Raw genomic sequence first — 72,089 nt, forward strand, 5'->3', positions numbered from 1 at the left:
TCTTCAGGACTGGTAAGCTGTTAAAACAGTTTAGTGCCACTATCCTTACTTTAATCCCTAAAAAAGATTGTCCTACCTCTGTGACTGATTATAGACCAATTGCTTGCTGCAATGTGATTTACAAGTGTATTACTAAGATCATTTGTAATAGAATTGCTAGCACCCTTGTTGAGCTTGTGAGTCTTAATCAGAGTGCTTTCCTACAAGGGAGGGATATCATTGATAATATCATGATTTGTCAAGACCTTGTTAGACTCTATAACAGGAAGACATGTTCTCCTAGGGTCCTGATAAAAGTTGACCTCGGGAAAGCATATGATTTTATTGAATGGGAATTTGTTGAAGGAATGTTGTCTGCTTTGGATTTTCCTATGACTATGATAAATTGGATCATGCAATGCCTTACTTCCCCTTACTATTCTCTAGCTCTTAATGGGAACCAATTTGGATTTTTCAAAGGAAGGAGGGGGCTCAGACAAGGAGATCCTATGTCTCCTCTTCTCTTTACCCTTTGTCTAGAGTACTTCACCAGGATTCTCAGTGTGGTTACTCAAAGACCAGAGTTTAGGTTTCATCCTATGTGCAGGAAGTTGGGGTTGAGTCATCTGGCTTTTGCAAATGATCTTCTCTTGTTTTGCAGAGGTGACCTTGCCTCTGCGAGAGTCCTCATAAGAGCTTTCCTTTCCTTTTCTGAGGCCTCTGGCCTTCGTATGAATCAAGACAAGTCTGAGATGTATCTTCATGGTATCACACCTATGGCTGCTGAAGCAATTCTGCAGCTGTCTAGTTTTAAGCTTGGTCAGTTCCTCTTTAGATACCTTGGCATTCCCATATCTTACAAGAGACTCACTAATGCTGAATGTAGTCTTTTGGTGGATAAAATTGTGGCAAGGATAAGAAGTTGGGGGGCAAAAAAACTGAGCTATGCAGGAAGACTAGTCTTGGTAAGGTCAGTACTGTCACAACTTCACAGCTACTGGTCTAGGATCTTTCTCATACCTAAGAGTGTCCTCAGTAGAGTGGATGCAGTCTGCAGGAACTATTTGTGGTATGGCAATGATGACTTCCATAAGGTACCAGGAATTGCTTGGGATACCTGCTGCCTGCCTTGTAATAAGGGTGGGCTTGGTATTAAACACAGTCTTCTCTGGAACCTGGCAGTTCTGGGCAGGTATACCTGGTAGATTTCCCAGAAGAAGGACACTCTGTGGGTGAAATGGGTGCATCACCTTTATATAAAACAATCAAACTGGTGGGATTACAAGGCTACTACTAACTCTAGTTGGACTTGGAGACAAGTTTGTAGAGTTAAGGAGATCTTACAGTCTGGTTTTTTCACTAATGGCTGGCTATCTAAGGATTATGTCTTGAATGAGGTTTATGACTGGCTGCTCAGGGATCATGTGTAGGTCAGTTGGATGCCTTACGTATGGAATAGGCTTTGTTTACCAAAAGTCTGTTTCATTAATTGGGTTTATGTGCATCAAAAATTGTTGACTAAGGATAGACTTCTGCGGTTTGGGATCATTAGTGATGGGGTTTGTGATCTGTGTGGTGCCCAACAGGAGACTCAACAACATCTTTTTTTTGATTGTGTCTACAGTCAGAAGTGCTTACTGGTTCTTCAGCAGTGGTTAGGGTATACCTGTCAGAGAGAGCTTATTATTTGGCTCATTAACTGGAGATGCAGGTCTTTGCTACAAAAGAAAGTCGTCATGGCTGCTTTTGCAACACTGATTTATCTCATTTGGTTCAATAGGAATATTGCTCGGGTTGAGGGAGTGGTACATCATCCTCAGGCGATTTTGAGCAAGATTCAGAGTGTTTTAAAAGGGAAGCTAGGCTCTATAGAAACTTGTAAAAGTCATAGGAAAGCTTTGTGTTGGCTGCAAAAGTTAGATTTAGTCTAATTTCTTTTGAGTATTGTATGATGTTAACGTACTTGGTGTAATGTTCCTAATTATTAATACAAATTTACATTTCACCAAAAAAAAAGAAAGAAAAAGGAAAGGAGGAAAGAAGTCATTCAAGTGAAAAGAAAGAGGGGGAATGTGATGAAGATAAACAAGAAGAAGGTGATGATTTCAATGAAGTTGAGAAACATATGAGGGAAGATGAGTTTGAAAATCAAAAGGAAATACAGAAAGAAAAAGAGAGTGGAGAAAAATCAGAAAAAGAGGGAGAAATTGGTGAGAACAATGAAAAAGAGGAAAGGGAGAATGAAGAAAAATCAGAAAAAGAGAGTGAGACAAGTGAGAAAAAGGAAAAAGAAAAGAGTGAAGAAAAATTAAGTAAGGAAAAGAGGGATGATGGTATTGATGAAATTCTAAAAGACTTGGTGAATGAGAGAATGGAGGAAGATGTGCCGGATGAGACTGATGCAACAAAGGCATCAACTGTTGAAGAAATGATCAATGTTGATGATTGTGATGTTGGAAAGGAAGTTGATGATGGGCTTGATCCACTCTTTCCAAAAAGGTCCTCTCGGACACGATCCAAGAGAAAGATGATCGAAATATTTGGTGATGATGATGATGTAACACCAGAAGCATCCCCACCTAAACCTAAAGTCACTCAAAGAAGGAAGGGATCCGGTTCAAGAACCAAGGCACCCAAACGACCTCGGTATCATCGGGATCTGCCAAGTTTGGACACAATCGATGAAGATGAGATCATTGAGGAGAAGATTCTCCTCAATATATGCATGGATCTGACTGTTGCACCTCATTCCGATCAATTCAAAAATGATATCTTAAATCATCTTAACTCCATTGACCTTCCCGAAGAAACATTGAAGCTGTGTCATGGTATTCTGCACTGTTGTTTTCATAGTGGCAGACGATACAAAAAATCCTGGTATGACTCCTCACCCGCCTTTAAATACTTCAAAGAGGCAAGGGTAACTCAGGGTTGGATAAATCTTTTGGACAAGTATAGCCATATTTCTTTGTCCGAGATTATTCAATGTTATGCCACTGTCAAGGTTAATGTTGCATCTGGTACTCTCTCGGCCTACATCAATCAAAAACCCCTTGTCCTCACAACTAAGCAACTTGCGACCCATTTAGAAATTAATGATGTTGGGCTAACCACCTTTCCAAAACGTGACTGGGGTGAGGTTGAGGAAGTCACATCTACCGAGGTTATGAAAGTTCTTAGACCTCACGAGGAACATGGTCCTACAAATGTTTACGCCCTTGAACTCCCGGCCCCAATTCGATTTATCTTCAATCTTGTCTTTAGGAATCTGGTACCTAGCAATAACAGTCGAGGGAGGTGCTCTCTCCTCGACATGCTCCTCATTCATCATATTGTCAAACATATCCCCATTAATCTTCCCCGTCTCATGTTCCACCGCATCAATGAGATAGCTGTCGAATTTCAAGATGGGAATTATGATAAGAATATCGTGGTTCCATATGGGATATGGCTTTCTCTAATTTTCGAGAAGGAAGGTTTAGTGTTGAAAGGGGGTCCCGCTGTTGAGAAGCTAAGTGATGAGATGACTCCGGGTCTCCTTTCCCGAATGAATATGGAAATTCAAAATAGGAAATTGACAAAGAAAAATCTGGGAAGAGGTGATGCCACAGTTCAAGCTTCTGTTGATCTTGGCCTTGTGCTTAGTAAGTTGGATCAACTCTTGGGAATGGTTAATCGCTTGGTTAAGGAGAATGCTAAGCTTCAGGATGAGATGAATGATTTGCGTACCATGAATGAAGATCTCCTTGAACGTCTTGACAAGAGGAAGTCATCCCCGTAACTTTGTTGTTGCCTTTCTAACCCTCTTTCTCCTTAAGCTTTTCGGCTCTTTGCTTTAGAAACTTATCTTGCAACTCTTAGATGTTTTTTCTTTTATGCTTGGACTTATTTGTGTGTGTTTTGACCTATTCTCGCTATCCTTGAACATGTTTTATCCTCCTTTGACGATGTCAAGAGGGGGAAGTAGTTCAACTATGCTATGTGTGATCTTTTAACTCTTCGGCCAACGTTCACCGTGTCTATGCCTTAGCTTCCATGATTAGAAGTTTTACCTTAGCCAAGCATGTTGCACCTTTCGACTACCTTGATCATGTTTATAAATTATGTTTATGTTGAAATGACCAAGGACCGACTAACCATGGGCTAATTTGTTAGAACACATTATATCACACATGTTTGGACTTGTCATCATCAAAGGGGGAATTTGTTAGAACACATTGTGTTAATGATGCCAAGTCCCTTTGTTATTTGATTGTTTGCTCTTAGTTGAAATGATTAGTGATTGAAGCAATCAAATGGACTTTCAACAATGATTCAAGATGATCAAGATAATCAAGAAAGTCAAGACAATGATATTTTCTAAGCCTTAGTCGAAATATGTAAGAGTAAGTGCAACATTCTCATTTAAGTCAAGTAATGGCAAAACCATGCAACAGTACGCTGTACTGTGGTTTCTGGTACTATCATACAGAGGAGGAATTTCGACCAAAATGTTTTAAGTGTTAAAATTTTGCAAACTTCAAACCTTAAACATTTGAATTTTCAAAAGCTTGAAAATAATCTGAAATTTTGGAGTCACAAACCCACTTGACTAAGCCTCTAGATTTGTGCAAACACCTTTTATTAAAATGGCAAAGAAGACTTGTCAAACTTCTAAAGTAAGAAAAGCTTTTTGCCATTTTGGTAAAATGTCACATGTTGAGTGTAGTAGCTTAAGTTTTCTGATTTCTTAAGCCCCAAGCCTATAGTCTAACACTTACCATCACTCAAGGCTACCATTTTAATATTGGATTTAAGTTTTCTAAGTTGTACTTACCTAAGACTAAATCCACTATAAATAGAGTATCTTAGTCACATTTATTTCTCAAGACTTCCAAAGCATTTATTGTAAAAACCTTGCAAATCATTTGTGCATTTAAAGCTTTGTTCTTCAAGTGTTTGCAAAACGTTTTTCTGATTTTAAAGTCTTCAAATTGTTTTTCGAAAAAGCTGTAAAACCTCCAAGTATCAGTTCGCTGTACTGTGACATAATGAGTTTGTTCCATGATTCTCGTGTTAGATCTTCATTGTGATCTCCATGTTCATTTAGTGAACTCTTGAGATTCAATATTCTGTAACACCTTGAGATAGAACCCATAAACTCTTGAAGCGGAGTAGCTTTAAGTTTGAGTGCAACCGGAGTAGGTTGGCGAGTTATTTTCATTGTAAGGGGTTTAGTAAGTTTGAGTAAATTTCTAAACAGGCAATAAAATAACGGTTGGACGTAGGCCTCGGAGTAGAGGCTGAACCAATTTTTAAAATGTCGTTTGTTTGTTCATTTACTTTTACGTTCTTCCACTTTGCTATTTCTCGCTTGTACCTAATCAAGTTCTGTGTCACAGTCACCTATACTGTGACATAGAACTGTTGTACCTTCTTGTGAACTTACATTCAATTAAGTCTCTCAAGTCTTGTACTTCAATATTCTTTAATTAAGTTAATTAATTAACCAAGTTAAGGATAAAATTTTAAAAGGTACACCTAATTCACCCCCTCCCCCTCTTAGGTGTTAATCGTTCTTAACTCTTCAATAATCAAACACACAAGTTTTTGCTTGCTTAGCAATCTTTCGTTATTATTCAAACGCGTCTTTGAATACTAACTTGTTCGATCTCAATAGGTCTTGAGTTCGTTCATCATTGATGAATTATAGGTCTAATTCGTCAAATATCGCTTCCGCATTTTAAATTCGTATCAATAAGAGGAGGATAAGGGACTTGGAAGGTATAAGGGAGGAGGAAGCTAGGGGAGAGGGATGGAGGTCGAGAAAGAGAGTACGGGGAATGAAGATGAGTTAGAAAGATGGAAATAGAAGGGTCTGAATGACAAGAGGTGGAGGATGAGGAGGCGGTAACATTAAAGAGAAAAGAGAGAAGGAAATGGGGAAGTGGGAGAGGAATAAGGGAGTGAAGGAGGAAGGGGGTAAGGGGAGTAGGACTAAGTTGATGGGTGTACTACGCTAATTGAATGATCCTAATTCTATATAATACTCGCACATTTTGTCCAAATAAGACTAAACACACTCCTAATGAATATAGCTAGCCGAAAACACGATAAAAACACCAACCAAATTGCAAGCGTAAAAGGAATTAGCCATCTAAGCAAAAGTCGCGGAAACATAGAAGGTATAAGGAAGGAGAAAGGGGAAAGGAAAGGAGGACTACGAGGTTGAAGCAGAGAAGGTAGTTTAGGATGCGACGGCGTTGAAGAGAAAAGAGGGAGATAAATAGGATGACAAAGTAGAGGGGTGAGGAAGGTTGGGGAAAAGGAGAAGGAAGAGGAGGAGTAAGGACGGCTAAGGGGAGAAGAGCGATTAATAGTAGGAGAAAGGGGAGGAGGAGGTGTGATGTTTACGTTACTTCGCAAAGTACAATATAATACTAATGTATTATGTATTCTATGTAATTGTGTTCTTTAACAATTAACCATCTAAGCAAAAAGTGTAGTTATATTCGGATATTCATGCTCTCAACAAAGTTAAATACAAATTATTTACGAATGGTTATAAATTTGTTTGCAATCGATTCAACCATCAACATAATATAACAACAAGAGTTTCATTGTGATCGACACCCAACATGTACAGACAACCGAACCAAATCGTATATTCATGTCCCTAAAAAATTTAGATATGAAATATTTATGAATGTGATCTTGTTTGCAATCGATTCAAACTTCCAAAAAATTATAACGATAAGAATTTCATTGTAATCGCCAATCAAAATTTATAAAACCAAACCAAATCAAGATTCGCTACTATGCATTTGAAATGTAAACGATTAAAATAAGAGCTAAGGGTAAGACAAGGACCCGAACTTTACAATTTTTTTCCGTTAAGGACCTCAACGATTATTTTTTTCCGTTAAGGACCTTAACACTAACACCGTTAAGTTTCCGTTATGTTTCTAACATTAAAATAGATTTGAACAACTAGTATATTTTATGAAAATATTTGTATATTTTATAAGGCAAAATATTTTATGAAAAATAGATTTTAACAACCAATATATTTTATGAAAATACTTATATATTTTAACAATCAAAATTAACTAAGGCAAGAGCAACACATACCCATTAATCGAGTTAAGGGTAAGACAAAGACTCGAATATTGTTTCAGCATTATATCAAATATTGTTTCAACATACAATAAACAATTGAAACATCATATCACAAAAATCGGTTGGATTGCAAGACAAAGTTATCCAGTTGAGCAGCTAGGTTCACGCATTCAGCTACAAGTCTACAACTTGGGAACTTGTGGAGGTAATTGGTCTGATAGTTTTGATTTTTGAAGCAAGAAGAAGCTTAATCTTTTGTAGTTTGCATTTTGGGTTGTTTTTCTACGTCACAAAGATTAATCGGTATGTGTGTTGCTCTTACCTTATTTAACTTTGATTGTTAAAATATATAAAGTATTTTCATATTGGTTGTTAATCTATTTTCATAAAATATTTTGGCTTATAAAATATACAAGTACTTTCATAAAATATATTGGTTGTTAAATCTATTTAATGTTAGAATGATAACGTAAACTTAACGGTGTTAGTGTTGAGGTCCTTAACGGAAAAAAATAATTGTTGAGGTCCTTAACGGGAAAAAGTTGCAAAGTTCAGGTCCTTGTCTTACCCTTAACTCATTAAAATAACTGGGGGCATTACGCCGTGCAACCAACGAATAAAAAAAAGAAGTGAAGAATCTTTTTATTGGTGCTGGTAAGAAATTTTCTCCTATAAAAAGCAAGACATGAGGAGTTATAATTAAGTTCAATTCATTAACCAGTACAACATAAGAGCGAGAGAAGTGTTTTATTATTTTTATTTATTTAATTAATACTCACTGAGAAAATGGCGTCTTTGACAAACATGGCTTTCAAAGCAACACAGGGTATAACTCCATATATGTATCTGGCTGCCCAAAAAGATGGCCTGCTTCTGTACAGAGCCACTGATTTCTTCGAACCAGAGGCCAAGTTTGCTATAGAGAATGCCGCCCAAGGCAACTTGGTCCACATACGATCCTGCTCGAATAACAAATATTGGGTCAGGTATATCTTTATTTTCTTATTTATCCTAATATATTTAACTCCCATGTATTGATCAATCTAGTAAAAATTTGTTTCAACTGAAAAATACAGCAAAATTCTTAAATTATGTTCGGGGTCTGATTGTCGTAAACCTCACAAACAGATCGGGTTGTGTTGGGTTAGTGTTCTTGTCACATGTAAACGGGGGTCACACACCCTTCAACCCAAACCCCACCCTGTTAAATCCCGGAAATCACGTGTTGTATTCGTATCGATCCACTTACGTAAATGAGTCAATAAACCTGAACCCAAATCCGTTAATTTCGTGTCCATTTTGTCCATTTACATTATCAATCTAGATTTATAATTTCATTCGTCATTTTCATAGTATTTTATCAGTCGTCTCGTTCATTTGTTATCTTTCATTAACATCTCTGGCAAGCATAAAAACGGTAACAAATGAATGAGATAAATCATGTACATATATATGCTACTCTAGTACGATTAGTTTAGAACTTCGGCTACTAATTTAGAATCCGTTCCACGATAACCTTTGAAAAAGCAAAACAAAAAAACTACTACTCTACTACAATGAAATGAAATAACACGAATATTTGAGATGACATCCAACGTTTTGTGCCAAAATTTTAGACGAACATGAAAAAGGAAAATGCTTATTCAATGTTATATACTCCCTCCGTCCTGGTCATTTGTTGTCCTTTAGTTTTGGCACAAAGATCAAGGAAGGGGATGAAACCAATTACTAAATGACAAGTGGAATAAATTGAGTGTGAATGATCAAATTACTCATCAAGTTCCTTCTTAAAATAGAAAGGACAACAATTGACTGAGACACGCTAAAATGGAAAAGGACAACAAATGACCGGGACAGAGGGAGTATTACGGAGTAGTAAAAGTTACATCTTTTGGGAAGGTAATGGTCTCCCAAACATAAATATACATCATCAGGATGGTGAAATCTAAAACTATGTTGTTACATACTATATTCTTTACTCAATCTGTTAAAATAAATTGTACGACAACTTTGTCAAATCCGTGAAATCAATTATTTGCATTTTCACCTAGTGGTTGAGTAAAAGTCGATACCTGACATGAAAGACAAAAAAAAAAAATCTCAACAAAAGTCGTTAATAATTATAATTAATAATACTTTAGCTTATTTATTTAATTCGGTTTCCTTAATTCTCGTGCCACCCTTGAATAGGGAGAGTTATTCGGAATAGGAAGGAATATTTTAGATGCCTGATATTGTTTAGGAAGTTGATTTGGAAAAAATATTTAGAAATTGATTTAAAAAAATTAACAATTAAGATAATAAAATTTTTAATGCGGTAGATATAAATATTTAGATAGTTTAATAGATTATGTGGTTTTGGACTTTTGGTATTTTTTATTGGTGTGGCCGGTACAATATAGGTTGAGGAGAATTTGAACCATGACATTAAAGTAATCAAACTATACCATGTTGGATTGTTGGTAGATCATCGTCAATTGTGGCGCCTGACAAGAATCGGATAGTCGCACAAGCAGTTGAGGCAGTGGATGATCGGACATCTCCGGGGTGCACATTGTTTAGCATACGTATAGATAACAACAAAAGAGCAACATTTTATCATGTTGAGACGGGTCGGGTCGTAGGTCACCTTAAGAGTAGCAGGGTCCTGAGCGTAGATCCTGCTACCACAACACAAGCTGTGTGTGATGTTTTTGATTACGATGGGTTGGTGGTACTTCCCAAATACGTAGCGTTTAAAGGCTCCAATGGCCTTTATTACGAAAACTACGCTAACGACGGTCATTCAAGTTTTGTCCAGAAGGAAATCGGTAGCACTAAAATTGTCTGCAAGACCCATTATACAGCTGGCGGCTACCTCCGCATCTCTGACGCATTTGAAAAACCGATGTTTTGGTCAGCTGGTTGGAACCCAACAGGACCTGCGCTGGTTGCGTATGATAACAATTTTCCTGATAGTGTTCAATCGATGTTCAGTGTAATAAAGATTGCTAAAAATGTGATTGCTCTTCGAAGCCGTCACAATAACCTGATTTGCGTGAGGGCTGATTATCCTGCAAGTGCGAGTCCGAAAGATCGTTTAGTAGCCAAATCAACCGGGATTGACAAGGACGCGCATTTAGAAATTATAGAACCCGTTTATAATAGGACAGTGAACGTGTACGAGTTCGATCTCGATAGAGCCCGGATCTACAACACGGAGCTTCTTTATTCGAGAGGCGACGCCTGGGATAACTACACCGATGTGGCCCAAAGTGGTACAGCCGACGGCAGAATTACGACCACCAAGTCCCATACTTACACCAACACCGTTACGGTCTCGGCTACCGTCACTACCACCTTCGAGACTGGGATACCCTTTATTGCCAAAAGTAAAATTGAGGTTTCAGCAACAGCCAGCTACTCTCACCAATGGGCCGAGACTACAACTGAGACACAGGAAGTGGGCCACATCTTCACTGTTGTTGTGCCCCCAAGGAAAACAGCTGTAGCAAGAGGGACGGCTATAAAGTCCAAATGTGATGTCCCCTTTGCTTATATTCAGAAGGATTATCCTACTGATGGAGGACCTGTTAGAGTTACCCAATTGTATGACGGTGTTTTCACCGGTGCCAACGCATACGATTTCCGTTCCGAAATCCGCTATGAAGAGTTGCCTACTTATAACGGACCTCATGCCCCCACCGAGGTACGTACATATTATCTACTAGTACTAGGAGTACATATTAATTAATTGTCCTGGCCTCACTCATAAACCCTCTTTAATTGATAGCGCTATAATAATCATGTTTCACGTTTTGAGTTTTCATGTGTGAGAGAGAGAGAGAGAGATGTTGAAACTCAGTACCATCCAATAGCGTGTACCATTGTGAAATATTTCTAATAGTAAATTAAATGTCTTACCTTGGTACTAATAATATATGCTCGATCGTGGTTTTTCGATTTCAGTGCATTAAGCGTATTGAGCCGCACAAGGAGTGATCGAATGGGTACCTGGAACGCACAGTACGTGCGCATCATCAACACTTGGTTCAACCTTCAACAGTAGGTCTCCCTTGTGACGGGTCGGATCTTGCGACGGGTATTTTGTGAGTGGAAATGGGTAGAGGGGACAAGGTGGGCACCCACCCCATGTGCTCCTTCTCTCACCCCCTATGGGTCATTTGTGAGACAATATGGTACCCGTCTGTTGTTTGTGACGGATACCCTCCGTCACAAATAAGAATTTGCGAATAATAATATGGTTGTGATCTCATTTATGTTTCTTACTCTCTTTAATTCCATTACTATTACTATTGTGTTGAATGGATTCCAGTATTCCACTATTTCACTTGAAAGAAAACGAGATGATAAAAAAGGAAAAAACGTTGGGAAATAAGAGGGATACTTAAGAGATTATGATTTAGCCATTTAGGCTGTCGGAACGGGTTCGGGTAACATTAAATGAGTACTAAAAATATGAGTTATTGTATTTAGGGAAGACAATTAGCAACACGATTTCTTTCATCAGAACGAATGCTCGCCCTATGTTGGAGGACCATTAGGAGGAGCGGCAAAAAAAATTAACACCTTTCGGGTGACATGTGTTCATCACCGTGGATATAGCCGCAACCCTAAGAAAAATTAACAAGTGGGCCACGTTTTCAATGTTGTTGTGGCCCCCAAGAAAAGAACGGTAGCAAGAGGGACTGCTACCAAGGCCAAATGTGATGTTCCCTTTTCCTACACTCAGAGAGACTATCCTTCCGATGGAGGACCTCCTAGAGTTACCACACTGCATGACGGAGTTTTTACCGGCGCAAACGCCTATAGTTTCCACTCGGAAGTCCGCTACGACGAGTTGCCTACTTATAGTGGACCTGCCCCCACCAAGGTACATTACAATATTATCTACATACGTACTCTCTTGATTGCTTGCCCTCATAAACCCTCTTTAATTATAACTATAATATTGTTTCACGTTTTGAGAGATGTTGAAACTCAGTACCCACTAAAGGACTTTCGTTATGCCAGGAGAGGGTGTGGGCCCGACTATCCCTTTATATTTCTGTGTAAAATCAGGGCGGTTCTGTACATTTTGAGGTCCTAGGCAAAATTTTAAAATATGGCCCTTTTAAAAAAATTGCGTAAGTAATTATCATGTCATTTTCCAATACAATTCAATCCTTAGCGACATTGATTAAAAAATGTATGTGTCGCACCAATACTTTTTTTATATTCAAGTAGTGAGCCTTACAAGACAGTTAAAACTTAAAATCTACATATGTGTACCATAGGAAAATTCAACTATATATTACAGTATTACTCTATTTTAGTTATTCTGTAAAATTCTTATAATTCAATTATTTTAACGTCAAAAAAATTGCAAAAGATCGAAATTATTTCAAATATAGATATTACCTCTATTAGATGAGTCCATTGAATTATCACTTGTATTAAGAAAAATAAAGAAACGTAACCATGAAGGATAGAACACAAGATCACCTACAATTTGGTTAGATGATTATCACTAGATTATTTTCCTAATTCCGATCAGTTCTACATGGAATAATTCTATTTGACAAAAGGACTCAGGCTACCGCCTTAATAGTGAACTTCTAACTCCGCAATCGGGCCTCTATTAGACTTTGCCCTTGTCAAAAAAACCCACCAAACAGGCCTCAAGACCGACCCTGTTTAAAATTATCATCTGGCCCTAACGCTCAATGGTTAATCAATATCTATCTATATTAATAAAGGAAGCTTTTTTCGAGCGATATTAGAGTGTCCAATTTTTGCGAACTACCTAAAACAAAAGATAATATATACAATTTTCTTTATAAAAAAAATTCAAATAAAACAATGAGATAGAGTTTATGAGCAAATAGTCTTGATAATGGACACTGATTATCACCTGCCTTGCGGTCTTACGGAAGTTTAATTGTAATTTGTATGACTAAATATCTATTAAGAGTTCAAGTCAATCTCAAACTTTGTAAAAGCATAGGGAAGACTATATATACGGATTGTGTATACACGCATACGCCAAATTTTATGATTTCTTACTCATTCTTGAGGCTTGATTGATTGCAAGCTTAGATGGCTCCTTTTTTTTTCATCTTATAAATGTTGATTGTGTATTTGTGTATATGTATATTAATTTTTGTATAGAAGCATGTGGTTAGGTACATGGATAAATATATTGCATCTCCTTTTATGCTCTAAAACAAGTAGCAAGAAGTTTTGTTTAATACGGAGTTATGAAATTATCTCTTTTGTACTAATAATTTGGGTTAAAATTTCAGGCCTGACTTAAATTAAGAGCATGAGATGGTTGAACTTATGGATGAAAGCTCCTCAGAGATAATTTATTCTTAAAGGTATGGTAGATTGGTAGAGACGTAAATTTTTCCAATTTCCGTATAAAGGCAAATAAGTCAAACTTCGTATCTATAAGTGCTTAAATAAATTATACAGAATATACAAATTATATATAGACATGCATATATAGTTCCCGTACTTAGTAGTGGTTATTCATATTATTTGTTCTCTTAATTTTAATGTTTGACGATTTGGTCATTGCAGATACTATCTTATTTAGACCCGCCTTAACGACTAGAACTTATAATCAAGTTCATTATATATACTGAATGTATCAAAGTTTTCGAACTGCACATTAAAAGTTGACGCTTTTGACTTTCACGTTGTTCTTATGCTCACTGATTGTATAGAATCTTTGAGGAAATTCTTTAATTGAGCAACTAAAACAAACAAATACATTGAGAAATTAACTATTCCTAATTAAGGTATGATTATATCTTATTGGACATTAAGTTGAATTATCACGTTCAGATTCTACAATGTGCGTGATTTCTAATCTTCATGTCATAGACTCATAGTGGATGGCGTAGCCATTAATTAGCTCTTTATTTTAGACCGCGATGATGTAGTTATTAACTCTTTATCGTTGAACTTGACTCAAGAACGAGTGAAATCACAATTTTGAAAATAAGGAAAAAAAAAATCTTTGGAAAGACACAATAATACTTATTAAAATTTAATTAAGCTAATTCAAATTATAGTTAGCTTAATAGATTTGGTTTCGACCAAAAACATTAGTTTATTAGTTTAATGTATGATCTTATTAAAAAAAATCACCAAACAATAATTTTTTTTAATTGTTAAACTTCACATTTATATTCATCTATCTATATTATTAAATGAAACTTTTTCGAAGGCGATTACAAAGTTAATCCGCGCTTTATTTAACCACCTCTTAATAAAATATTAAGAATTACTATCTCTACGTACATCAACATCTCACCAATACTAGGAATAATAGATAATTATTCAAACAAATAAGACTCCTACCTTGATTCTAACGGTAGTATAGAGCATTATAAAAGTAATCAATTAATCCATAATTTGCTAATCATATTGCTTTGTTTTAGTAATTCGTTTGTATTATAGTGCATTATCCCCTTTGATTTTGCCTGCCCAAGAAAGAAGTTAGCAGCAGAATAATGTGAGCTATATATATCTTGTGAGGTTGAATATATACATGGCCTGGTTCATCAAGTTATCAAAATTTGCTTCTTCGTTAATTCTCAAAGCGCGTCTATCATTCAGATATTTCACATCTTTATTTTGCAATCTTCAGTCGTGGCTAAATTTGTTGTAAAGGAGTTTATGAGGTACTTAAAAAAGCATCACAATATATATACAATTATCCAAACACGATTCAGTTGCATTGACAACTTTCTTACCCTACAATAATCAGTCTTAAGACTCTTTTATATCCGGAAATAATATTTATGCTCCGGGCCCTAAAATTTGATTAGCTTTAAACTTGAGTAAACAAGAGGGTGTTGGAGTATTGCTCCAAAATTAGTTTAAGATATTTACATTTTAGTTAGTGGATTATGGGTCAAAATAAGTTAATTAGTTGCTATTATAATTTCTAATAATATGGACATTAGTTGTGAACAAGTCAAACATGGGATACCTCCCACTTAGGTTAGTTAGTTTTAATTTTTGTTAAGTAATGTAAGCATATATAAGGGCAACGAGTTTATGTTTAGTAATTGAGCAAGTTTATACCGATAACTCTTCCTTTTTTCTATAATTATATTCCCCTTAGAAATTCTTTAGAGGGCTAGATTCCCAATACTAATGTTAGAATATAAAACGAATCAAGGAACTTCAACCATCAGCTTGAGCTTTTGGTTGAGTTGGTTTCTTGACATGGTATCAGAGCCTGGTGACCAAAAGGTCACGGGTTCGAATCTCACCCCCTCTATTCTAAAGTGGATAATCAAAACAGGCCAGGGAATCCCGCCTGCACCCACACTTCAAGCCCAAAAAGAAAAAAAGGGCCTTCGTGTGAGGGGGAGTGTTAGAATATAAAACGAATCAAGGAACTTCAACCATCAGCTTGAGCTTTTGGTTGAGTTGGTTTCTTGACAACTAAGGAACTAAACGAGGGAGTGCAACTCCCAGTAAATCTTCACGAATAATAGCCCGAAGAGGCTTTGGAGGAGTGTCCAGATAGGTGACGGAAACGGAAGCCTAAACCCCTTGATTCGTTAGCCAGTTAGTAGCTCTATTTGGCTCTTTGTAAACATGCTAAGCTAATACTAACACAAACCCTATAATTTTATTATTTGACCACTAAATTTATACTAACACAAACCCTAGAATTTTATTTTACACAATCATCTTTGCTAATCCAACTAAAATTTAGTAGTCATAAGGCGCATTTGATAAGTTTGGAAAAAAATGAGTAGTAACTGAAACGGTTTTGAACTTAGATCTCCATTCATGGGACATTATGTATGCTTTGGAACACGTTTGTTTGCACTATAAAAACAACACTATGTATAGATATGAAGTTTTAACATTAAAATAGTGTGAGACTATTTCATACGAAGTACAAAAAATTGAGTTACGAGTACATGTTATGGAGTAAAACCTTTTCTTATATTACGAAGTTTGATGTAGGATTTAGGAATATTGATAAGACCTTTGTTTATAGGAAGAAAGTATCTGCACTATAACCGGGCTTCCTGATGTCCATAGTTCTCATATACTCCGTATTACTTTTGTATCATGTTTCTGACATCTAATGCATTAAGGAGACACACGTAAAAGAAAAGAAAAGAAAAACAATATTTCTAGAACAAAATAACTTAAGGACGATAATAAAGGGGAGGCAAAGTTTCCTTTAAATATGTTGTTCGTAAGTAGGTAATTAATTAAGTAAAGCATGACCAAATAGCTTAGTATGTAAATTAGGATGATGTAGCTGAGTAAACTAAGATGAAGTAGCAAAATTTGTAAACTACTTGACAGGGGCGGATCTCCATACACCTGCGCAGGGGCCAGGCCCCCCCTGACTTTTGGGCCAAATACTGTGTACAACTAGCTTGGCCCCCGTCAACTTTAGCGTAATCTTATGTTGCAGTACATAGAGCCCACGTCATTACCCAGCCCACTAATTCGGTAATGGAAAGGAAAAACACAACTTATCTCACGTGATTGCAACCTGAGTAAAAAGGTACCACATGGCAATCCATAATTGGTGGGCTTATTTCTTTTAATTTAGCAATGTTTATTTGGTTTAAAAGTGCTTATTAATTTAATTTTACTTGTATAATTTTTTTTTTTAAAATACTCCATTGTTCATAATTTTTTATTCTCTACAAATAGAGATCACATTTAATATATTTTAGAGCTTATTTAATTTTTATTTTTTTAAGTACTTCTATATTCTAATTATTACTATCAAAATTTTAATAAATTATAAGGTATAAAAAACGGAACAAAGATATTGTGTTAAATTTAATAATGAATTGCTGAGTAATCAAAGTAGTTAACATTAACGAGACAATCTAAAATGGAATAGGTAAACAAATGAGCAGGATGACGAAGGGAGTATACATTACGGAGAAAAAGGATTACGCATCTGAGAATGCCACTACACTTTTATTTAATGACAAAAAATACAAGGCAAATTTAAGGATACGTTGCTATTCGTTGTCTCACAAATTTAGTAGTGCCTTTATACATTATTCCCTATTTTTAATTAATCGTATTAGTTTTCTGAATATGAATTACAAGTTTAAATTTAAATAGAGTAATCTCTTGTTAGTTACATTTATGTGAAATTGAAAATATAGGATTGTCTAAATACAAAAAAAAAAACACTATATAATTGACACGGGAATTCAGTATGAGTTTGTATTCTTTATACTACTCCCTCCATTCAATTTTTATCAACCCTCTTAGGTTAAAAGTTGAATGGAGGGAGTACTAATCTAATCTATGTTTATTGTTGTATGTACTTTTATGATATCTTCATAGAACATCGTTTTTTTTTCTACTTATAATTTAGTTTGATTAAATTTCATTTCATAATACCTCTCCCTACAAATGGTTTATTACCATTTTATTGAGAAATATTATCAATAAAAGGTAAACAAAATTGGAATCGAAAGAATACAAATTACTCGCTTTAATCTAGCTCGGCCCCCCTTAAATTTTTGTTCAAGATCCGCCACTGCTACTTGAAGTGAAATCCTAAAATATTTGTACAAAAGCGTATCACAATCCAGAACTAAGACTTGAATGGCTGAAAATTTTAAATTATACTATAATAATATTAAAATATTGGAAAGAAACATGAAAACTATGGGGTAGGAAGTAACGAATAGTAGTGAAACTACAGGTTTTAGCTAAATTATAATTGTAACATCACGGGAATTAGCTACAATAACATACGGAGTATTATTGTAAGCCAACTTTACATTATAATAACTTTTCTTTTAGCAAAATCAAAATATTACGAGCTAAGGATCGGAGTACTTAATATTTGAAATGGACCATTTTATCAAGATGCAATCTGACATGATTTTTTGTTTAATCAAGATGCTCCTATGTTTTAGGGTCGATGAGGATGAGTAAGAGGGACGAGTGCTATTACGATAAGTAGCGGAGCTAGGCTCGAGAAGAAGCAAGATTAATTACAATTGTTAAAATAAGGATAAAAAAGCCTTTGTAAAGGTTCAAACATGGCTCTTCACCTTGAAAAGTTTTAAACAGGACGATATTATTTCTAGGCCCGTGCATCGCACGGGCATTAAATCTAGTATATATATATAAAAGAGGCTTTTTTCAGGCAATTCTAGAGACTCCAACTTTATAAAACTACCTAATTAATTTTTAATTATCCTTATCCCCAATATTTGTGCAAATTCTATCTAATATTTATGCAAATTCTATCTAATAGAGTTTTATAAATGATTTACCAGTGGAATATCATAAACTTATATATACCATCATCAAAACATGAAAACCCTAACACAAGCCTTCGCCAAAACCGCTGCAGGGATCGAGAAAACAGTCCAAACAACGGTTCAGGAAGTGACCGGCCTGAAAGCGCTAACCGACTACGATCTGCTAGACCAGATCGGCTCTGCTGGACCGGCTTTAGTATGGAAATTGTTCGCCGCCAAGCCACGTGGCACTGCGTCGGGACAGTACGCCGCGGTATGTGTCTGGTTACTCGACAAGCGAGCGTTATCGGAGGCGCGTGCGCGTGCGGGGATGTCGAAGGCGGCGGAGGATGCGTTTTTTGATGTGTTACGTGGTGACGCTGCGAGGTTGGTGAGGATGCGGCATCCAGGAGTGATTCACGTGGTGCAGGGGTTGGATGAGACCAAGAATGCTATGGCGTTTGTAACGGAAGCGATTTTAGCGTCTGTGGCGAATGCGCTTGGTGATTTGAATAATCTTGGCAATTATTGGAATGGAATCCTACTCAAACATGACCTATCCATCTCACCTGTAGAAAAGCGGGAAAAAGATTGCTCTCTCTTTTCGTAGTATTTTACAGGTTAATCTCCAAGTGGAGGGGGAGGTAGTGTGCCCTACACTAGGGATACATGAAAAATCAAACCGGACACCTATGGGTTAGAAGGTTACATATAAAATTCCAATCTGGCAGATTTTTTTTCCGTGTAAAGCGTGCATCCTAATGCACACGTATGTTGGAGTAATGGAGTTGTGAATGAATCATTTTTCTTTTCTCGCCAGTTATTATATGCTCAATGTATTCCTTTCTTACAGATGTTCTTATCTTGCAGAGACTAGCAGCAGGAGAATGGTAGTCGATATTTTTCTGTGGGACTTTAAAGTATCTTACGGCGTGCAATGTAGCAGCGTAGTCGATATTTTTCTGTTTTGTTCTCTTTATACAGAACTTGTTGAAAGTAAGGCGCATTTGAAGGGAATGTCACCCCATAATGTCTCACAACTTTCTTTTTCCTTTCTCTACGCCTTGAATAATCAATCCACCGGGTATGGCTATTTGTGAAAGTATCATTGAACAATCCAGATGAGGATGATACACGTTCGAGAATTTGCGGATCGTTGCCGATTGGGATGATGGAATTTACGAACGAACCAATCTAAGGTTCATCTCTTGATCAGGATCCGGAATTGTACTAATGCAAACAAGTGGCATCTTTGAGCCGGTTTTCCAGACAATTGGACTCCGAAAAAAGGGACTTTGGCGAATCTGGTGAAAGGAATGGCGATGGATTTGCTGAGTGAAACACAGAAGATGCAGACGACAGTCTTCTTGATGTTGTGGTTGCCAACGATTCCAATTTAGAGCTCTCTTCTCGGAGATCCATAATTATCAAATATTACCTTCCAAGAAGATTTCTTGTGCCATGTATGTACAAGTTGACCGTTTTCCTGTTATCAGAAACAAAATTTAGCATTTATCCACGCTTAGTGGTCGACCTTTGGTCCCATTAAAAACAAAAACAATTTTCCGAAAGAACGTCTCATATATACTAAAATGTGAAATAGCAACTCTATCTTGCACAGTTGCACCCCAAAACAAAAGGAAATAGAAATAAGGAAATTACCCATCAAAGAACTTCTTAAAATAGAAAGGTTAATAATTAACTACGACGGCCTAAAATAAAATAGGTAAAGAAATGACTGGAATGAAGGGTAAAATAATAATAATAATAATTTCATCCTTGATTTGGCTGTTATCTACAAATAATAGTTACCATAATAATAATGCAATAGGTCTTGGTATAGACGGATGGGGCGAACAGACGGGTAAAGACCTCTAATAAAATGGGTAGGGGGACAAAGTGGGGCACCCCCCATGTGCTTCCCACTTTATGGCAAATGTGTATTTTGTGAGGGAAAATGGTATCCGTCTATACGTATAGACGGATAGTGTCCGTCTATAATGAGAATTTGTGATAATAATGATAATACCGCCATGAAGAAATGAATGATAATAGTTCACAAAATTAATAAGATAAATTTACCTTACAAATTGTAATTAATAAGATAAATTTACCTTATTTGAGTAATTGAAATACAACTTTTACGTATCATTCAAAATGATATTAAAAGATCTAAACCATTAGAGGAATGACAAATTTGAAACCCGTGCAACGCACGGGCACAAAATCTAGTATTAAATATTCACATATAAAATATATCGTTTTAAACCTCTTTCTCTCATCTTGTGAAATATTTTTAGTAGTAAACGTCTATCTTCGTACTAAACTACTAATAATGCTCGTGGTTTTTCGATTTCAGTGTATTAAGCGTATCGAGCCGCACAAGGGGTGATCCGATGCTTTCTGGAAATTACGAGCGTACCTGGAACATACAGGACGCAGCTATCAACGTACACTTCGTTCGCCTTTAAGATGTTCCTCTTTCTCGTGTGCTTCGAATAAAGCTAAGCTCTCAGTAGGAAGCAAACACCTATCATTTCCCTTTCTTGTATTTCAGTTACGTTTTTCGTGTGTGTGTGCGTGTTTTTGATTCGATCTGTTGTATGATGGATTACTAATAAAATTGTAAGCTTCCATTCCATCCAGTAGGAAGCAATGCAAACCCTATCATTTCCCTTTTCTTGTAATATGGGTGTTATCTCATTTATGTTTCTTACCCTCTTTAATTCCATTATTACTATCGTGTTGAATGGATTCCAGTATTCCACTATTTCACTTGAAAGAAAACGAGATGATAAAAAAAGGAAAGAACGTTGGGAAATACGAAGTAAGAGGGATTTTGTTGAGCTTATTGTGTTGATGATGACAAACCAAATGTTACTAATGTTTTTTCTTAAGTTTACTTAATAGGAATTGTCGACTTGTTGATTCAAGACGATTGAAGCATTGGATGAAGACCGCCTTGTATTTAATTTGGGTCATTAGAATTGAGATCGAAAATATTGAGTTTGCTATGCCAAGGCAACAGTGTCGCCCACTGTTGCTGTTCTAGACGAATAAACCATGCTTTCCCAAAGATGTCTTTTAAATTGTTAAACAAGTTTGTGAAAAAATTCCAACCAACTATTCTGAGTAATTGGTTTAGTTGGTAACTTGTAAACTTTGCCCAAATTGGTTAAATGTTTTAGGATTGATTTTTTGAAAGCACTTTCAAAGCCTTCCTTTCTTGTGCAAGTCACATGTGTGACTCTTGACAAGGAAAGGAAATTTTTCTTTTCAAAAGCTTATTTTTCAGATTAACCACTTTGGTGCAAGTAAGAAAAACTGAAATCTTTTGTCACATATTACTTGTCTTTGGATTGACTTTCAAACTTGATTTTTTATATTAAAAGACTCCTCCTTTTTCTCTATAAAAGGAGTGCTTCACTCCTTGAGAAAAACACACCACACATTGCTAAAATCTGAGAAAGAGATAGAAAACATTTGCAAAAGCTCTTAATATTTTCAAGTGTCTAAAATCTTTTGGTTGCAAATTTTTCTTATTTCTTACAAGTCTCAAAATGGTTTATTCATCTAGTATGACATAGCTCAATATCTTCTTTCTCTTAGTTAGATCGACATTGAGTCTCTCCCGTTCTTAAGTGAACAAATTAGAGACATTTGATCTTGTAACTACTTGAGAATTAGATGAGCTTTAGAAACGGAGTAGTTTCTTGAATAGCACAATCGGAGTAGATTGTGGGGATCTCGTTGTAATAGAATAATTGTAGTTAGAGTTAATTACATTATCAAATTATTAATGAGAAGTAGATTGGACGTAGGCCTATAGAGTGTAGGCCGAACCAATTCAAAACTGATTGTGTTGAACTTATTTTGTTTATTCATTTCCGCTGCAATTCTTAGTTTGTCGTTTTTATTATCTTGACAAAGTCTACTATCTTGTCACGTTGGTCTCGTTGTTTACGGTTTATACAAAGACAACAAGTTACAGTCTGTTACACTGTTGCCTTCATCACAACCAACGACACTTCTTTTAATCTCCATTTAAAAGAGGTTGTGTTAGGTATTTGAGATATCATTTCATTTAACTAACTTAAATCAATTAAGTTAAGTTAAAAATTTTAAAAGGTACCTAATTCACCCCCTCCCCCTCTTAGGTACTTCGGGATCCTAAACTCTTCAATTGGTATCAGAGCCTCGTGCTCTTGATCGAGGTTTATCACCTTAGAGTTTGAATCTTGGGAAATGGATCCCTCAAAACACTCCAAGATCCCGGTCTTTACCGGTGAGAATTTTGGATGGTGGAAGCTCAAAATGGAGCATTACATTAAAAGTATTGATTATCAATGTTGGAAAATCATCGAAAACGGACCTCTTACTATTGAGGAAACCGACATCCTTACGGGTTTTACTAAGGTCAAAGATGAGAAAGATTACAATGAAAACGATTTTAAATTGGCCGAGAAAAACTCAAAAGCGATGTCGATTCTTCAACGGTGTGTTGGTGAGGCCGAAGTGAGTCGGATTTCTGGATGTCCTACGGCTAAATTAATTTGGGATTCCCTTGTGCTTGCCTATGAAGGGACGTCTCAAGTTAGAAAACACCGTATTGACCTTCTCATGCAACAATATGAGATGTTTCACATGTCAAAGGACGAGTCCATAAATAGTTTTTCATCTCGCTTCGTGTGTATTATAAATGAACTAAAAAGCCTAGGAAGAAATTTCGAGTCCGAGGACATCATTCGAAAAATTCTTCGTAGTCTTACCACTAAATGGCAACCTAAGGTTACCGCCATAGAGGAAGCCAAAGATCTATCCACTCTATCTCTTCATGAACTAATGGGATCACTAATGGCTCACGAGTTCAATCTCGATAAGCATTCTAGTGAATCCTCAAGGGGAAAGAGTCTTGCTTTAGCATCCTCTTCAATTGATGATAAGGATGAAGAAGAAGATGAGTTTGCTTTGTTCTCTAGGAACTTAGTTGGAATGGTGAATGGCCATGGTCATAAAAAGTTCAACAATAACTACACGAAAAAACGCTTTCCAAAGAAAAGACCCTCCACCACTATTGGATGCTTTAAATGTGGTGACAAATCACATCAAATTAAAGAATGTCCTAAGTGGGATGAGATTAAGTCCAAAGATAAGCGAGATAAGGCTAAAATGGACTACAAAAACCGAGTCATGTCCGCCATATGGGGAATGTCCGACTCCGAGGACGATGAGATCATCGAGGAGGAATTAGAGGCCAAAATGTGTCTTACAAGTCGTCTCAAAGAAAAAGTCTCAAAATCTTCCAAAACCGAGCATCTTAGATGTCTCATGGCTCACCCCGACGATTCCGACTCCGATTCCGACAATGAGGTAAAACTTCTAAAGGCCAAAGCTAGGACTTACTCCAAAGAAAAAGTATGTAAGCTTCTTGACAAACTCTTTGATAAGTGTCGTTCACAAACTGAAAAGTTGGATCTCATGCAAGATGAAATAGAGGAAATTGCTCAAGAAAACTTTCATCTTAAAAGTGAACTTAAGGCAACAGACAGTGCGACTGTTGCCTCTGATGAGGTAAAAAGAGTAAATAAATTGAACAAGGAGTTGTCAAACGAACTAAGGTGTCTTAGGTCGAACCCCAATGATGTTTCTGATCTTGAAAATGTCAATACAACTCTGATTTTACAAATGTCTATGATAACTAAGGAACGTGATGAACTTCTAAATGAACAATCCATATCTAAAGGTGTAATTGATGACTTAGTTGATGAGATAAAAGAACTTAAAACAACAAAGTGTCTCGGATCGTTGCCTCGACAATGTCAAGGAAGTGTCAAATGAACTAGTCACTAATTTATCTAAAGAGAATGAATGTCTTAAAGTCAACTTAGATGCCTACAAAAGGGAGATTAGAATGCTTCATGAAAAATTTGTCAAATTTCAAAATGAATCTCCCGAATGTAGCTCATCTAGATCCAAAATTGTTTATTTAGAAAATTGCATTTCTAGTCTTAAGCTTAATGTTCAAGATAAGATGGAAAATCTCATGGAATTGAATGAAAGATTTGTCAAAATGAGATCCAAGTACGAAGAGTCAAAGGAGAAAATGGGTTATCTTGTGTCTAAACTCAATGACCAAACCCGTGACATCATAGTTGAGAAAAGAATGTCCATTGAAAGTGAAAACAATGATGATCTTAAAAGAGAAAAGAAGAAGATTGTACATCTCACCACTAGAGTCAATGATTTAACCAAGGAACTTGTTGAGGCTAAGAATGTGTCTAAGAATTGGGAAGGAAGTCAAAAGGTCTTAAATTTCCTCACTAATCAGTCCAAGAGATGTGACAAAACTATCGGTCTTGGTTTCAAATGGAACAGTCAGTCCGACTGTTGCCTCAGAAAACCGGATCCAACTCAAACCGACTTTAGAAGAAGGAAATATGTTGGTCTTCCCGAGTACATCATTTGCAACTATTGTGGTAAAACCGGTCATGTCTTCAATGCTTGCAAGAAAAGACATAATGACATTAACAAAAATATTAAGGTTGTAAAACAAGTTTGGATTAGAAAAGATTTGTTGCGAAATGCGAAGGATAAAAAGGGACCCAAATTTATTTGGGTTCCTAAACTCAAAGTCTAATCTTGTGTAGGGCTTGGTGAGAGGCGGCCGCAATTGGTACTTGGATAGTGGATGTTCTCGTCACACATGACGGAGATAGAAGCCAATTCCTCTCACTAGAAGCTTATGATGGTGGCAAGGTAACTTTTGGCGACGACAAGAAAGGTGAAATAATAGGCATGGGAAAGGTCGGTAAGTCATCGTTACTTTGTGTCGACAATGTGCGGCTTGTCAAAGGTTTGAAACATAATCTCCTTAGCATTTCTCAACTTTGTGACAAAGGTAATATTGTGGAATTTAGTGCTAATTTGTGTCGAATAATTGATGCCACAACTCATGAAATTATTCTCGAAGGAAGACGTGTCAAAGATGTTTACTTAACCGACTTAAACACGTTATCCGGTCATACCATGTCATGCATGAGTGTAATGAAAAATGATCCTTGGTTGTGGCACAAAAGGTTTGGACATGTTAGTGCTAAAACTCTTAATACTCTTAAAAGACTTGACTTAGTAGAAGGATTTCCTAACATGAAATTTGACTTTGATAAAGTATGTGATGAATGTGCTAGATGTAAACATGTTAGAAGTTCCTTTAGGTCTAAAAGAATTGTGAGTACTCTTCGCCCATTACAACTTTTGCATATCGACTTATGTGGACCAATGAGAACTAGAAGTAGAGGAGGTAGTCGTTATGTGTGTGTCATTGTTGATGATTATTCTAGGTTTGTTTGGGCACTTTTCTTGAGTTCCAAGAGTGAGGCATTTGATGAATTTTTAATTTGGTTGAAAAAGATTCAAAACAAACTTGATCTCAAACTTGTTTCCATAAGAACCGATCATGGAACCGAATTCGAAAATTCATCATTTAGCGCTTATTGTAATGACAATGGTGTAGACCATAATTTTTCGGCTCCTAGAACACCACAACAAAATGGAGTGGTCGAACGAATGAATAGGACCCTTGAAAGTATGGCTAGAACCATGTTGTTGTGTAGTAAATTGCCTAAAGACTTTTGGGCCGAAGCGGTAAACACCGCTTGCTATATTCATAATCGAGTCATGATAAGAAGCATAATCAATAAAACACCCTATGAAATTTTACGTGGTAGAAAACCCAATATCTCATATTTTAGATGTTTTGGAAGCAAATGTTTTGTTCACAACAATGGTAAAGACAACTTGGGAAAATTCGATCCACGTAGTGATGAAGCGGTTTTTATTGGTTATTCCGACCATAGCAAGGCTTATAAAGTTTATAACAAACGAACCATGCGAATTGAAGAAAGTGTCCATGTCATATTTGATGAATCTAGCATTCTTGGACAGGTACAAAATGATGGAGAAGATAATGAAGATGATGAAGATGATGAATTTGAGATAGGTCTTGTAAGAAAAGACTTTGTGTTTGAGGATGAAGAAGCTCCAAACAATGACGTTGGGCAACAGTCACAGACACTGTTTCCTTCTGATGCAAGCACCAGTTCAGGGGGAACAATCAGAGACACTGTTGCCTCTGTTTCAACATCTCATTCTGCAACAGTTCCCACGACTGTTGCCTCCACTTCCAGAACAGCAACAGTCTCGGACACTGTTGCCTCAAGAGAATCCTCAGACACTGTTCCAGATCCTTCCTCTAATCAACAGACAACAGTCTCAGAGACTGTTGCCTCTGAGGGGGAAGAAACCCCTTTTGTTCTAAGAAAATGGAAGCATCAAAGCTCTCACCCTCTTTCCAACTTGACAAGTGATCTAAATTCCGGAATAAGAACAAGGGCATCCTTACAAAACTTTTGTGCTCATAATGCCTTCTTATCCCAAATCGAGCCTTCAAATGTGACTATCGCCTTAGCCGATGATGATTGGCTAATTGCCATGCAAGAGGAACTAAATCAATTCAAAAGGAACGAGGTATGGCACTTAGTCCCTAGACCACCCAACCATACCGTCATTGGTACTAGGTGGGTCTTTCGCAATAAGCTTGATGATTCGGGTGAAATTGTAAGGAATAAAGCAAGGCTAGTGGTGCAAGGTTATAATCAACAAGAAGGAATCGATTATGATGAAACCTATGCACGGCAGAGCCCGGCTTGAAGCCATACGATTACTCATTGCTTTTGCGGCTCACAAAGGCATTAAACTCTTCCAAATGGATGTCAAAACCGCTTTCTTAAATGGATATTTGGAAGAAGATGTCTTTGTGGAGCAACCTCCGGGTTTCTTAGACAATGATTTTCCTAAACATGTTTTCAAATTAGACAAAGCTCTTTATGGTTTAAAACAAGCACCTAGGTGTTGGTATGATAGGTTGTCTAAATTTCTCATTGAAAACGGTTTTAGAAGAGGCTCCGTTGATAAAACATTGTTTCTAAAGACACAGTCCATTTGAATCGTTGATTGTCCAAGTATATGTTGATGATATTATATTTGGTGCAACTAATGAACTTCTTTGTGTCTATTTTTCGGAACTAATGAAATCGGAATTTGAAATGAGCATGATGGGTGAGTTAGGATTCTTTCTTGGGCTCCAAATCAAGCAATCTAAGGATGGAATCATGATCCATCAACAAAAGTACATTAAAGAAATGCTAAAGAAATTTGGGATGACTCAAGGTAACTCTCACGATACACCTATGGTACCCGGATCCAAATTGGACAAAGATGAACATGGTAAGAATGTTAGTGAAAAGGTGTATAGAGGTATGATTGGATCACTACTTTACCTAACCGCTAGTCGTCCCGATATTCTCTTTAGTGTTTGCTTATGTGCTAGGTTCCAAGCAAATCCGAAAGAATCTCATTTCAAAGCGGTTAAACGAATTCTTCGGTATTTGATTGGAACACAAAATCTTTGCCTATGGTATCCCTTATATTGTCCCTTTGATCTTATAGGTTATTCCGATGCGGACTATGCGGGGTGTACGGTGGATCGTAAAAGTACATCCGGTCTTGCTACTTTCTTGGGCCCATGTCTTGTTTCTTGGGCTTCGAAGAAGCAAAATACGGTCGCTCTTTCTACGGCCGAAAGCGAATATGTCAGTGCAGCGCACTGTTGCTCTCAACTCTTATGGGTGAGACAACAACTTTCCGACTTTGGTATGTTTTACGATTCCGTCCCCATTATGTGTGATAATACAAGTGCTATAAACATTTCAAAAAATCCCATCCAACATTCACGAACTAAGCATATTGAAATCCGACATCATTTTCTTCGTGATCATGTAGAAAAAGGTAATATTAGTCTTAAATTTTGTAAAACCGAGGATCAAATTGCGGATATTTTCACTAAACCACTTGCAAGAGCACAATTTGAAAAACTTAGGTTAGAGGTTGGCTTGATTAATAACATGTAATCACTTTATTTATTCACATTATCTCATATGATTGACTAATTAGAGTGTATAAGTGCAAAATTTGATCACCCTGGCAAAGCATTTTAAGAAACCTGGTTGATGATTGTGTTTAAGTGTATTTATTCAAATTTGTGTTTATTTTCCAAAGATTTTTGTATTTTATGATAATGCAAGTCTTCCTCTACACACCTCCACAAAACTCCCACCCACTGTCCAATATTAAATCCAATTAAAACTTCATCTAACATCCTTCATTACTCTTCCCTTTTAAACCTGATAAACCCAACATACATTTTAAACCCTCCATCACCTCCAAGTTAAGTCAACAATGACAACCACCCACATCTTCATCACCTCGTAATCCATGATAGCTACAATTTGACCATGAAGAAGAGGAAAAGGAAAATTCACTCCAAATGCTCATCGACTTGCTCCTGAACGCCATCGCCAAAAGCGATCCAAGGTGACATGATCTGAAATCGTCCAAAAAAAAAAAAAAAAAAAAAAAAAAAAAAAAAAAGTGCTCTTCATTCATATCTTTGAAACGAAATATATGAATATGATTGAAGATGACCCAATGATTACAAAGGCTTGTGTGAAAGTTTCCAATAATCTTATGTTGAATTGAAGAAAAGAAAGTGGAAAGAAATCAAAGGTTTTGAATGTAAGGGATGAAGGAAAAGGTATATTAATTGAAGAAATTAAGAAGGAATTTGTGGACATATGTCAAGATTAGATCTGAATTGAATACTCAACCGATTACAAAGCTTGCCAAGAGTGGAATTTGTGTGTTCGAATGATCAGGAAATCATTTTTGCTCCAGGTCATTGTTTTTGCGTTCTCCGGAATGATTCTTCCTCAACTTTGAAACCCGGTTTCTCCTAAGCCTAACCCACAAATTAACCCCTTATTTTGCTCACTTGCTTTATTATCTTATCTTAAATTATTTGGTTTATTTACATTAATTTGCCTTCATATGTTTAAATACGCTCTATATCCTAACCTTGGTGTTTTGTTGTGTCCGTCTTCTTTTGCCTTCACTCTTTTGATGATGTCAAGAGGGGGAAGTGGATCTATAATGTGTACGGATGGTATTGTTCATACTCTTGCTAGTGTTCATAAGTGTTTAATATTAGTAATTTTATTCTTGTGTTTACTCTCTTTTATTTCTAATATGATCTTATCTCATTGCTCACTAATTCTAATGACTAGTTGATTTTGATTATCTTGTTAAGGGGGAACCAAAAGGGGAAAGACACATTATATTTGGCTTGTCATCATCAAAGGGGGAATTTGTTGAGCTTATTGTGTTGATGATGACAAACCAAATGTTACTAATGTTTTTTCTTAAGTTTACTTAATAGGAATTGTCGACTTGTTGATTCAAGACGATTGAAGCATTGGATGAAGACCGCCTTGTATTTAATTTGGGTCATTAGAATTGAGATCGAAAATATTGAGTTTGCTATGCCAAGGCAACAAGTGTCGCCCATCGTTTCTTTGTTCTAGACGAATAAACCATGCTTTCCCAAAGATGTCTTTTAAATTGTTAAACAAGTTTGTGAAAAAATTCCAACCAACTATTCTGAGTAATTGGTTTAGTTGGTAACTTGTAAACTTTGCCCAAATTGGTTAAATGTTTTAGGATTGATTTTTTGAAAGCACTTTCAAAGCCTTCCTTTCTTGTGCAAGTCACATGTGTGACTCTTGACAAGGAAAGGAAATTTTTCTTTTCAAAAGCTTATTTTTCAGATTAACCACTTTGGTGCAAGTAAGAAAAACTGAAATCTTTTGTCACATATTACTTGTCTTTGGATTGACTTTCAAACTTGATTTTTTATATTAAAAGACTCCTCCTTTTTCTCTATAAAAGGAGTGCTTCACTCCTTGAGAAAAACACACCACACATTGCTAAAATCTGAGAAAGAGATAGAAAACATTTGCAAAAGCTCTTAATATTTTCAAGTGTCTAAAATCTTTTGGTTGCAAATTTTTCTTATTTCTTACAAGTCTCAAAATGGTTTATTCATCTAGTATGACATAGCTCAATATCTTCTTTCTCTTAGTTAGATCGACATTGAGTCTCTCCCGTTCTTAAGTGAACAAATTAGAGACATTTGATCTTGTAACTACTTGAGAATTAGATGAGCTTTAGAAACGGAGTAGTTTCTTGAATAGCACAATCGGAGTAGATTGTGGGGATCTCGTTGTAATAGAATAATTGTAGTTAGAGTTAATTACATTATCAAATTATTAATGAGAAGTAGATTGGACGTAGGCCTATAGAGTGTAGGCCGAACCAATTCAAAACCGATTGTGTTGAACTTATTTTGTTTATTCATTTCATTGCAATTCTTAGTTTGTCGTTTTTATTATCTTCAAAATCAGTCTACTATTTATCACGTTGGTCCGTTGTTTACGTTTATACAAAGACAACAAGTTACAGTCTGTTACACTGTTGCCTTCATCACAACCAACGACACTTCTTTTAATCTCCATTTAAAAGAGGTTGTGTTAGGTATTTGAGATATCATTTCATTTAACTAACTTAAATCAATTAAGTTAAGTTAAAAATTTTAAAAGGTACCTAATTCACCCCCTCCCCCTCTTAGGTACTTCGGGATCCTAAACTCTTCAGATTTTCCTTATTTCCCTCGTTGTTTGGCAAAAATTGATAGATGTCTGTCTTTTAGGACTTAGGAGATTATGATTTAGCCATTTAGGCCGTCGGAACGGGTTCGGGTAACATTAAATCAATCAATCAATCAATCAATATCTATCTATATTAATAAAGGAAGCTTTTTTCGAGCGATTACATAGTCTCCAATTCTTATGAACTACCTATGATTTTTTTAATATAATAAATTTTAATTAAGTGGATAAATAAAATCTTAAAATACAATTGATAAATATCAAGAGTTTGATTATTCATAGAAGTCGTTAACTCAAAATTATCCATCAATCCCAATATATGTGATATACCGGTTTGATAATTTCCCTAAAATATTGCTAAAAGATATGAAAAAAAAATTATTTTGATGATTTTAGAGTTTGTGTTGGAAACAAAAAAGAAATTGACACATGTATATAAGTAAAAAAGTTACGGTCTTCAATTCCTATCTTTCATCCTTTGTCTATGATTTCTTAGTGCTTATCATGCATGCTGTTGTTTTACTTCTTGATTTCTTAGTGTGATCATGCATGCTGTTGTTTTATTTTTATCAAGTTAATTACTACTATTTTTAATACTCTCTTCATTTGTATGTATCTACAGGAGGGAGTACATATATAATTCATCCAGCCCCTAACCATTCTCGTGTTTCATGGTACGTTATTATAATCTTTGTTCTGTAATTAGCTTGATTTTTTATTATCAATAATAAAGTGGGATTAACTAATGGTAGCTGTTTTTTATCACCTAAGTTTTATTAATATCACCCAAATTAAGTCACAGACTTTCCAATACTAACCTTCCTTATCCTATTGCTCTATTATTTTACAACTTACAAGTATCTCAAATTTTTGCAATTCATGAAAGATATGAGAGAAACAACGTAAATTAATCGGATTCAGTTTTATACACTGTAGTTTTTTGATTGATTTCAGACTATAAAAAGTATAATTTTTCAACAGGACATAGGGTGGTTGGGTGCAGGATGATGAATTGATGATAGGTCGAACTTTAATGCTGACATGTGGTGGCGGGCTGGGCGGAGAGGGGTTCAGGGGGACGGACTTTAACGGAGACCTTTGTTCGTGTGATATGCACGAGATGACCACCATATGTTCCTGTCTGGTGCAGGAGATGACCCACACCAATGTCATGTTGCTTGCAAGATACATCCACCGTTATGTCGTGTAATTTACATGAGACATCCGACCTTTTGTCGTGTATTTCAGACAGCTATCCCACCCTTATGTCGAGTATTTCACACGACACAGATTGGTCAAATCGTGAATGCCTGAATGGCATGCATCAACGCCAAATTGGTTCATTGATGACATCATCATCAATATTATCAACTTGCATCATCCTTAATATTTTGGGGAGTTAATTTGATAAATGTGGTAGAACTAACTTATACGGAGTAGAAAATAAAGAATTCATGGAACCCGTCAGCAATGAGCAATTTTAGTCCGCAGTTCGTCATTGTTCATGAAAAGCGCAACATGATGAATTCATCAATTGCATCCTAGATTATAGTGAGTACATCCAATTTCTGATTAACATACTAATTTAGTAATTTGTGATTAGCATTCACATAATTTCAGATTTTTCACCTAATAGAAACTCAATTGCATAAAACTACAATTACTCTAAGTAAGAACCAATTTCATAAATATATAAATTACAAGAATGAGCAATTTGTAACCTTAATTCTTTGAATAATATTGTTGGAGATAAAATTTTATTTTAGAGATTAAATTCTAAGTGGGATTAAGATAAGAGGAGAATTGTGTAGAGGAACTAAATGGAGCGAGTAATTAGTATATTATAAAGTGGGTAAATTGGTAATTTGGTCGGGTGATATTAGCAATTTTGGGGCGACAAAAAGAAAACAATAGTTGTATTTGTTACACATACAGGTCAAATACTCCCTCCTATTCTAAATAAACTTCGCATTTCCCTTATGCACAAAATTTAAGGAAACACACTACCCATCATACAATTAAATTTGGACCACATTAACACACTACCTCACCATTCAATTAAATTTGCACTACACAAACACATACTAAAAATAAAAATAGAGAAGTTATAGACGAAAAAGTAAATAGGGAAGTTTATTTAGAAGAGGAGGGAGTATAAAATTTTGGTATGTCCATCCAATAAGGGTTAAGTATGATATAGGTAGTTCTTAAAAGTATTTTGTTGAAAATCAATTTTATATTTAAAGTTTATATTTAGTTTATGCTCCTAATTAATAGTTTCGGTCATCGTAAGTTCATATTAGTTTCATTAGTGTTCTTAGTAATATTTACAAAATTCTATCGGGGAAGTTTTCCCCAAGTTATGACATCCAGAAAAGAGTAGTATTTGAGGCTTATGATATTTAAATATTAGTACTCACTCCAAGTTTTTTCAATCCTCCCTTTTACTTTTTGCACCAAAAATAAGGAAAACAATAAAAAATGCATAAAGTAGTGTGAGTTGTGGAGAGAGAAAATAATAAAAAATGAATAATGAATAAAAAATGAATAAAGTAGGATAAAGTAGGGAAAATTGTTGACTTTTTAGGAGAGGGGATGAATAAATAATGAATAAAAGATAACCAAAAAAGGAAAGGGAAAGATAAGAAAATAAGCTCAAAAGAGAAATAGGGAAGATTGATCAAACTTGGAGGGAGTATTATATTGAGATGTGAGCTTTTGGAGAGTATCATTATCTTATTTTTAAAGAGATGTGTTTGCTTCTATGCAAATTCAGAATTACGACGGTCATAAATCATACCGACACGCAGAGTTGATTTAAATAATAATGCTAAAAAGCAATAATATTGAATACTGTTGTAGACGTCTTAACTTAAGAAAGCACAAATAACATTATACCTACAGTGGTATAATAGCATCATACAACTAAGTTATATCTTATCGAGCTTATGTGTAATTTTTTTGAGCTTTCTTAAAGTTAACTTTTTTTATGTTTAAGTGAGTGAGTTCAGAAATTTGATGGTATAGCTCGACTTCTTTAAAACAAAACTCGAAAACTTACGGGCCGGGGGCGAAAAAAGAAGAAATATTCGTGTGTCTTAGGGCAATGGCGGAGCCAGGATTTGAACTTACGGGGGCGAAAAAATTTAGGGGGGCGAACGACTAATTTCATAAGGTACCACGAAAAAATTTCGAAAAATTTAGTTAAAAACTTCGAAAATTTCATCCGCCAGGGGGGGCGACCGCCCCTGCTATCCCCCCTAGCTCCACCACTGGTTACGGGAGGACCGTTCTACTTACACCTAAATACAATCAACTAAAAGGAATATTATAAGGGTTTAAGTGTAAGGAATACGATCCTCCGGAGGACATAAAGATTTTTCTATAAAGAAAGTGGTTGTTTTTATGTAGCTTTTGTTAGACCGATATATCATATTAATCTCACCCCAAACTCTAATATGCTCGTGAGATTTTGAAGAGTTCACTAATAGTTGAACTTTAATGAGGTAATTATCATTATCTTAATTTAAAAGAGACATGTATGTTTTTATTCGTAGTTGTGACAGTCACACATTATACTGACGCTCAAAACCGATATGTAGGTTATTGATATGTGAATTATTTACACCTTATTTCCCTCTTTCTTTGACGCATTCCGGCTCATAACGAGTCGGTTTCGTGTGCCTTTCCTTGCATTTGTGCCCGATCCCCGTACTTGTCATTTTGTGTGCCCTTTTGTAGGAACCGAGTCAAGTATGAAGGAATTGGGGCAAGAAAAGGCATTCTAATGCCTTTACATGAAGAAAAGGGAAATGAAGGATTTTGAAGAAGAAATCCTCTGCCGGCAGGCCGGCAGCCGGCCCACCGGCAGGGGATATGGCCATGTTGAGAAAGTGGAGGAAACAAGCTAAAGAGATGTTCTCTGCCGGCAGGCCGGCAGCCGGCCCACCGGCAGGGAACACAATCCCATACTTAGCCAAATTTTTGAGGAAGGTTTTTGGCCAAAGTTCAAGCAACGCGCTACCGGCACAGGTAGCCGGCAGCCGGTCAACCGGCAGAGGGTACCTGACATGAAGAATTGGAAGAAAATCTAAAGAAGAGGAAATCCTCTGCAGGCCGGCAGCCGGCCCACCGGCAGGGGATTACGCAACCCTCATTTTTCTCATTTTTTTTTTTTTTTTTTTTTTTTGAAAAAACGCGCCGCCGGCAGAGGAGAGGCCGGCGGCCGGCCCGCCAAGACAGAGACACGCAAAGCACGAGTTGGGCTTTTTCATTCTTTCCTCCCTTAATTCAATGATAGCCTATAAATACCCCCTCCTTAAACCCTTTTGCATATAACCCTAGATCTGAAAAACTTTCCTTATTAATTGTAATCCTTTCTTAATCAAGCACTAATCTTTCAATAATTATTATTAATATTTAGCAAGAATTAGTTAGTTCTAGTAATAGTCAATTGCTTACACTTGTTTGTTGAAGTTTGTATTGGGGATTTTGAAGGGTTTTCCTTCCTATTAATCAATCAAGCTTCCACCTTTCCTTTTGTTGGTATAATTTCTCTCCTTTCTTTTACTTGTTTATCATTTGTTTACATTTTCCTTGTCTTTTGATTTTGTTACAACCTTTATTATGTCTCCTCCTTGTGTTGTTTGCTTTTCTTCTCTATTTAGCTTGATTTCCCTTAACATGAGTGAGTAGATTCCTTCTAGGGTTTAGGGTGATTCTTTATGGGATTTATGGGCATGATTCTTTGAATATTTTGGTCTTTGGTGAAATTGTTTAACTTTCCTAATCATTGCACTCAAGGTGTTTGTTGATTTGCTCAAGTGAAAGTTTTTGCCTTTCTTCAATTTTTGCTTAATTCTCCTTTAGAATGAAAGTTTTTGGGAGTCTTGATGTATGTTAGGAGAGGAGGGATACTTAATGAAAATTAGTAGCCACCCTTAAGATACCCAAGACATTGGTTCTTCATCTTAGGTTAATCTCTCACCATTGACCCTTTTTGATCTTCATGTTTGCCCCTAGACCATATTGATGACCCCGAAAGCCCTAGCTTTTAATTAACCGTATTCATTATCATCATCTTGTTTGTCTTTTGCTCTAGTGATTATAACCAAAACCTTTACTTTTTAATTTCGATTAAACTTGACTCATAATTGAACTTTGTAGCAACCCCCGCCGTCCTTGAGTTCGACCCCGACCAAATACTACGCTTTTTCGGGTTTTATAAATTGTTTTGGTATAGGAAGTAGACGACAAATTTCCGATTATCAAATGGCGCCGTTGCCGGGGATGGCGTTAGGTTATGCTTAGTTTTATTTTGAGTCTTGGCTTTAATCTTGTCTCAATTGTCATTTTGCTTTAGTAGTTGATTGTTGTTTGTAGAGTGTGTGTGATTTTTGCCTTTCCCTAGTGTGTAAAAACACTAGGAGACTTACGATTTGTCAAGTGTATGCCTAGAAGGAATCACCAAGCTCTCCTATTCAACTCCGACCCCGAAAGGCTTTTTAGAACCTTGAGGACTAGGACTCTTGAAAGAGTAAGGAATAATTCCACACAAGCAAACATTGACCAACCAAACCCACACATCCCACAAAATTTTGATACAACAACTACGATTCAACCAAACATCACAATTGAGACTTTAGTAGAGAACCCCTTTCATAACTTCCTTAATTATAATAGCCCACCTCAAACACCACCACATCAAGAACCAAACCCACCACCACAAATGGCTCTTAGAGATCACAACCGGCCTAACCATAATGATTCATGCAATCCCATCAATTTTGGCACCTTGGCCCCAAACAACTTTGAAATGCATCCCGCCCAAGTCGGGTTAGTTGAGAAGGACTTGTTTGGAGGGCATATTGAAGAGGATGCCCATGCTCATCTCCGGAAGTTTAAAAGAAAAGTTTCAATGATGAAGAAGAATGGGGTGTCGGAAGACACCTTGAGAATGATGTTATTTCCATTTTCATTGACGGGCAAGGCGGACCGATGGCTAAACATTCACCCACCGGATACTTTCACTACTTGGGATGCTTTGGCTAAAGCATTTATGGCCAAGTATTACCCCTCCTCAAAGACCGCGATGCTCCGTAATGAGATCCATACGTTTCAACAAGAGGATGGAGAATCTTTGGGTGAAGCTTGGGACCGTTATCAAGACTTGATAGCAAGTTGCCCCCACCATGGGATACCGGAATGGTACATTACTCAAACTTTCTTCCAAACTTTGCTACCAAGAACTAAGGAGATGGTAAATGCCTCCGCGGGGGGAGGTTTTGACCACTTGAGTGATGAAGAGGGCATGACTTTGATCAAGAAAATGGTAGATTCGGAGGCAAACTACGGTTCTAGAGGGAACATGCTAAGAAGAAACGGGAAATTCCCTAAGGAAAATGCCTCCAACTCCGATACAAATGCCAAGCTCGACTTGCTCACAAAGCAATTTGAGAAGTTTTCAAGGAATCAAGTGAACCAAGCCGGGACCTCATTTGGGCCACCCATGGAAGAAGTTGCTCAAGTCGCGAGTTGTGAACTTTGTGGAGGAAGTGGTCATACTTATGACTTGTGTGGCAACAATTACAATGGTGCCTATGAAGAGAATGCTCAAGAGGTGAACGCTTTTCAAAGCTACAACAACAATCCTAGGCCACCAAGGCCTCCTTACAACAACCCAAACACCTACAATCCAAATACCAATTTCTACCACCCCGGGTTAAGGAACCACCCCAACTTTAGTTACAAAAGCACCAATGTTCAAAACCCCCAACATCTCCAACCACAAACCCAAACCAATCCACCCGGTTTTGCTCAACCAAGGGGAATTCTCCCGAACCCAAGAAATAATTCCGGAAACCAAAACCAATGGTCAAGCAACAATCAACCCCAAAACTATGGCAACCAACAACAAGGGTACCAAGAGTTTGGTGGAAACCAAAGCAACCAAGGGTTTTACCAAGGGAATCAAGTAAATCAAGCAAATCAAGGATTTGGGCAAGGGTATGTTCAAGGGCCTCAAGAACAAGGTCAAGGATCAAACTTCAACAACTATGGTCCTAGAGGTAACTTCCAAGGGGGGCAAAACAACAACCAAGGTTCCAATGCTAGATTTGACTATGGGTTCCCTTTACCCATAGCCAACCAACCTCATCAAGAACCCCAAGGTGAGCTCTCTCAAGTGGAGCTTTTGAAGATGATTAAGAACATGCAACTTCAACATAGCCAAGAGATAGCTAACTTTGCAAAAGCTACTCAACAAGAACAAGCAAACTTGAGAGCTACATTTCTTAAGGACATGAGGGAAATGGAATCTAGGATGGCTTCTCATGCTATGGCTAACCCTCAAAGGCCACCCGGTGGTTTGTTGGCTCAAGGACAAAGCTCCAAAGATGCCTCAAATAGCCACCATGCTCATGCGGTAGTGCTAAGGAGTGGTTTAGAGCTTGAGGACCCTTACAAAGACCTTGAGTTGGAAGTTGATGAAGATCCCAAGGGGAATGAGGTAGAAGTGGATGATGAAGAGGAAGGCTCACCCATTGAGGCTTCGGGTAAAGCTAATGAAGACAAGGAAGGAAAGAAAGCTTGTGAAGACTTGACTAGAAGAGGAATTCAAGTGGACAAGGATGTTGATGGATATGTGGAAGACCTCCCTTATGAGGAGGAAGCTAGTGAAGAAATACCTTTGCAACGTTCTAAAAAGGTAACAAAAAGTTCGGCTCCTCCAAAGGTATCTTCCAATTCCCAACTTGTTTCTAAAATTCCTTACCCTTCAAGAGCCATAAAGAGTAGGGAAAACCTCAAGTATGCCAAATTTTGTGATATGCTTGAGAAACTTGAGGTTACCCTACCCTTTACGGAGGTGATAATGAACATGCCAACCTACTCAAAATTTTTAAAAGACATTTTGACAAAGAAAAGAGTCTTGGGTGACCAAGAAATAGTGGCTATGGAAGAAGCATGTAGTGCTCATATCCTTAACAAATTGCCCACTAAACTTGGTGACCCGGGAAGCTTTTCCATTCCTTGCGTAGTTGGCGGTGTTCCTATCTCTAGAGCTCTTTGTGACTTGGGAGCAAGTGTTAGTGTTATTCCTTTGAAAGTTGCAAGAAGGATTGGCATTCAAAACTTGGCTTCCACTACCATGACTCTCCAATTGGCGGATAGGTCCGTCAAACGCCCTATGGGGGTGCTTGAGGACGTGCCCGTCAAGGTTGGAAAGTTTTTGATTCCCACCGATTTTGTTGTCCTTGATATTCCGGAGGATAGCCACACTCCCATCATCCTAGGTAGGCCATTTTTGGCCACCGGAGGAGTACTCATTGATGTGAAGAATGGGCGGCTAACCTTCCAAATTGAGGGCAACAAAATCGAATTTAACTTGCCAAATTTGATGAAAGGTCCAAGTGTAGAAAGATTGAGCACAATCGAGGTAATTGATGAAGTAGTGCACGAAGTAGCCCGTGAAGAGGCGGAGATGGAAGAGGTTTTTCAAATCTCTTTGCATGATGAGGCAATGAAAGAAGATCATGAGGTCGATGAAGAGCTATTAAAGAAAGTGGAGGGCTTTCTCCCTCCAAAGGTACAACTCAAACCCTTGCCTCCCTCACTCAAGTATGCTTTCCTTGATGAGGGAGAGGCCTACCCGGTGATCGTTAATGCTAACCTAAGTGAGTCCCAAGAAAAGAAGCTTTTGGAAATTTTGAAAACTCATAGAGGGGCACTTGGGTATAGCATTGATGACATCAAGGGCTTAAGTCCGAGTTTATGCATGCATAGGATAGTTTTGGAGGAGGGGAGTCAACCCAAGGTTGACGGTCTTAGAAGGATTAACCCAAAGATGGCCGAGGTGGTGAAAAATGAAGTCTTGAAACTCCTTGAGGCCGGTATCATATACCAAATTACCGATAGCAAATGGGTTAGTCCGGTCCACGTGGTACCCAAAAAGGGGGGGATACAAATGGTTGAACAAGAGGATGGCACCACCCTACCCACTAGACCCGTGACCGGGTGGCGAATGTGTATTGACTACCGCAAGCTCAATGCCGCCACCCTCAAAGACCACTTCCCAATTCCCTTCATTGACCAAATGCTAGAAAGGCTCGCGGGCCATGCATATTATTGCTTCTTAGACGGTTATTCCGGGTTTTTCCAAATTCCCATCCACCCGGATGACCAAGAGAAGACGACCTTCACTTGCCCAATAGGAGTCTATGCTTACCGTAGGATGCCATTCGGGCTTTGTAATGCGCCCGACACCTTCCAAAGGTGCATGATGGCAATATTTTCAGATTTCCTTGAAAAAAGCATGGAAGTCTTCATGGACGACTTTAGTATCCATGGGGACTCGTTTGAGCTTGGTCTTGAGAACTTGGCTAGTGTGTTGAGGCGGTGTGAGGAGCATAACCTCGTCCTTAATTGGGAAAAGTGCCATTTCATGGTGGAGGAGGGGGTTGTACTCGGTCACATCGTTTCAAGGAGGGGTATTGAGGTCGATGGGGCCAAAGTTGCGGTCATAGAGAACTTGTCACCCCCTTCCAATGTCAAGGGAGTGAGAAGTTTTCTAGGCCATGCCGGGTTTTATCGGCGTTTTATCAAGGATTTTTCAAAAATAGCAAAGCCCCTAACCTCTTTACTCCTCAAGGATTCCCCCTTTGTGTTTGATGATTCTTGTCTTGAAGCTTTCAATAGGTTGAAGAGAGCATTGGTCACGGCACCGATAATCCGGTCTCCGGATTGGAGCCTTCCCTTTGAGATAATGTGTGATGCTTCGGACTTCGCGGTTGGTGCGGTACTTGGGCAAGTTGTGGATAAGAAGCATCATGTGATATATTACACAAGCAAGACTCTTGATCAAACTCAATGTGGATATGCTACTACCGAAAAGGAAATGTTGGCAATTGTTCATGCCGTGGAGAAATTTCGGCAATACCTTGTTGGGTCTAAGGTGGTGGTTTACTCCGATCACACCGCCTTGAGACAATTGATGGTGAAGAAAGATGCAAAGCCCCGACTCTTGAGATGGGTCCTTCTTCTTCAAGAGTTTGATTTAGAGATTAAGGATAAAGCCGGTTCGGAAAACGTTGTAGCCGACCACTTATCTAGATTGACCGTTGAAGACCATGGGATAGAAGACAAGAGTGGACCCATAAATGAGTGGTTGCGGGATGATGGACTCATGGAAGTTACCGCCAAAACTCCTTGGTTTGCGGATCTTGCAAATTACATTGTAAGCGGATTCTTGCCGGATGAAATGGAGCCAAGAGAAAGGCGGAAGTTGAGAAATGATTCTAGAAGATACTTTTGGAATGACCCACATTTGTTTCGCAAGTGTGGGGATGGTATGTTCCGGAGATGCGTGTCTAGAGAGGAAGGCTTAGAAATTGTTGACCGGGTTCACAATTCCGCCTACGGGGGACACTTGGCCACTTCTAGAACAATTGCCAAAATCCTCCAAGGTGGGTTTTATTGGCCCTCCATGTTCAAAGACATTCACCACTTGGTTAAATCGTGTGATGCTTGCCAAAGAGTCGGGAATATAGGGAAGAGAAGTGAGATGCCCTTGACTAACATATTAGAGATTGAGCTTTTTGATTGTTGGGGCATAGACTTCATGGGACCCTTTCCCAACTCTTGTGGAAATGAATACATCTTGGTTGCGGTGGACTATGTATCCAAATGGATTGAAGCGGTTGCCTCCCCCACCAATGATAGCAAAGTTGTGATGAAACTTTTTAAAGGCACAATTTTCCCAAGATTCGGAACTCCAAGGGTAGTTATAAGTGATGGCGGATCTCATTTCCGCAAGAGTACCTTCAAGGCTCTTCTTGAATCGCATGGTGTGCGGCACAAGACCGCACTTGCCTACCACCCTCAAACTAGTGGGCAAGTGGAGGTTTCTAACCGCCAAATCAAAGTCATTTTGGAGAAAGTAGCCAACAAGAGCCGGAAAGATTGGTCTCAAAAGCTCCCGGATGTCTTATGGGCTTTGAGAACCGCCTTCAAGACACCACTTGGCACCACCCCGTATAAACTTGTGTACGGAAAAGCTTGCCATTTGCCCGTGGAGTTGGAGCACAAAGCTTGGTGGGCTCTTAAAGAAATGAATTTTGACTTTGATGCCGCCGGAGAAGTGCGGTTTCTCCAAATGAATGAGCTTGAAGAATTGAGATTGGAGGCTTATGAGAGCTCCAAAATTTACAAGGACCAAACGAAGAAATGGCATGATGCCAAGATCATGAAGAAAGAGGTAAGTGTTGGAGACCTTGTTCTCCTTTTTAACTCCAAAATCAAGGTGTTTCCGGGCAAGCTCAAATCACGATGGTCCGGACCCTTTAAAGTGATGAAAGTGTTTCCTTATGGTGCTTTCGAGCTATGGAGTGAAGAAGGGGGAACATTTAGGGTCAATGGGCAAAGAATCAAGCGATATTATGACGGTGATAGCAAAGGTCCTATTGAAGTGCTCTATCTCGGGGAACCCCTCCCCGAGGAGAGGGAAAGTTGAAATTCTCAAAAGTGAATTGGTTTGGTGGTGTTCCACAAGAACCACCATTTGTAAATAGCATGCATGTAGGTAGAATTTGAGATAGTTTGGATTGAACATTCTTGACGAAGTTGAATTTGGAGGTAGAACCCCTAGCCTCGCCCAAAATCCCGACACGAGTCGTCGGTTTGAAAGTTGAAAACTCGAAAAAATGGGCGAGATTAGGATTTGAAGGTTTATTTGTGAGCATTGGAGGAAAAGCAAGTTGAAATTGGCGTAGTGTAACTCTCTGCCGGTGGACCGGCAGCCGGTGCCCTCCACCGGTAGCGCGTTGAAATTTCTTGTGAAAATTTTGGAGAAATTACGTTGAAGATAACTCTCTACCGGCAGGCCGGCAGCCGGCCCACCGGTAGAGAGATCCTTACCTGTTGAAAAAGACGAAAAGTTGAAGGAGAAGGCTCCTCTGCCGGCAGGTCGGCAGCCGGCCCACCGACAGAGGAATGTTTGCTGAGTCAAAATGGAGGAAGAATCAGGAGAAGGACTCCCTACCGGCAGGCCGGCAGCCGGCCCACCGGTAGAAGACCTCTTACTATGTTGAAATTTGAGAAATTGAAGAGTGGGGAATCCTCTGCCGGTGGACCGGCAGCCGGTGCCCTCCACCGGCAGCGCGTTGGTTTTAATTTGAAGTAAACTTGAATCCCCTACCGGCTGGCCGGCTGCCGGTTCGCCAAACCGGCAGGGGATCTTTATAAGCCACGAAATCTACCCGTGTTACTCTATTAACCCAAATTCCTTTCTCTTTCTTTCCTTCCTCCCTCATCTCCCTAAACCCTTACCTCCTCCCCACCATCACCAACCCATCACCACCACCATTAAACCTCCTCCTCCATTCGTCCTCCTACATTCCTTCCCTCCTTCTTCCATTTTTGTCCTTATTTCCTTCTTCATCCATGGCAAACAAGAGAACTAGGTCGGAAATGGCGGAAGCTCAACGGCTTTTGGTTGAGGCGGCGGCGAGCGACACTAACCCGGATCCCGACTTCCCGGATGTTGAGTTCGTCACTCAAGAGCAAAAAGGTAAATTCATCTTGTTCAAAAATCGACCCTTAACCCCGACAAAATTTATTTGTAGACCGGCTATGAGAAATATGGGACTAGACAACGAAACCTTTGAATTGTTTAAGGGTGTTGGTATGAAAGGCTTATATGATTTGCATGAGGAAACTTATCCCCGCCTCACTTGGGAATTCCTTAGTAGTTTCCGTCTTGATAAGCACCGACAAACCCGTATGGTCGAGCAAATTCACTTCCGGTTGATGAACCGTGATCATTCCTTGTCCCTAGCCCGGCTTTGCCGAATTTTCGGCCTCAACAATCCCCCTAAATTTAAGGCACCCGAGACCGCTCACTTTTCTCGGGTGTGGAAAGCCATATCGGGATTTGATGACCAAACCGGGGTGAAAAGGCCGGAAATTGCGTGCCACAATGCCCCCATTCGCATTTGGCATCAATTTGTGGGAGGGTCTATTTTTGCGACCCATGAGCCTTGGGTTTTTCGGGTTACCGAATTGGAGATTTTGGGGTCTTACTTGCTCACCTCCCCGGCCTATGAAATCAATGTGGGTCACCATTTGGCCCTCCACTTGCAATCACTTTCTAAATCGCCGGGGCAAAAAGTCCCTCTTCATGTGGGTGGGATAATAACCCGAATTGCCAAATGCCTTGACCGCCCGGTCAACTTGAACAACATGAGGTGGATCCGGGGGGAGACCTACATCACCAAGCAATGGTTAACGAAAAACCTAGAGTGGATCAAGGTCAATCCTTTTGATGGAATCGAGTATTGGCAAGTTCAAAAGAAAAATTCCGTCCCAATTCCCAATGCCTCCAAATTCAAAATCAAGCCCGGTGAGGAGTCCTACCTCCTTGAGATCGAGGAAGAGCCCGATGAGACTCAACCTCCCCCGACCAACCCCATCACCTATGGTCGTGACAACCGGAGGGAAACTCCATCCTCCCTCCACTACTCCATGCCCTCCTTCCGGCCACCATCCACCTTCCAACCTCAACCTTGGGGGGGCAACTTTGGTGAAGGCTCCTCTAGCAACGTCCCTCCTCCCCCGCCTCCTATGCATGCCGATTTGGTCACCTTCATGAGTGACATGCGGTTGGGTTTGGAAACCGCCGCTAGTGAGAGGCGGGGCATTGAACAAAGGTTGGATCGGATATACTATGACACCTCCGTGGGTCAATTTCCGATTTACGATGATTATAGGAGGAGGAACTACGAGCACCCCTCCCATCTCCACCCCTCCTACTACCTTGAGCCGGATGGTGGTTACCACAAGGATAACCGGTTTGTCTACGCCGACATCAATATCCGGCCGGATTATTTCGCCCCACCCGTTTTCCCCCCTCCCGCTTCTCAAGAGGAGGGACTTGATGCTCAATGGTTCGGCGGTACACCCACCTTTTTCACCAACCCCGAGGTTGGAAGTGCCTCCGGGGCGGCTTCCGGCGGCTTCATTTCGTCCGGCGGGAATTTCGGCGACGCCATCGCTCCCATGAACACCGACGACTTCCTTAGAGAGTCCGTGTTTGGAGCGGTGGAAGGAGATGGCAATGATGATGATAATGATAACAATGATGATGATGATGACGGGGACTTTGAGTCTTAGGCGGCCTCGAAGTTGGCCTATCTTTCCTCCCTTTTCAATCCAAAGCCTTCGGTATGCTCCCTTTTCAATCCAAATGTCAAGTATGTACCCAACAATCCAAACTTCTCATTCATATTTAAATTTTGTATGCATTTAGTTAGAAATTCATATAGATGCATTCATATAGAATTGCATTAGATTTCAATTTGTAATATATTGTCACATTTAGTAATTGCATTCACTTAGTATAGATTGCATTGTCATTTAAATTTTGCATATAGCATAGAGCATGCATTGCATTTCCAAAATAAAAACCAACTAAAAAATTCAAAAATGACTAAAAAACCAAAAACATGTATTTCATTTCGAAATTTCCTCCACACATTTATTTCCATTTGAAATATGTAAATAAATAAGTGTGGGGAGGAAATTCCATCATTCAAAAATACCAAAAACATGTTATTTATTTTCAAATATTCAAAAAATCCAAAAATATGTTATTTAATTTCGAAAAATTCAAAAACCACCAAAAATATGTTGTTTATTTTTCCTATTTTCTCCCTATACTTTGTTCCATTGAGGACAATGTAAATTTCAAGTGTGGGGAGGGAAATATCCACCTTGTGAATATTTATTTGCACCTTTAAATTTGATAAAAATTCAAAAATGCCTAAAAATTGAAAAATTTCAAAAAAATTACAAAAATATTTGCATTGTATATATATGTTTGTCTAACAAGTGGTGCAGGCACATACGGGACATTTGAGGCATTAGGAGACTAGAAGACCGCTCGGTTCAATCTTTCTTATCTCTTTCTCCTTTTCCATTCCTTTTCTTTTACAATTGTTGTATGTATGGAGGAGGATGGGCTATGTTGATGAGGATGTTCCATTTTGGAACTTGGTGTGTGTTGCTTACGTGCTGCTAGGTTTAGACAATTGTTGCATGTTTATTTAGGTTGCTAGTACTTAGAAATGCATTTCGTACCTTGTGAATACGTGTTTGTTGCTTTATTTACATTTTGCATCGAGTTTGTACATAAATTTTTGAACAAATTTGGTCTAGGAAGGGAGTATGATACCTCAATGATGATATTGTCTTGGCCACGTCTTTCCCCTCCTATTGGCTTGCACCTTGTGACATCCTCGTTATATACGGGAAATGAGGCTAGACCGGAGAGTTTTGACCACCTTGTGAGACCATAGACCGTAGACTAGACCTAGATTTCGACCTAGCTACTCAAATGTGAGGATTAGAGCCTCCTTGGGACCGGTACATCCATACCCGGTCCCCCTTTAGGTGTGAGTAGGCTCCTCGCGTGGCGTGTCACATCACGACGCACAAGCATGGCGTCCTTTCCTTTTTAGACCATGAGATGTTCATTTGTATGCATATTCTGAAACAACAAGTTGCATTTCAATTTTTGAGCCTCACATTGCCAAATAAGCCTAATTTTTCGACCCTTTAGACTAGGACCGATTTTGTTTACCCCTTTTGAGCCTTGACCTTTCATTTGATACCTACGATACTAACTACAACCCAAAAACAACCGACCTTGATCAAGAAAGTTGTCTATGAGTTTTAGTAGTATGAAGAATGGGGATTTGAATCTTGGTTTGGTGGATGTGCACAATCCACTTGAGTCGGAATGATGGTTTAGTTTGGTTTGCTTTGAATAAAGAGGTTTTGAAAAAGAAAAGAAAAGAAAATAGAAAAAGAAGAGAAGAAAAAAAAAAAAAAAAAAAATGTAATGAAAAAGAAAAAAATGCGTCGCACTTATACTTTGTTTGTTGAGGAAAAAGCCGAGCAACACTCCTTATGCATCATTAAAGGAGTAGAAAAAGGCGTTGCAAAATAAAGGGGAAATGATGTCTTTCCAAATGAGTCGGATTTTCAAATTTTTGTGTGATTTAGGCAACTAATATCATGTTCCTTTTGATTCATTCATTTGTTGTAATAAGTTGGGAAGAAAAAGGAAATTTTGACAACGACTTGATCTTAAACTCCAAATGATCCATAACGGTGCTTGCACCAATCCCGTTTCGACCCATCGCCTAACCCCATTACAACCCTTGTTTCTTATATGCATATTTTTCCTCTTTTTGCATCTCACTTATGGTCTTGTAGGAGAGAATTCCATGTTAGATTGCGGGCATGTCTCACGAGTCGAGTAGTTGAGTGATTTTGGTTACTTTTTGCACAAAAATCACCCGTTCCAAAAACAAAATGAGAGATTAGTGAAAACCGTGAGGAAGTCGGTAGTCTTGGTCCCCTTAGTCATGGGTCAATTTGGTTGAATCTTGAGTGTGTCATGTGATTCTCGAAGGTTAGGCTTTGTTTCCCCCTTTCCCGCCTTTGAATTTGTTTCCTAGGCATTTGGTTGTCAAATTTAGGTTGCTTGAGCCACCATTAGGGCATTGACACCCCGCCGAGACTATGAGATGGTATCTCCCAACCTAATCCTTTAATCGTTCAAGGTAAAACGGCCGCTTAGATGAGGAAAGCGGTTTGAGTTTTGTGATGCTTCATATATGTTGACTTGTGCTTAATTGAATGTTTGCATCAAAAATTTTGTAGCAAGACCCAACTTGCCTTGCAATAGGGCACTCTCCCCTCATGGGTGCCAAATTGTGAGTTGAAGGGGCGTTGAGTCCGCTAATACTCGATCGGCTTAAGTAGTAGGTTAGTTGAGTGATGCTTATATTGTGCACTCACTCTCCTTGTCTATTTTAGGAGGGACTTGTGCATTGATTTTGGACTTACTCGAGGACGAGTAAGGTTTAAGTGTGGGGAGGTTGATATGTGAATTATTTACACCTTATTTCCCTCTTTCTTTGACGCATTCCGGCTCATAACGAGTCGGTTTCGTGTGCCTTTCCTTGCATTTGTGCCCGATCCCCGTACTTGTCATTTTGTGTGCCCTTTTGTAGGAACCGAGTCAAGTATGAAGGAATTGGGGCAAGAAAAGGCATTCTAATGCCTTTACATGAAGAAAAGGGAAATGAAGGATTTTGAAGAAGAAATCCTCTGCCGGCAGGCCGGCAGCCGGCCCACCGGCAGGGGATATGGCCATGTTGAGAAAGTGGAGGAAACAAGCTAAAGAGATGTTCTCTGTCGGCAGGCCGGCAGCCGGCCCACCGGCAGGGAACACAATCCCATACTTAGCCAAATTTTTGAGGAAGGTTTTTGGCCAAAGTTCAAGCAACGCGCTACCGGCACAGGTAGCCGGCAGCCGGTCAACCGGCAGAGGGTACCTGACATGAAGAATTGGAAGAAAATCTAAAGAAGAGGAAATCCTCTGCCGGCAGGCCGGCAGCCGGCCCACCGGCAGGGGATTACGCAACCCTCATTTTTCTCAGTTTTTGAAAGAACGCGCTGCCGGCAGAGGAGGCCGGCAGCCGGCCCGCCGGCACAGAGACACGCAGCACGAGTTGGGCTTTTTCATTCTTTCCTCCCTTAATTCAATGATAGCCTATAAATACCCCCTCCTTAAACCCTTTTGCATATAACCCTAGATCTGAAAAACTTTCCTTATTAATTGTAATCCTTTCTTAATCAAGCACTAATCTTTCAATAATTATTATTAATATTTAGCAAGAATTAGTTAGTTCTAGTAATAGTCAATTGCTTACACTTGTTTGTTGAAGTTTGTATTGGGGATTTTGAAGGGTTTTCCTTCCTATTAATCAATCAAGCTTCCACCTTTCCTTTTGTTGGTATAATTTCTCTCCTTTCTTTTACTTGTTTATCATTTGTTTACATTTTCCTTGTCTTTTGATTTTGTTACAACCTTTATTATGTCTCCTCCTTGTGTTGTTTGCTTTTCTTCTCTATTTAGCTTGATTTCCCTTAACATGAGTGAGTAGATTCCTTCTAGGGTTTAGGGTGATTCTTTATGGGATTTATGGGCATGATTCTTTGAATATTTTGGTCTTTGGTGAAATTGTTTAACTTTCCTAATCATTGCACTCAAGGTGTTTGTTGATTTGCTCAAGTGAAAGTTTTTGCCTTTCTTCAATTTTTGCTTAATTCTCCTTTAGAATGAAAGTTTTTGGGAGTCTTGATGTATGTTAGGAGAGGAGGGATACTTAATGAAAATTAGTAGCCACCCTTAAGATACCCAAGACATTGGTTCTTCATCTTAGGTTAATCTCTCACCATTGACCCTTTTTGATCTTCATGTTTGCCCCTAGACCATATTGATGACCCCGAAAGCCCTAGCTTTTAATTAACCGTATTCATTATCATCATCTTGTTTGTCTTTTGCTCTAGTGATTATAACCAAAACCTTTACTTTTAATTTTGATTAAACTTGACTCTTAATCGAACTTTGTAGCAACCCCCGCCATCTTTGTGTTCGACACCCGATCAAATACTACGCTTTTTCGGGTTTTACAAATAGTTTTGATATAGGAAGTAGACGACAAATTTCCTACTATCAGTTATTAGGTTATATGCCACTGTAACAATTGAGCGAGAAGAATGTGTAATATATAGGATGATAGGGTTAATTGGTGAAATATTTTTAACTATAACAGTATAACTGCACAACGATATAATCGTATAAGGTGTGGCAAATGAAAAGCAATCTAAGGTTCTTTTCCCCTCATTCATGAAGTAACGTAAATGGACCAAATCGAGGCCGGAGTATCAAATTGTTGCTCATCAAAAACATTCCTAAGATTAAAGAAAAATAATTGACTGAAAGTCTGAGGCGCTTAAAAATGAAATAGGTAAGTAAATGACCCGAACGGAGGAAGTATGTATTGTAAAGTGTAAACAAATGAATGAGACGGAGGAATCAAGAGAGTATTATCTCTACAACTTTTATACGAGCCAAAGTATATGGCCAAGAGAATTATAGGTTAAAATGTTCGAGTGTATCTGATTGTGACGATATATTTTTATGTAATTGAGAATTACATAGGTGCTAATATAACACATATACATTGAAAGACAATACTAATAGGCCCGTGCATCGCACGGGCATTAAATCTAGTATATAACTAAAGGAGGCTTTTTTTTTCTAATTATACTATTAACATTAGAATTAGGAGATAATTAATTATTTACAATTTTTCTATTATAATTAGGAATATAATTTTCCTATTAGAAATGAGAATTAATTAATTATTTTACCATTTTTCTATTAGAAATAGGAAATAAATTAACAATTTATTAAGGCTTTTTTTCCTAATTATATTATTAGAAATAGGAGATAATAATTATTTAAAATTTTTCTACTATAATTAGGAATATGATTTTCCTATTAGAAATGAGAATTAATTAATTATTTTACAATTTTATTATTAAAAACAGGAAATTAATTAATTATCTACAATTTATTAATATTAAAAAATTATTCATTAGTATTTGTTCACTTTTTATTAAATTTAAAGGGAACAAAAACCTTTGATATATTTATAATATCCAATTTTATAACAATGTCCGATTAAAAAAATGAGGTATTATGAGGCTAAAAGGCCCTAGGCCGAACTTGGTTGTGACAAATGTGCATGCATAATACGTACTACATGAAATTTACTCATGTAAAGAGTAAAATGAAAGCTGAAATATGCCCATACGTCTTTTGTTATTGCTAATGTCATATTTAATTATACATAATTCGAAGTTTATTTTTCAAATGTCATATGTATTTCTCCTACTAATTTTAAAGTTATTTCCCTCACAATACACTTCAACTTCTATTGATAATTTATTATTATATTATTTACATTCATTTGTCATTATATAAAAGTATATTAATCAAAATTTAAATAAGATATTCACAAATTATTGATAAGTACAAAGTTTGATATCTATTTTTCAAGGAGTATTAAAAGCTAAAGAAAGTTGCTGCTAATTTGCGAATCGAAATATCATATATGACAAATGAGTAAATGTTTTGAAAAACTTTACTATGCGATTGTTTTACAATTTAAAGTAAAAATGGTACCACGAGTAATAAAATAGATTTGAATGAGGCTTGAAGGTAAATTAGATACAGTTATTATAGAAATATGTATAAGGTTAAGATTCAATTCAAGCAACGATCAACATTAAGAAAATGTCATAAAAAACACATAAAAGGGTAAGAGTAGTCTTTCCCTGACATACTGAAGACCGTCTCTCTCAAGCTTTTCCTCTGACAAATTTACATGCATAAAAAATGGTACTATTCAATTATATGGAGCAAACTAATTATTGTTGATGCTATATATTTTTTTTTTGTGTAAATTGAGAATATCATCACTATAATTTAGGGAGAGGTACGAATTGGGGAAGGGTGAGACATATTCGTCATGCATAATACGATGCTTTAACCACCTTTATGCAAAAATAAAAAAATAAATGAATAAATTTAAACCTAAAAGGGGGTCACGTACTTGCCAACTCTTCTATAGTTCTCTACCGCATTAATATTCTCATGAAGTTTATGACATTTATTTCATATTAATAAAAAAAATGATTATATGCTTCGTTCAATTTGTGATTTATAACTTTTAGCTAACTTATTTGAACTTGCTTAAATTTATATATTTTAAGTAAAGAATATTAATTATAAATATGATAAAGATAAAGTTTGCTCTTTAATTTCCTCAGAAATTAAAAAAAAAAACTCAATTTTTATTTTCTTATAATATACTAATTAAAGGTCATAATGTAAAATAGGAAATTATACCACAATCTACTATTTCAATATGTCGATGATCAACACTCAAAATAGCACATTTGTTATTTAAATAGTGTAAAAACTTTCAAAATGCTATAAAAAAAATGTTCAATATGTCGTTATCAAACAAAACCTAAGTTTCTGCATTTTTTTGTCATGTTCAACTTAATCTTTACGGGATGTAAAAATGATGAAGTTCAGAAAGTAGCGGTTAGTTTTCTGTTAGTTAGATGGACTTTTCAAGAGAGAGATGAAAGCTTTGCATTTTAGACCGTTTTACGTGTGAACCGAAGGGATTAAGTAGTGGGCTAAAGGTTGTTTCGAGTGGGAATGCGGTTGATTGCGATGAGTTGGTTAACTAAAATTTTTCCTTTCTAGATCTAGAAAGGGGATAATAATTATGAGATAATAAAATTTCAAGAAAAAAGGACAATAAAAATGAGATGGAGGTAGTAAGATTTATTTATGCAAAATGAAATAAATAGCAAAGTTCGTGTATATATATAATATTCAAACTTATTCAGTTTACAAACATTGTACCCAAACACTTTGTTTGAGTATCTCGAATGGAGGTATGGGAGGGGACGAGAAAAAGACTAGGAAGGGAAAGGGGGAGAGATAAGAGGGAAGATTGCTTCTTAAACGTTTCTTTGTTGAAGGAGAAATAAATTGTTTTCGATAAGGGAAACGATGATCCATATCATCTGGAGTAAAGATTGGTGTTTCATGGAGGTGAATGTGATTTATGACTTCTTAGATGTAAAACTTAGCAGAAAGGTAGTGGTAGTGGTAGTGGATTGGAGGTTGTTTCAAGTAGTAAGAACTAATTACAGCGGCTGATGTTTTATTTTGCGGGTAAATTTGTGGGGTGGAGGGAGGGTGCATTTGTGGAGGGTGATGAGTTTAACGAGGATAGTGATAATAAATAAGGTTATTTATCAGCAAAATATCGCTTGCATTAAAACATATAGGTAACATGAATAATAACAATAAACCTCAAAAGATCACACTGATAAACTTAATCTTTACCCCATCAATCCAAATTAAAGTAAAATCTTAATTCTAATAACATTGTCGAGAGCAAGGGTTAGTTTCCATTGGATTGTGGATTTTTCTAGAAGTAAGGGTTTAGTTTTTCACTTGGTTGGATAAGTTTGAGAGAAGTTTCGAAGACAAGGATCGATCTTTCAAGGGATGAGATTGTTTTAGATCATGTGTGTGAATAGGGAAGAAAAATAGGGGTCTGCGTGAAGGATTTTGTTTCAAATCAGAAGATGGGGGGCAAGACTATTGTTATATGGGGTGGTCATAAGCAGCCCCAGCCATATAGTATTGCGTTGGAATTTGGTTCACATTTAAAGGTACGTCTATAATTTGACCGGGAGATATAACATTTAACTACCTGTAAATGTTTTTACGTAACTACCATTTGACCCAACAATGATTAAATTATGGTTGTTATTCTAAAGAAGAAGATTTGTTGCATCGTTGAGTTGATTATGCAAAGTAGATATTATTGTTTTCCTTAACCAATTGAAAAACAAACAGGTATTAATGAACAAAATCTGAAAACTCTCAGTCCCAAGTATCATATATATAAACTTCATATTGTTTTTATTTTCCTAAAAAAACAACGTTGTCGAGAGCAAGGGTTAGTTTCCATTGGATGATGGATTTTTCTAGAAGTAGGGGTTTAGTTTTTCACTTGGTTGAATAAATTTGAGATAAGTTTCGCAGACAAGGATCTATCTTTCAAGGGATGAGATTGTTTTAGATCATGTGTGTGAATAGGGAAGAAAAATAGGGGCATGCGTGAAAGATTTTGTTTCAAATGAGAAGATGGGATTGCGTCAGAATTTGATTCACATTCAAACGTACTTCTATAGTTTGACTGGGAGATATAACATTCTAACTACCTCTAAATTTTTTTACATAATTACAATTTGATCCGGCAATAATTAAATTATGGTTGTTATTCGAAAGAAGGAGATTTGTTGCATCATTGAGTTGATTATGCAGAGTAGATATTATTGTTTTCCTTGACCAATTGAAAAACAAACAGGTATTAATGAACAAATTCTAAAAACTAACAGTCTAAGTATCATATATATAAACTTCATATTGGTTTTATTTTCCTAAAAAAAGTATTTTATTAATCAAACAGTCTTTTATTCTTATGTCAATATTATGTTAACGGGAATTATTTGTTGGTCATGCGGCATACATAAAATCTTAGACATGAACGATGTACTATATGTCTATATTTCATTTTATTGTGAAATTTATCACATATTATTTTAATACACGTGCAACGCACGGGCAAGAAAACTAGTAAGTACTAAAAATACGGGGTCGGGTGTTCGAGGTTTGACAAAATTCCAGTTTGGGTACTTCACATTTGCAAAACTTCACTTTGGGTGCCCAAGTTTATAAACAAAGATTCTTAGTATATATATTTTCATTAAAAATGGCAATAATGAGTTCATCTCTAAATTTATCATGAAATTATCCTGAGAATTTTTCCTTTTATGACGTCTTAATCAGTGGCGTATCCAGGATTTGAGTAAAGGGGGGCACAGTAAGAAAAAAAAATTTTGCGGACAACATTTATACATTAAAATTCAAATATCGTCTTTTTTTTTTAAAATTTTTTTTTTTTTTTTTTTTTTTTTTTTGTCACGTGAGGGCACGTGCCCTCACTTCCCCCCCCCCCCCCTCCCCCAAATCCGCCCCTGGTCTTAATGTGTGCTCTAAGGGCACACGTTAAAAAAACCCTATTTGTAAAACTCCACTTTGGGTGCCCAAGTGGTAGATTCTCATCGAGCATTAGGTTTGGCAAAATTTCAGTTTGGGCACCTCATATTTGCAAAATTCCGTAGCTTTTATAAATGGTAGATTCTCATCTCCCTATTTTTTCATGTTTGTGTGATTTTATTAAGCTAACATGTCCAATTAATCACACTAATAATACAAGCAAAAATACTAATCATGAATCAAAAATCCAAAATATGTAATAATCATTGTTAATTATGAAAAAAAAATATTAGGTTAGGCCGTCTAACCAATGTCAAATGCAAGATATAAATGAGATTTATATAGATTATAGTTAGGGATGTCAACGGGGCGGGTATAGGTGAGTGTTAGGGACAAAAATTACAATTTTGTTAGATAGGCGATGTGGCAAGCATATATTGGTGAGAATAAAAAAGATGGGATTGATGACGTGGCACCTTCCTATTGATTGAAGGAAAAGCAAAGGGATTGATGGCATGTAAGGTGTGGGGACCATTGGATCAAAAGTGTGAACAAACACACAAGTGGAATATTCAGCAAAACAAATGCACGAAGAAGTCAACAAGTTGTTACCTATTTTTATGCAACCACTCCCTATTCTTATGGAGTTGACCACGAATCCAGGAGCAGAAGCAGGCAAAACGTTTTTGACTCCAGACCTAGTATCAACCACTATATAAAAAGAGATCCAACACTCAGAAGAGGCATCTCATTCTCCATCAACACACAATACTTCAGCACACTTTACTACTCAATATTCCGTCTACTCTTAGCAATAATTAACTAGCAAATAAGTCTTGTATTTCCTTGCTAGCATAACTCCGTCTCGATTATAGTGCAAAGTTGGTGGGATTCCGTCTCCCCCCGCGGTTGTTCCCACATCGGGTTTTCCGCGTCACCAATATTTCAGCACACTTTACTACTCAATATTCCGCACGTAGTAGTTATGGTCGGTAAGAAGCTTTGTAGATCAATTTTATGAGTGATTGTAATTCTTCTCCGATAATAATGACATATGCGTATTCTAACCATTTTTTTTAAACTTGTGATTAGTGGCGGAGCAAGGATTCCTCGTAAGGAGGGCGAAAAATTTCAGCGAGGCAAACGAGTAATATCATAACGTAAAGTTGAAATAAGTTCGAAAATTTAGCTAAAATTTTCGAATTTTTCTATTCTTGACTGGGACAAACTTCTCTGCTAGCCCCCCTCGGCCCTTGCTCCACCACTGCTTGTGATCAACATGTAATTATTAATTAATTAATTAATTAATTCTACTATACGTACCTATTTCAGATTTTAAGATTAAAAATAAGAATCATATACTCCATGTTCTTGTACCTATAAACCTTAATTTCATGGGTGTGAATATGTGATTTGTGAATGTGAATATTTAGGACACAATTATCTCAAAAGATACTGTGCATATTACGCAAAGATTTTAAGAAATCATGACCTAATTTTTTTTAGTAAACTTCTCAAACGAAATATCATAATTAGTTTACAAAATTACACCAAACTTGCCTTCTAAGAAAATCTATGTTCTTGGTAAACAGCAAAAAGGAAAGATTTATTTACCATAAATAATAAATCTACCAAAAAATTATTATAGCAAAATTGATTTTTACCTTAAATAATAATTACTTTAATTTCAACTTTAGTTTACTACAAAACGTTATATATAGGTCAATAGTTCACACAAATTTTCACCACAAAACAATTACAATTACAATTACAATTACAATTACAATTACAATTACAATTATAATTATAATTATAATTAACATGTTTTTCCCGATCATAATCGCGCTTGTTCTTTTCGCTTCGTCTTCAAATGCTAATCAAATTGAATTTGATTATTGTGTAGCGGATCCAACCCTTCCTCATGGACCGTCAGGTTACTCATGTAAGGATCCCACAAAGGTGACAACTGATGATTTCTCTTATTCGGGTCTACGAACACCGGGAAACTCGTCCAACATCTTTAAATTCGGTGTCGCGTATGCCTTAGTCAATCAATTCCCGGGTTTAAATGGTATGGGTCTATCCATGGTTCGAGCCGACATAGAGATAGGTGGGGCTGGACCTATTCACGCCCATAGGGTTGCGGAACTTGCTATAGTGACCGAGGGTACGGTTATTTTTGGTTTTATTGACACGAATAACAAACCCTTTTATAAGACTTTGGAAAAGGGTGACTTGTTTGTTGTCCCACCCGCACTCGGGCATTTTCAAGTCAATGTTGGAAAAGTTCCCGCAGTTGTTTATGCTGCTTTTGCTAGCCCTAATCCCGGGATTTCAACTGTCGATCTTTCTCTTTTCAAAAATGATTTGCCTACTGAGATTATTCAAAAGATTACCCTTTTGGATTCGGCTCAAATTAAGAAGCTTAAGAGGGGTTTCGGTGGAACTAACTAGGTAGCTAGTGAATTAAAACTTGCGTTTGTCGCCAAATGTTCATGTATGATCCAAGTTCATTATTATAATTGAGACTATTTTTGCCGAATTTTTTTCATGACTTATTTTACCAAACGATGAAGTATTATTTTTATAAATTATTAAATGTTGGTCGAAAGTACATAAAATGGAAAGAAAAACTTGTCTTATAAATTTACACACTAAGAATAGGTATTTGTATGCATTGCCATCAACATATACGAAGTATATAGGAACTTCCATATAGAATAGACTATAAGTATACACAAATTTCTTATTTAAGATGGGCGTTAAATCCGTCTTAAGCTTAAGACGGGTCAAATATTTGTACTCCGTGCTATAAAGTAACAATAAGTTGGTAATGACTAGACTGCAAATTTTTATCATTGTTAAAAAACATAGTTAGATTTTAGACTAAATAATTCAGAGGCAAACATTTAGTTATTATTTAATTTGAGGCCTCATAAAAGAACATAGTTAGATTTCAGAGGCAAGTATTAAGCTTGCGAGCATTAATGTGAGCTCGAGTCAATATCAAGCTCAACTCGAGCCAAAAAGCGACTAGTTAGGAAGACATTTCTACGGTTCTACTAGCCTTAAGTAGATAAAGGAAAAGACGGCATATATTCTTTTCCTTTGGATTCTACATTTCCATTTTCGTGGGAAAAAAATTATGCTTAATGCCTATTTGAGATTCGGCTTTTGTCCATGAGCCCTATGGGCGTTATCTCTACTTACTGTGAATAAATAAAGTAACCGTCCACCAATAAAGAGGATAACACCTTAATGAATAAACTTTGATCTCCGCCAACGAGTATGGGTTTCTTTTTTCTCAAAAATAAGATTTAATATGAAAGAAATTAGCAAAATAATGTTGACTTAAACTGTTTAATCGTTAAGGAACGTTGCAGTAAATGCGCTAAATAAATCAACTACCTTGATGACTTGTAGAGAAATATAGGGACGTGCTAAATCCCGCGCATTCCTTTACTAAATCCCGCGCATTTTACCCCTTGTATTCCAGAATTGCCCTTCATTTAAAAATATTAATTAGGAAGAGTTTTCTCCCTTGTTTTAAAAAAAAAAGAGTTTCTCCCTCTCAAAACCTAACGAATCATAAATAATTCGACAATAATGGATCGTAATTCGCGCATACCAGAGGTAATTTTTCCATTTCATGAACAACTTTTTAATCCCGTCTTATTATCGACTTAACTAATGACTTTTTTTTATTAAAACGGTTTTCTTTTATAATTAGGGTTTTAAAGTAGGGTTATGGAGGGGGTGGTTATTTATGGGTCGTCGTCAGGCCTGAGTCGAGTGGCCGGAAGACGCACATTGGGTGGTCGGAGGGGGTGGTTGTGCGGTTGTGTGCTGTTGCTGCGGTTGCTTCAGTACACCCAGGAACGAGTTGCTTTGGGTTGCGCGGGGGTGGTCTATCGGCGCCGGTATGGGGGTAGGTAGGGGTATCCGGCGGTTTTATTGGGGTCGGGGAGGGGTTGCTGGTGAGTTGGTTGTGGGTATTTTGGTGTTGGATGTTACGGAGTACATTTTATACGGAGTACGCCGACTTGTTTAAACTACTGCTAGTTAATTCTTCTTGTTCATGCACGCATGTTAATTCTTCAATGCTAAAGTATTTGTGAGCTAATTACTGAACTACATTAAACAACTAGTGATGGTGTCTTATTGTACTGGTAAGGTATTATTGTTGAACTACATTATTCTTCACTGAAAATGACGGATTGTTATTGTTGCGGTTGGGCGTTGGGTACAACTGTATAATTATAATTTAATTTCCTTGTTTTTTGTTTCAGGATGAACCAAATAATGAAGAAAATTCGGAAGAACTTATTTGATGGGGCATATTCTGCACCCGCTGACCGAGTCAACATATTGACCTTGGTCAAAGCCAAAAGACAACAAGTCAACAAGAAGGACGGCCTAACCGACGAAGCATGCCGACCTGTCACTTGGGTCTCGGCCTCGGCAACTATCCAGCCGAGAGACATATCCGCGTACTCACATCCAGACCCCTCGGCATGGAGTCAACCAGGCCTGCCGGCCTGCCATGGGTCACCCGGCCGAGGGTAGAACGGTCTTTCCACCTGCTCTGCCACTTGGCCACTACGTGACAAAAGGTGGAAGTCTATAAATACTCCACTTCTCTCAACGAGAAAAGGATCGAAACATATCCAAAAACCTAATCCGAAAATCACATAATATGGTATAAACTCCCTTATCTCTCTACAATATTCGTTTCCAGGTAACATACAACTTATCTCTCTAAGTTTACTGACTTGAGCGTCGGAGTGAGTACACTTGGCCCCAAGCCGAGTCCTCAGTTTGTTCATCTTAAACAGGAAAGAGCGAAAGGAAGAGACGAGCAACGGCATCATTCAACAAGCTTACGTGGTCACAATAACTGCTTCGGAATCACACCCGGAACAATTGGCGCCGTCTGTGGGAAAAAGATACTAAAAGTTAGTCACCTCCCTTACAAAAAAAAACCATTCAAAAAGCTACGAAGATGTCAAAACAGCCAGAACTTGTGAGTGTAGAAACTTAATTCTACCAGGACGAGACGTTCCCTAATTCTGAGATCGGGCAGTCCCCCACCGGCCGAGTGATTGAGCCGGTAAAGTACGGGATGCCGAAAGAGCCAGAAACACCGCTGCCCACCGACCAAGTCACTGTCATGGGACATGTGGTTGATGCAGCCAAGCTGAAGCTATTCCTGGACCTGATGGGTAGTACGCCGCTAACCCCCGTCACGACGACGGTTACAGCAGCGCACCCAAGGGTGACCAGGGCCCCTAGGGTGACTCCGAACAACCTGTCCGGAGCAATGCAAGAGGTTGGACGTACCAAAACGCTAGCGGTGCCCGTGTTGCCAGTGGCAGACCAAAGTCCTTCCCCCACTCGCGGGAGGAAATCGTCGCCGCGGCAACAACGAGGCCACCCCCGAAGAAATGAAGAAAGAAGTCCGACTCACCAAAGTCGGACAGGAAGCCCTTCCCACCAGAGGGAGGCAAGCCAGACAAAGGGTGCGAGGAGCCGATCGCCGCGTGTCATTCGATACGTGGTCAGACAGCCCCTCAGTGCCTGCGTCCTCGAAGTCACGGTGCCGACTAAACTGAAGCTGCCGCCCATATCATACAAAGGGGATAGCGACCCCACCGACCATGCCGAGGCTTTCGAGTCGTACATGTCGGTGTGGGAGCAACCCGATGAGGTGTGGTGCCGAGTCTTCCCAACAACTCTCCATGGCATGTCACAGAGTTGGTACAAGGGGTTACCCAATGGTTCGGTATACTGCTATGTCGACCTAAGAGACAACTTCATAGCCCAGTACGCTTGCAACAAGCGAAGGGCCGTGGAGACATCTGATCTCCTGACTATCCGACAGGGGGAGGACGAGTCCCTCCGGAGCTACGTCAAGAGATTCGACGCAAAGGTTCAGCAGATCCGAGAGCTGAACACTGAACTGGCGGCCTTCGCGCTGATGAAAGGCCTACCGAAAGGCGATTTCAAAAACGAGCTCATCAAGTGCGAGGACCTTAACCTAGACTCCGCCAGGAAGATGGCCGACCGAGCCATCAAGGTGGAAGACTACCACAAGACCTGGGTAGGCCACAGTGAAGCTGGGCACCCAGAGAGGAGGAGCCGCCGGGACAACGTAGACGAAGGACGTCGTGACGTTAATAGGTCACGGCCTGAGAGATTCAATAAGAAACAGAACTCGGCGGGCGCCGGGGGGAGTTCGGGACCATACACCCCGAAGCGGTACAGGAGTCACACCCCCCTGGTCAAATCACCGGTCGAGGTCTTTGCCCTAAGCAAGAATGAAGGGCAGAAATGGGCAAGGCCCCCCAAGACGAGGGGGGACGGTGACCTTGACCAGTTTTGCGACTACCACGGCCAACCCGGCCATAAGACCGACAACTGTCGGCATTTGAAGAACGCCATCGAGGAGCTGATCCGAAAGGGGGCCCTCAGCAAGTATGTAGCTGGGGGCCGAGAAACGAGCTCCGACGTGGCAAATAGAAAATCAGTATTCCAGAGAATGGGAGTGATCCAGGTTGTCATCGGAGGAAACGAGAACGGTGGGTCAGCTAATGGGCACAAACGGCACTTAAATGAGCTTTATCAAGCCATCAACTTTGTGCCCACCACAGCGACCCCCGCTTCCACCGTCCCCGATATAACCATCGGCAAGAAGGACTACGAAGGAGTCGTAGCCCCACACAACGACCCGCTGGTAGTCCACCTGGACATAGCCAACCACTTGGTGAAGAGGTGCCTAGTTGACACAGGCGCCTACACGAACATCATGTTCAGGGAATGCTTCCTCAATCTCGGTCTAAAGATTGAAGACCTGAGCCCCTGCACCAACCCGCTGTACAGCTTCTCTGGGGCCGGCCTAGTACCCATGGGGTCAATCAAACTGCCGGTGATGTTCGGCCAAGCCGACGCGGCTAAAAATGTTCTATCTGAGTTCGTGGTGATCGACGGTTCGTCCGCCTACAACGTTCTTATAGGCCAGGTCACTTTGAGCGAGGCCGATGCTGTGATGTCCATCCGGGCCCTGACATTAATGTATGTCTCGGACCGGGGGGATGCACAAAAGCTCGTTTCAAAGGACGAAAGAGATGAAATCGTCAACATCCAAGTATCTGCCAGAGGGTGCAACATGCAATCCCTAAAAGTGGCGAAGAAGTCAGAGAAGGGGAAGAGCCCATCCTTACAGCAGGAGACTGAACGGATGGATACTAACATCAGCATGGTTGAAGGAGCCCAGACCGAAGAAGTGGAGATTGACCCAGGGCGCACCGTGACTATCGGTGCCGACCTGGAGCCAAAATTCAGAGCCGATCTCCTGGACCTGCTGAGGAATAACAAAGATGTCTTCACATACTCAGCAGCCGAGATGCCAGGCGTGAGCCGAGAGGTGATCGTTCACAAGATGAACGTACTCTCCAACGCTCGCCCTGTCAAGCAGAAGATGAGGAACTCCTCAGCCGAGAAGGACGAAGCCATCAAGGCCGAAGTAGACAAATTACTAGAGGCGGGCTTTATCATGCCTTGTACTTACCCTGAGTGGCTAGCAAATGTTGTAATGGTGAGAAAGTCATCAGGGGCGTGGAGGATGTGTGTTGATTTTAAAAATCTTAATAAAGCGTGCCCTAAAGATTGTTATCCCTTGCCTCGAATAGATAGCTTAATAGACGCAACGGCAGGCTACACTATGCTGAGCCTGCTCGACGCCTTCTCAGGGTACCATCAGGTATTCATGGCCGAAGAAGACATGCCTAAGTGCGCATTCATCACCATACACGGCACATACATGTATAAAATGATTCCGTTCGGTTTGAAAAACGCTGGCGCAACTTACACTAGGCTGGTGGACAAAGTGTTTCAAGATCAAAAAGGGCGAAACATCGAGGCTTACGTCGACGATGCTATTGTAAAAAGCAAGTCTGACAGCGAGTACTTGGCCTACTTGAGCGAAACATTTTGTTCACTAAGGAAATATAGAATGAAGCTCAACCCTAAGAAATGCAACTTCGGTGTCCGGGCCGGCAGGTTCCTCGGCGTACTTGTCAGTGCCAGGGGAATTGATGCCAATCCGGAGAAAGTCCAAGCAATACTGGACCTACCGGAGCCGAGGAACCGAAAAGAGGTTATGACGCTGACCGGGAGAATGGCGGCTCTTGCCCGTTTCATCTCTCGGTCAGCCGACAAGAGCACACCGTTCTTTTCTGATCTTTGAAAGGTAATAAAAACTTTGGGGGCGAGCAACGAGCACGGCTTTCGTGCAACCGAAAGCTCACCTTCGACATCGCGACGAGAGCCTGTGCCGGCCGATCTTTGGGGAGACGCTATATCTATACTTAGCGATTACCTCGGCCACGGTCGGTCCAGAATCGTCGAGAAGAAAACAAGCAGCAACACCCAATTTACTTTATCAGCCATGCACTGCTGGCCGCCGAAAGAAATTACCCACTGATTGAAAAAGCGGCCTTTGCCGTCGTCGTTGCCGCAAGGAAGCTCAAACCTTACTTCGACGCACATCCCGTGACGGTCTTAACCGACCAGCCATTGGAGAGAGCCTTAGAAAAATTCGAAAAATCAGGCAGACTTATCAAATGGGCAGTGGAGCTATCCGGCTTCGGCATCCAGTAAAAAACCAAGGCCTTCGATAAAGGGGCAAGCGCTTGCAGACTTCATGGCCGAGTGCACATATCAAGAAGAATCACACCCCGGTGTGTGGGAAGTATACACCGACGGGTCCTCCACGGCGAACAGCTCAGGAGCCGGCATCCTTATCATCAGCCCAAACGGGGACGAGTTTGAGTACGCCTTGAAATTCACCTTCTCGGCCTCAAACAACGAATCCGAATACGAGGCGGTGATAACTGAAGTCGAGTTAGCTAGAGCTGCCGGGGCGGAGCATGTTGTGTTGAAGACAGATTCACTCTTAGTGGCTAATCAAATCAGAGGAGAGTATGAGACTCGAGACGACGGGATGGTGAGGTACCTGGAAAAGGTAAAAGCTGACACCTCAAAATTGAAATCTTTCCAAATTCAGTGCATCCCCAGGTCCGAGAACAACCGAGCCGACGCTCTCTCAAAACTTGCCAGTTCAAGCATCAAGAATGTCAGTCGAACCGTGCTGGTGGATATCAGGAATGCTAAAAGCATCACTGAGACCGTCGGCATGGTGGGCGACATCGAAGCCGAGACAACGTGGATGACTCCGATAATGAAATACAAACTGACAAATCAGTTACCGGAGGACCGCAGTCTCTCCCAGAAGATAAGAAGGATCGCCGCAAGGTACTTGGTGTTCGAAGGAGAATTATACAGAAGGTCCTTAATAAGGCCACTCTTGAAATGTGTCGGCCCAGCCGACGCGGAGCTATTACTGACAGAGATTCACGAAGGCATCTGTGGACATCACATGGGGGCAAGAACGCTAGCCCACAAGGCTCTCCGAGCCGGCTACTTCTGGCCTACCATGCTTGAGGATTCCAGAACTAAGACCAAGAAGTGCAAGAACTGTCAAATGCATGCTCCGGTGATACATGCTCCTTCCCGAGATCTGCAACTGGTGCTTAGTCCCCTTCCATTTGCACAATGGGGGATGGATTTATTAGGGCCATTTCCAATGGCCTCCGGAGGAAGAAAGTACCTGATCGTCGCCGTTGACTACTTCACCAAATGGGTCGAAGCTGTCGCGGTACCTGCCAAGACCACGGCGGCCGTAAGAAAAGTGATTTGGGAGAACGTCATAACTCGCTTTGGGCTACCCCAAGTCATGGTATTTGACCACGGCCGAGAGTTTTGGAGCGACATGGTGATGAATTGGTTGGAGGAACTCGGCATCAAATTCGCATACTCCTCTGTCTGCCACCCTCAGAGCAACGGGCAGGCGGAGGCAGCCAATAAAACAATACTCAACGGGCTAAAGAAGAAGGTTGAAGATCTAAAAGGAAGGTGGGGTGATGAACTACCCGGCGTCCTGTGGTCACTTCGAACCACAGAGAAAGAAGCAACGGGATACAGTCCATTCCACCTCGTCTATGGATCTGAAGCCGTCCTGCCAATTGAAGCATCGGTGCCGACATTCAGAACGCAAACCTTTGACCCAGCCGAAAATGAGGAAGGCCTGAGAGCCTCCCTAGACCTGGTCGAAGGAAGTCGAGACACGACACGGCTCAACTTGGCAGTGTATCAAAACCGAGTAAGAAGAGCATACAACCGTAGGGTCCACAAAAGGGACTTAAGAGTGGGAGATCTAGTCCTTAGAAAGTCGGCCGCAACCAACAAAGGAAATATCCATGGAAAGATGACGACCAACTGGGAAGGACCCTACAAAGTGGTTGAAGAAATGAGGCCGGGTACATACCGGCTGACAGACATGGAGGGTGTTCCTCTAATGAGCCATTGGAACACGGACAATCTAAGGAAATACTTCGTATAGCGGCGGAGGTGTCCAAGACCGTTGTGGGCACCCCAACGCATGATTATACCTTATGAAGAATGATCCAAGTTTTCCATCAAAATACTTGTCCCCTCCATAAGTCATGCCAAAGCAGACGCCACGGCCAAGCCCGGGCAGTCACTACAAGTGCAGTTGATACTCGCGAAAGCGATCAACATGCTTAGGAACGTATAAAGTACAGTTGAGACGCAAATTTAGCCGCCTCGGCCAACCGAGGGCCTGGCCGAGGAAGCGATCAATATAGTCTACAGATACGAACGCTGTCGCGCCGTAACCCCAACGGGGAAACAACGACCGATACGCTAATAGGAACGTATAAGTACAGTTGAGACGCAAATCTAGCCGCCTCGGCCAACCGAGGGCCTGGCAGAGGAAGCGATCAATATAGTCTACAGATACGAACGCTGTCGCGCCGTAACCCCAACGGGGAAAACAACGACCGATACGCTAACATGTTCACAACGGCGGTTGGGAAGCGCAAATCTGACCGCCTCGGCTAAAACCGTGCGCGGAGGAGGAAGCGACCAACATGCCAACATGTTGATAAACGTTTAAGTACAATTGAGATGCGCCTTCTAACTGCCTCGGCTAAGCCGGAAGTGAAAACGAAATAGCACTCAATATGTTGAAACGTAATACCCCGGCCAAGCCGGGGGCAAAGAAACAGACTTTATTGAAAAATGTTTACAGGTGAAGCAAAACAAAGACGACGGCCGTCCCCACAAGGGATAGCCTAAACACAACCTACCAAAGTTTAACAAAAAAAAAAAACAAAAGGTTACAGACATAAGACTTGAAGCGCCGAAAGCTTGGCAGGGAGGAAAGGCTCAATAGTTGGCCCCCGAACAGCTGAAGCTGTCCGAAATGCCGGGTGAATCTGGTGACAACCGCCCGTCTCCCTATGCATGTTGCTGTTCGCCACTGGCAGCAGTAACAGCATTACCAACAGTGGGCGGCCCAGAAGCCGACTTGGCAGCTTCATCTGCCTTAGCCCTCTCAGTTTCCTCCATGGCCTCCTTCACCTTGGCATCCCGGGCCGCCTTGGCCTCAGCTTCCTTAGCAGCCTTCGCCGCCTTCGCCTCCTCCTCAGCCTTGGCCTCAGCAGCAGTCGCCTTCTCATCAAGAAGCCGGTCAAATTCTTTCCACGGGAAGTTACCCTCAGGAAGGAGCTCTTTGATTGCATCCCTGGTAGCATCTTCAGCTTGGTCCCGGTACTGGGCACACATGTCAGGGATGACAACGGTTTTAAGCGTCTCAATATCCTTCTCCCTCAGAGCAAGGATAGCCTTTGTGTTCTTATGCTCCTTCGCCTCGGTGCCGTGCAGAGACCTCCATTTATCCCTCTGCTCAACCATGGTATTATAACCACCCTGGAATTTGGTATTCTCCTTCCGCTGCTTAGCGGCATCAGCCAACGCAGCCTCAACCTTGGCTCTCTCGGCAAGGACCGCCTTCTCAGCATCCTCCCTAAGCTTTCGTTCAGCAAGGAGGTCCAGCTTCGCCTTCCTGGCCTCCCCCTTAGCAGCGGCAAGATCAAGCTTAAGCCGTTCAAGCGCAGGGGCAGCTTCAGCCATGACCTTTTCCTGCTCCATAATATGAGCGCCGACTAGTTCATTCCACTTCGCCAGCCTCTTGGACAACCTCGTGCCTTCAGCCACAAGCTGGGCGGGGGAAACCTTCTGGGATGAAGAGTCAACGGTGACATTTCTATCACCCGCCTGCACAGGCCGCTTCTCCAATTGCCGCTCAGTAGGAGCAACGGCTGACGACGGCTGATCTACAAAAAACTCAGACAAAGCATCCATGTCAACATTCATTGACATGTCAGAGAGCCTATCATCAGGAATGCCTAAAGAACCGGCTAAATCCGAGCCATGGGTTAGATCCGTACCAGTCTGGACCTTCTTGATTGGAGGGTCGGCTGAGTCCTTTCCCCCTGCCTCGGTAACAGCGGTAGCAGGCATTGTTTCCTTCCTTTTCTTTGAAGAAGGAGGACCCTTCACAACGGTGACCTCCTCATCAACATCGACGACCACCACCTGCTCCTTTTGGACGACGGGGATTGAAGATTGAGCTGGAGTTGACGTCGTGGCCGCCGTAGACGTTGTCTTTTGTCTCCGGCGCGGCACACGTCCGCCAATCTCCGCCTTAGCTGCCGCCACATCCACAGTTTTCAACGCCTGCTCCATTAGTTCGTGAGGGGCCTGCTTACGATCACGCAGCTCAACCTTAGGATGCAGCTCAACAACGTTCCCGTCCTTGTCAAGCCCCAACTTCTTCAGGATCTCCACAGACAGATCCTGGCCAAACCGGTCTGCAAGAAGCAAAGCAAGAGTTAAGTAAAAGAAGTAAACCGAAGCTCAGAAACAGAAGCATAAAAGCAAAGGTGGGCCTCACACCGACCCTACTCACCCTGGTTGAGGGCCGGTATGAGGCCGACGTGGCAAAGCGGCTCGTCCTGAAGAACGATCTGCGTCGGGGGCATCCATCCCTTCGGCGTACCATCCTTCTCAGCCTCAAACAGCTTCATTGCCCGTGTTTTGTCCTCTTTAAGATAGACCTTCGAGGCATCCATCTTAATGTGTTTCCGAGAGACATATTTATCATGCTCCCCCTTATTCTTGCACCGCAAGTTGACGCGGCTCTGGAATGACCGAGGCAGTGGATAGTCCTCCGGCACCTCGACGTATACCCACCGCCCTTTCCAGTCCTTGCAAGATGACAACTTGGAAACGGTAACGTAACCCGGCTCCGTCTGCACACTATACCACCCCGGGCCGCCTAGGGTTGTCTGCCGCAGATGATGAAGCCGGCGGAACAGGTTAACCGTTGGGGTCTCCCCCTTAAAGAGACATAGCCACACAAAGCCAATAATGGTCCTGATGGCCAACGGATGCAGTTGTGCCACGGCGACGTTCATAGCTTTAATTATGGCAGCAACGTGTACATTCAGAGGAAACCGGAGCCCATACTCCAGGTGTCTGATGTACACGCCGATATGGCCCTCGGGAGGGCAACAGACCGCCTGACCATCCTCAGGGATAACAATTTTATACTCCCTGCCGAAGGAGTAATGGTTTTCAAAAAGATCAGGCCCGGAACAACTAGCGAACTTATTCGTCCAAGCGCGATCAGGACTGATCGAGCAGGCGTCGCCGTGATCCAAGAATTGCGGCCTCTCCGAATCAGATTGAGTCGCCTCATCATCATCATCTTCATCAGAAAAACCCTCCAAAAATTGCTCATCAATTTCAGGAGACGGCGACTTGGGACCCCCAAACCCTATCGGGGTGACAACCAGTGGCTCCTCTTCATAAGGATGCGACGGTTCGCCCCCCGGCACAGAGGTACTGGGTCCAGCATCAACAGAAGACATGGTAGCAACAAATTACTTAACAAATAAAAGATTGAAGGAAAATTTGTTTGTTTACCTTGGAAGAAAGTGTTACGCCGAGTAACGCTTGGAAGATTAGAGAGAGAAAGAAACTCTGAAAAAAAACTAGAAAGAAGAAATTTTTTGAAGAGATGAAGATTGTGCGGAAAATTGAGGGGCACACTGCTCTATTTATAGAGCAAAGCCCATGAAGCGGACCAATCAGAGCAAGGCACATGAAGCGTCCACCAACCGACAACAGGACACGTGTCAAGCATGCAGCCACGAAATGTCAATCGACGTAACAGTTACCAATCTTCTTTGACACGCTCCTTAGTATGTACTTGCCAAACGGCCAGCTGATCAACCAAGCTTAGCAGCACCGGCCGGGGGGTAATCAAAAGCAGCTGGCACTCTCAAACCTTGGCCTCGGCCAGCGCCGTTCCTTTTTTCACATTGGATGTCCATTACACAACCATGTGGAGGGGGGATATGGTACAGCCTGAACAGAACCAAGGGAACAGAGCCAGCCGATGGAGAAGTTCAACATGCGCAGAATATACGCTCAACACTCATCGAAGGTCCATACCACGGCATAGACTACGCTGGGGGCAAATTGATGGGGCATATTCTGCACCTGCTGACCGAGTCAACATATTGACCTTGGTCAAAGCCAAAAGACAACAAGTCAACAAGAAGGACGGCCTAGCCGACGAAGCATGCCGACCTGTCACTTGGGTCTCGGCCTCGGCAACTATCCAGCCGAGAGACATATCCGCGTACTCACATCCAGACCCCTCGGCATGGAGTCAACCAGGCCTGCCGGCCTACCATGGGTCACTCGGCCGAGGGTAGAACGGTCTTTCCACCTGCTCTGCCACTTGGCCACTACGTGACAAAAGGTGAAAGTCTATAAATACTCCACTTCTCTCAACGAGAAAAGGATCGAAACATATCCAAAAACCTAATCCGAAAATCACATAATCTGGTATAAACTCCCTTATCTCTCTACAATATTCGTTGCCAAGTAACATACAACTTATCTCTCTAAGTTTACTGACTTGAGCGTCGGAGTGAGTGCACTTGGCCCCAAGCCGAGTCCTCAGTTTGTTCATCTTAAACAGGAAAGAGCGAAAGGAAGAGACGAGCAACGACATCATTCAACAAGCTTACGTGGTCACAATAACTGCTTCAGAATCACACCCGGAACATTATTGATACTGTTCATATATTCAATATCCCCGGTAAATTCTACAATGATCGTCAGACGATGATAGACGAAATAAAATCAATGGGATTGCTACATAAAATCAATATTCGAGTTGGGCATCATCTCCCAAAACGTGGTTGCGGGGAGCAACTGCTTGTATGTGACCGATCGGGAAAATTTCGAATGCGTACAAAATCCCTTGTGCCCTCCAAAAGGTCTTATACAGGAACCATAAAACGTCAATGCCCATTTCTTTTGAAATGCGTTAGACAAAGTGACGGTAGATGGGAAGTACATGTTATAAACGGTATCACAACCATTTTCTAGGTAAAAAAAGACGTTCTTTGAATGCACAAACCAAAGAGGCTATTGTGACAATGACCGCAAGTAAAGTCAGTGTTTCTAACATACTTATTGACTTGGGTAATAAGGGTATAAGTGTTACTGCTAAGCAAGTTTACAACGTCCGTGTTATATCGAAAAAGAAGGCGAGACAGTATCGTACTAGAGCAGATGATCATGGTTATCGTGTTTTTCGCCAAACAATTCCTATTGTAACTGAAAAAGGTAAACATGAACTGACTGATGTGTTATTTGCTCATCCGGATTCGCTTAAACTTTTAAAGGCTTATCCCCATGTCTTTATTGCCGATTGTACATATAACACCAATAAATATAAGATGCCTTTGTTAGAAGTAATTGGAGTGACACCGGTTCATAAGAATTTTTCTGTTTTCTTTGCATTCCTGCAAAATGAGCAAGAAACGGCATATGATTGGGCTTTCAAATGTTTGACTGAGTTAGTAGATTCAAATGAGCCAACTGTGTTTGTAACTGATAAGGAGGCGGCATTAATCAATGCTATTCAAAAGCATTTCTTAAGTGCTAGTGTTTTATTATGTAGACGTCATATAGAAAAAGATGTTGAAGCATGGGTTAAGAGAAACTATTATGGTGATGCTATAATTGGTGAAGTTTTTGCAAAAGGGAAGTGGACACAAATGGCCAGATCTATAACTGTAGAGGAGTTTAAAGAAAATGAAGAGTTAATGTATAAAACTTACAGTTTTATTCCCGGTTTGGAAAAATATTGTAAGAATACGTGGATTGACAAGTATAAGGAGCGATTTGTATCAGCTTGGACAAATAAAGTTCTACACTTTGGGAATGTTACCACCAACAGGTAACACTAGAAGAAAATAAGATTTAAATTTTTTTTTGTACCTAAATAATAGTATTGCTTTATGATTAATTTTTTTTACAGGGTTGAGAGTGCACATGCAGCACTTAAACGACTTTTACGAACATCTGTTGGTGGTTTCGACACCGTGTTTGAAACGATTCATCAATTAGTCACCCTTCAGATCAGAAAAATAGATGACGATTTAGAGACCTCCTTGAGTAAGCAGCTTCATGTTAGTCTTGCTATGACTGCGTATCGTAGGTTAACTTTCAACGTGACACATCATGCAATTACTACTATTGATCGACATTTCAAAAAGGGCAATTGTAATGGATGTGCTATTAAGGTAACACATGGTCTTCCTTGCACATGTGATATTAGTCATCTTGTTAAGGGGTATTGTGGATTAGAGTGGTTGATCGGCGGCGCTGACAGGGTGGTGAGGGAGGGTGCCGGCGTAGCGAACGGCGGTAGGTTGCGCTGGAGGCGGCGAAGGGTTTTCGGAAATTGATGTATCGCTTTTTTTGGGGACTTATTCACCCCTTGTTTTCTCTCTCTTGATTCTATCAGTGAGGTTGAAAAATGGAAGGGGCATATTCGGGATAAAGCGATAAAATGCGCGTGATTTAGTAAATTGATGCGCGGGATTTAGCAACTACGGAAATAAATAAATGTAAAAAAAATCGACCTTTGGAGCAGAGATAACGTGGAATGATTCATTGCTTTGCTCGATTCTACAAAGATTTCATAATATAAAACAAGAAATGAGTACAGAGTCCGATTGAGTCCACGATTTTGTAAGACGATTATATTATTATTTTTGGCCACCTATACATACAGATTGCTATTGATTACCCTATTAAGTAATTAATTGTGGCCAATGATAGAAATTGTATTTGTAGTAATTATATTCCATATAATTTACGTTATTCTTCGTGTATAAAAGGGAAAAAGATATAAAAAGTTATTCTTAGTTTATAAAGGATAAAAAAAATATACTCCATATAATGACGTCACTATATACAATCACTATTCTTAGAACTGATATTGTTTTTATAGAAAAGTAATATTGGGAAGGTTTTTGTATATTGAATGAATGAATGATAACATCATACATGACTCGGGTTATATACTCGACTAACCCTACGATATTTACCCTAACTCTTTCTAGAAGTTAGATATCTAAAAGATACATCAAATATTAAAGATAGGAAAAATTATGAATTACCACCTAATATGTTCCATTTTTTACAAATTACTACCTAATATATTCAACTTTACAAATAACCACCTAACTTTCGTGTTTATCCACACCATTTTCACTT

General features: G+C 39.4%; 4 protein-coding genes and 1 non-coding gene across 5 annotated transcripts; 4 read left to right on the plus strand and 1 right to left on the minus strand.

Moving 5' to 3' along the window:
- The first annotated feature begins 7,778 nt into the window (after positions 1-7,778).
- LOC141602416 (uncharacterized) lies at positions 7,779-11,315 on the plus strand. Its single transcript, XM_074422705.1, has 3 exons — positions 7,779-8,063; positions 9,544-10,765; positions 11,026-11,315. Exons 1-3 carry the CDS (start codon positions 7,864-7,866, stop codon positions 11,056-11,058), a joined length of 1,455 nt encoding a protein of 484 aa, XP_074278806.1. The 5' UTR covers positions 7,779-7,863; the 3' UTR covers positions 11,059-11,315.
- A 7,087-nt stretch (positions 11,316-18,402) lies between these two features.
- LOC141600575 (SCY1-like protein 2 B) lies at positions 18,403-18,939 on the plus strand. Its single transcript, XM_074420817.1, has one exon. The coding sequence runs from the start codon at positions 18,403-18,405 to the stop codon at positions 18,937-18,939; it is 537 nt and encodes a 178-aa protein (XP_074276918.1).
- Positions 18,940-37,040: 18,101 nt separating this feature from the next.
- Positions 37,041-37,147, minus strand: LOC141603375 (small nucleolar RNA R71). Its single transcript, XR_012525255.1, has one exon. It is a non-coding gene; the product is annotated as a small nucleolar RNA R71 (small nucleolar RNA).
- Positions 37,148-56,299: 19,152 nt separating this feature from the next.
- LOC141602417 (auxin-binding protein ABP19a-like) lies at positions 56,300-57,053 on the plus strand. Its single transcript, XM_074422706.1, has one exon. The coding sequence runs from the start codon at positions 56,340-56,342 to the stop codon at positions 56,970-56,972; it is 633 nt and encodes a 210-aa protein (XP_074278807.1). The 5' UTR covers positions 56,300-56,339; the 3' UTR covers positions 56,973-57,053.
- A 12,905-nt stretch (positions 57,054-69,958) lies between these two features.
- On the plus strand, positions 69,959-71,275 carry LOC141600576 (protein FAR-RED ELONGATED HYPOCOTYL 3-like). The gene is made up of 2 exons (XM_074420818.1): positions 69,959-70,764; positions 70,846-71,275. The coding sequence occupies exons 1-2, from the start codon at positions 69,959-69,961 to the stop codon at positions 71,273-71,275; spliced, it is 1,236 nt and encodes a 411-aa protein (XP_074276919.1).
- Positions 71,276-72,089: the final 814 nt, after the last annotated feature.

The sequence above is a fragment of the Silene latifolia genome, chromosome 9 (assembly GCF_048544455.1).
Source record: "Silene latifolia isolate original U9 population chromosome 9, ASM4854445v1, whole genome shotgun sequence".
Taxonomy (NCBI): domain Eukaryota; kingdom Viridiplantae; phylum Streptophyta; class Magnoliopsida; order Caryophyllales; family Caryophyllaceae; genus Silene; species Silene latifolia.

What these genes read in the sequence shown, in the direction of transcription:
- LOC141602416 (XM_074422705.1), top strand. Translation starts at nt 7,864, where the DNA reads ATGGCGTCTTTGACAAACATGGCTTTCAAAGCAACACAGGGTATAACT. An exon ending in AATAACAAATATTGGGTCAG is followed by an intron (nt 8,064 to 9,543) that starts GTATATCTTTAT and finishes GATTGTTGGTAG; the next exon opens with ATCATCGTCAATTGTGGCGC. An exon ending in GACCTCATGCCCCCACCGAG is followed by an intron (nt 10,766 to 11,025) that starts GTACGTACATAT and finishes TTTCGATTTCAG; the next exon opens with TGCATTAAGCGTATTGAGCC.
- LOC141600575 (XM_074420817.1), top strand. Translation starts at nt 18,403, where the DNA reads ATGAAAACCCTAACACAAGCCTTCGCCAAAACCGCTGCAGGGATCGAG.
- LOC141600576 (XM_074420818.1), top strand. Translation starts at nt 69,959, where the DNA reads ATGACCGCAAGTAAAGTCAGTGTTTCTAACATACTTATTGACTTGGGT. An exon ending in GGGAATGTTACCACCAACAG is followed by an intron (nt 70,765 to 70,845) that starts GTAACACTAGAA and finishes TTTTTTTTACAG; the next exon opens with GGTTGAGAGTGCACATGCAG.
- LOC141602417 (XM_074422706.1), top strand. Translation starts at nt 56,340, where the DNA reads ATGTTTTTCCCGATCATAATCGCGCTTGTTCTTTTCGCTTCGTCTTCA.